Source organism: Bubalus bubalis, chromosome 1 (genome assembly GCF_019923935.1).
Source record: "Bubalus bubalis isolate 160015118507 breed Murrah chromosome 1, NDDB_SH_1, whole genome shotgun sequence".
Lineage (NCBI taxonomy): Eukaryota > Metazoa > Chordata > Mammalia > Artiodactyla > Bovidae > Bubalus > Bubalus bubalis.
In genome coordinates this window covers 21085033-21156568 of record NC_059157.1, presented here as the reverse complement: position 1 = coordinate 21156568, position 71536 = coordinate 21085033, and the positions used below count along the sequence as shown (strand labels likewise).

General features: G+C 46.6%; 1 protein-coding gene across 4 annotated transcripts; it reads right to left on the bottom strand.

The window, feature by feature from the left end:
- Positions 1-17237: 17237 nt before the first annotated feature.
- Positions 17238-64958, bottom strand: PRAG1 (PEAK1 related, kinase-activating pseudokinase 1). 4 transcript variants are annotated; one of them, XM_025279138.3, is made up of 6 exons: positions 64797-64958; positions 59382-59801; positions 55748-57582; positions 37758-37915; positions 24573-25312; positions 17238-18824 (listed from the first exon to the last, which is right to left on the bottom strand). In XM_025279138.3, exons 2-6 carry the CDS (start codon positions 59709-59711, stop codon positions 17661-17663), a joined length of 4227 nt encoding a protein of 1408 aa, XP_025134923.3. In that variant the 5' UTR covers positions 59712-59801; positions 64797-64958; the 3' UTR covers positions 17238-17660. The 4 variants fall into 4 exon arrangements, with proteins under 4 accessions (XP_025134923.3, XP_006045612.4, XP_006045611.4 ...); XM_006045550.4 differs by lacking the exon at positions 64797-64958 and adding an exon at positions 64292-64541; XM_006045549.4 differs by lacking the exon at positions 64797-64958 and adding an exon at positions 63650-64267.
- Between the last annotated feature and the right edge of the window lie 6578 nt (positions 64959-71536).

Here is a 71536-nt window from a genome sequence, read left to right as displayed (position 1 = left end):
GCCTGACCTCAGCAGCCACCCGGGACCCGCCCGCTGCCCAGGCACCAGGCGCGGCTTCCCGAGCCTCCCACCTGCCTCCCCGCCCGCCCCCCTTGCTCTGAGTAGGCACCTTTCCTGGGAGCTGGCCCGTCGCGCCTTCCTGGAGGCCTCGGCCCGTCCACACGGAGGAGGGGAGGAGGCGAGACTTTGTGCAGAGCCGTGGAGCGATCATTTGTGGAGCAAGAGGACTCCTTCTGGGTCCCAGGGCAGCCGCTGGCGCAGAGGCTGCCATGGGACCCTTCTCTTCGGCCAGGCTGGGAAAGACACTGGAAAGCCAAGGGCACCGTGGGGAAGAGGGTGGGGGTGGGGCAGTGGGGTGTGGGTGCTGTGAATGTTTCTTCTCCATCTTCAGGGGTCCTTGTGGAAAATTCCAGTTCAGGTGTGAAAAAGAAAAAAAGAAAAAAAAAAAGAGCCCTCAGCGGGGGAGCCACAGAAAAGAGTAGATTGGCCCCAAAGACATAATGAGAGCTCCTGGTTCAGATGAAACTCTCAAAGAAAGCCGAAGATTTAGGCCTCTGCTGAGTCCACTGTAACCAGGTGATGTGGTGACTTTGAGGCCCTTCAGCTTTCCTCTTTAAAAAAAAATTTTGTTTAAATTATTTTTTTAACTCTTGGCTTTGCCGTGCACCTGTGGGATCTTAGTTTCCCTACCAGGGATTCAACCTACACCCCCTTTGTTGGAAGTTTGGAGTCTTAACCACTGGACTGCCAGGGAGGTCCCTCCTTTTTTAAAATGGAGTTAATGGTATCTCCTGCCATCACTCATAAGACCATAAAGGAACATAAGCATTTAGATGGTGGTGGCATTATAATAAAAAAAAAATCACTAGAGCTCAGTTATCCCAAAGTAGGGCATGGTGTACCTGGAAAAGACCAGGCGTGGGGCCCAAGTGGAGAAATTCCTATCTGGGTTTTAACTACTGGGTTAGAGTTTCAGGTCTGAGCTCTGCTTGGTAGACAGACTCAGAAAGGAATTAAATGGTGTCCCCTGCGGGCTGACCACCTCAACAGTGGGCGTAGATCAGCTGGGAGATTCTTTCAGATGGGGGACCTCTCAGGGCAGTATTTTAACAAGTGGCAATGTCTCCCCACTCATGGAAGGTGAAAATCAAGAGAAAGCCAAAGAGGCTAAGCGAGAAAGGTAACGTGAGGAGAGGAACTAAGAAAGACCTGATATCGAGTGCAGAGGGACTCAGTGTGAGGAGAAAATGAATGTTAAGTGTCCAATGAGTCTCTCCCTTCAGCCATCTTGAGAAAGCCTTAAACTCTTAGAAAAATACCTCAGCTAAACACAAAGACTGTAGATAAATATTCCAAGGAATGACGGTGAGAAAGAGAACAGGATACAGGCTCTGATTTCGTGACAAGCTGCCAGTAGTGGCTGTAGAGGATCTTACTCATTCATACATTTTAATAACTCTAATCATGAGTTAAAAGAATGATTGTATCCGGTCATTAACGGCTTATCATGAACCGTCTCATAGCTCCCAAGACAAGGCCCTCAGAGCACCTACAAGGCACAGATAAAGCCGACTCAAATGTTACCCCAGGACCATGAACTGCAGGGAGGGCTCCAGCCCAAAACAGCCAGATTCTGATTTCCCATCAGTGTCCCTCTGATGAGAGTGGTTCAGGAAGCCAGGAAGGCTTGTCCTTTGCACAGTCCTCAGCTGAGTTTGGCTGGTATTTAAAGACAGTAGTCATGTCCAGTCCCTTTTCCGGTTGAGTGAGCCAGTTGTCCAAGAGACATACCCCAACATACTATTGGACTGTCTAAAGGAAGAATCATGGTTAAAATTTGACAGGAAAAATAAATTGGTGAATTCCCAGGCTAAATGTCCAGGTACCGTGCTGGGCCTGCACTAATAATACAGTTCCTAACATCTATGAAAGGACAGAAACCTTGACTGCTTACCAAACAGACGAGGCTATCATTTGTTTATTTAAGGGGAAATAGCCTCTGGAGAACCAGAAAACTGGAAAAGACATCACAGATCATCTTCTAAGGTAACCTGTGGGCTAAATTTTTCCCCGAAAGATTTTAAATGGATTGATTACTAAAAAATACATATATTTGTAAGTGATTACTAATAGTGAGGTGGGGCTTGAGAAACAGAGAAAGAAAAATTGTAGTTAAAAAAAATTTTTTTTGGTATGCGCCATTTTTAGTCTTTATTGAATTTGTCACAGTATTTTTTTTCTGTTCTATGTTTTGGGGGATCTTAGTTCCCCCGCCAGGGATCCAACCTGTACCCCCTGCATTGGAAGGTGAAATCTTCAAAACTGGACCACCAGGGAAGTCCCCTGAAAGCTGTAGTTTTAACCAGGCTTTAAGAAACTGCAAATATAAAGAGAGAAAGTAGATTTGGAGTTACCCAGCCCTGGGTGGAACAAGGGCTTCAGAAGTGATGGCTAACATGGGAATATCTTTGAAAGTGAAAGTGGCTCAGTCATGTTTGACTCGTTGCAACCCCATGGACTACACACTCCATGGAATTCTCCAGGCCAGAACCCTGGAGTGGGTAGCCTTTCCCTTCTCCAGGGGATCTTTCCAACCCAGGGACAGAACCCAGGTCTCCCACATTGCAGGCAGATTCTTTACCAGCTGAGCTAACAGGGAAGCCCTATAGGAGTATCTTTATGGAATAATAAAAACGTTGTAAAATTGATTTGGTGATGGCTGCAAAATTATGAATTTACTAAAAGTTACCCAGGTGGCGCTAGTGGTAAAGAACCCGCCTGCAGAGCAGCAGACTTAAGAGACGGGTTCGATGCCTGGGTCGGGAAGATCCCCTGGAGGAGGGAATGGCAACCCACTCCAGTATTATTGCCTGGGAAATCCCATGGACAGAGGAGCCTGGCAGGCTACAGTCCATGGGGGCTGCAAACAGTCGGACATGACTGAAGCAACTTAGCACGCACGCACATTGAACTGAACACTATACGTGGGTGAATAGCACGGTATGTGAATTATATTTTAATAAAGTTTTTTTAAAAAAGTAAAACATTCGTATGATAATTATTTTGCTTCAAGACTGGGGATCTAAAGGGCTAAAAGGAGCGCAGCAGCACTTCCCAAACTTTAACGCACAGATGATGTAGGAATCTTGTTAAAATGCAGTATCTGATTCAGTAGGTTCTGGGTGGAGCATGAGATTCTGCATTTGTAGCAAATTCCCAGGAATGCAGATGCTGCTGCCCTGTGAGTCACGTTTTGAAGGATATAAGAAATGTAGTGATGTAGGAGACTCGGGCTCCTTCCCTGAATCAGGAAGATCCTCTGGAGGAGGGAATGGCAACATACTCCAGTATTCTTGCCTGGGGAATCCCATGGACAGAGAAGCCTGGTGGGCTACAGTCCATGGGTCGAAAAGAGTGGGACATGACTGAGCATATACACATGCACAAAAGATGTAGAGGACAAAGTCATTCTCCTTGAAGAATCTGAACAAGAAGAGGCAAGACAAGGTGCCTAGAAAACTACTGATTTTAAAAAGATGTGTTTGAAAGAGGTATGCGAACTTTAAATGCTATATTTTTTATATACACAATTATCCAAGTTCCAGCCCTTTGAATGCTCTAAGAAAATGACCATAACTTTTTTCAAGCCCTGACTCAGTACTAACTTATTTTGCCATCATTGCCTGATCATCCCTGTCCTAAGCCCATAATCCTTTCTTGGCTTCTATCAGTCTCAGGGATAAAAGTCATAGGACATGGTAGCGTCTTTGAACTCTGTTTCCCACTGCGTCCTCCCCCCAGCCCCAAATGGCTACCCTGTTCCTTATAAGAATGCTGGATAGGTGAGTGGGCATCTCACCTGGATTTAAAAGTGACTTTGGGGAACTTTCTGAGATTATCATAGATTTCAGTAGCTGAATAGTGCCATACATTTTTATCAATCAAAAAAGCAATGACTTGAGGACATTACTTAGGCTCAGGGCATCCAATGGGGATCCCATTACAGCTCAGTGATTGACAGAGAGAAAAAGTGACTTCCCACCCAGGACTGTGGCAGGTAGGTCTCGTGCTTCATTGACTTTTTTTGAGGGGGTCACTTTGCACAGCATGCCAGATCTTAGTTCCCCAGCCAGGGATCGGAGCCATGTCCCCTGCAGTGGAAGCAAAGAGTCCTAACCACTGAACTGCCAGGGAAGTTCCTCATTGACTTTTTTTTTTTTTTTTTGCATTTAACTCTTGATTTTAATTTGAATGTGCCTGTAATCTGTCCACAGAACTCCTGAAACAGACCATTTGGTATCCTATGATATGTGATCCCTTTTCTTTTTTTTTTCTTCTTTTTTTTTAAATTTTATTTTTAAACTTTACAATATTGTATTAGTTTTGCCAAATATCAAAATGAATCCGCCACAGGTATACCTGTGTTCCCCATCCTGAACCCTCTTCCCTCCTCCCTCCGCATACCCTCCCTCTGGGTTGTCCCAGTGCACCAGCCCCAAGCATTCAGTATCGTGCATTGAACCTGGACTGGCGACTCATTTCATACATGATATTTTACATGTTTCAATGCCATTCTCCCAAATCTCCCCACCCTCTCCCTCTCCCACAGAGTCCATAAGACTCATCTATACATCAGTGTCTCTTTTGCTGTCTCGTACACAGGGTTATTGTTACCATCTTTCTAAATTCCATATATATGCATAAGTATACTGTATTTGGTGTTTTTCTTTCTGGCTTACTTCACTCTGTATAATGGGCTCCAGTTTCATCCACCTCATTAGAACTGATTCAAATGTATTCTTTTTAATGGCTGAGTAATACTCCATTGTGTATATGTACCACTGCTTTCTTATCCATTCATCTGCTGATGGGCATCTAGGTTGCTTCCATGTCTTGGCTATTATAAACAGTGCTGTGATGAACATTGGGGTACATGTGTCTCTTTCCCTTCTGGTTTCCTCAGTGTGTATGCTCAGCAGTGGGATTGCTGGATCATAAGGCAGTTCTATTTCCAGTTTTTTAAGGAATCTCCACACTGTTCTCCATAGTGGCTGTACTAGTTTGCATTCCCACCAACAGTGTAAGAGGGTTCCCTTTTCTCCACACCCTCTCCAGCATTTATTGCTTGTAGACTTTTGGATCGCAGCCATTCTGACTGGCGTGAAATGGTACCTCATAGTGGTTTTGATTTGCATTTCTCTGATAATGAGTGATGTTGAGCATCTTTTCATGTGTTTGTTAGCCATCTGTATGTCTTCCTTGGAGAAATGTCTATTTAGTTCTTTGGCCCATTTTTGATTGGGTCATTTATTTTTCTGGAGTTGAGCTGTAGGATTTGCTTGTATATTTTTGAGATTAGTTGTTTGTCAGTTGCTTCATTTGCTATTATTTTCTCCCATTCTGAAGGCTGCCTTTTCACCTTGCTAATAGTTTCCTTTGTTGTGCAGAAGCTTTTAAGGTTAATTAGGTCCCATTTGTTTATTTTTGCTTTTATTTCCAATATTCTGGGAGGTGGGTCATAGAGGATCCTGCTGTGATGTATGTCAGAGAGTTTTGCCTATGTTCTCCTCTAGCAGTTGTTAATGCAGAAGAATTTTCTGAGGAGATCTATGGATGCAAGGGTGAGTTAAATAGGAGATGGATGTGTTTCTACCTCTTGTGCATTCTTATATATATACATATATATGTGTATATATATAATTTTATTTATTTATTTTTGGCTGTGCTGGGTCTCCTTTGCTTCATGGGCTTTTCTCTAGTTGCCACAAGTGGGGGCTACTCTTTGTTGCAGGATGTGGGCTTCTCTTATTGCAGAGCACAGGCTCTGGGGCACGCAGGCTTCGGTAGTTACAGCTTGTGGACTCAGTGGGTATGGTTCCAAGGCTCCAGAGCACAGGCTCAATAGTTGTGGCACATGGGCTTAGTTGCTCTGTGGCATCTGGGATCTTCCCAGATCAGGGCTTGAACCCAGGTCTCCTGCATTGGCAGGTGGATTCTTTACCACTAAGCCAAAAGGGAAGCCCCTATGTGTTCTTTGAAAAAAGAAAAAAAATCTAATTTTAGCATCCTGCAAAATCCTAGATTTTGCCAAGAGCTGGACATTATCAACTCAGAGGTTTTATGATCTTTAAAATGGCACACCCGGGAGCCTCTGCCCACTTTGGAGATCTTCAGTTCTTCTTAGGTCCTTTGTATTGTCTTAACTTCCTCTGACCTTTCTGGATGAGGGGAGCTGGGGAAAGGCATGGCACCCACAATCCGCCTAGCTACAGCCAGAAAGAGTGTCTTGCAGTCAGCCCCTGACTCCGGATGCAGAGAAGATAGTCATTCTCAGCCAAAGCAAACACTTCCCCATCTGGGAGACCCACCGAGTGACAAGCAGCGTCTGATGTAGACATCACTCCCCCATACCCCCTCCCTGAGAGCTATTTGTCTGGAGGCTTTGGGGGGAGAGGAAAGAAGCCTGGCTGCCAAGATGTCATGCTATCACATTTTCGCTTCCTGCAATGTGATCCTCATGGGTTTGGGTAGAAGCGATTACCCTGGCACTTTCAAAGGAAAGTTGCTTCTGAAACCAGATTCTTCCTGCCAGAGCCCTGACATGCCCTTATTAAGACCAATGAAATAATCTGCTGAGAATTGAACTCACAGACCTTTCTGACCAGAAATGAACAGAAACCCAGGCAGAGATCGGAACTGGACTGAGCTTAGCTGTCAGGGATGCCAGGCAAGGTTTGTGAACCGGCTAGGTTCATGAGGTTTATGGAGTCTTTTTCCCAGAAAGACGGAGAAATTGTTTTGGAAAACTGAATTCCTGTTCTAAGAACATCACACTGAGAAGCAACTCAAAAGGAAGGCAGCCTTGGGCCGTTGCCAAGAAATAGAGTATGTCTTAAAGCTGGTCCAACTTTGGGGAAACCTGAACAGAACACTACATCAAGGAAATTTTTGCTCAAGTGTATTCCTTAAAAAAAAAAATCACTGATAAACTTTTTTTTAAACTGGAGTATGGCTGTTCTCTGGGGATCCCCAAGTGACTGTAGTGGTAAAGAACCTCTCTGCAATGGGGAGATGCAAAGGACGTGTGGGTTCGATCCCTGCATCAGGAAGATCCCCTGGAGAAGGAAATGGCAACCCACTCCAGTATTCTTGCCTGGAGAATCTCACAGACAGAAGAGCCTGGCAAGCTACAGTCCATACGGCTGCAAAGAGTCGAACACAACCGAAGTGACCTAGCACACATGCATGCATACATAATTGATTTACAGCTGTGTTCCTGCTGTATAGCAAAGTGAATCAGCTATATGTATACAGACATCCCCTCTTCCTTGCTTTTCCTTACCATTTAGGTCACTACAGAGCATTGCGTAGAGTTCCCTGGGTAATACAGTAGGTTCTCATTAGTCAGCCCTGGCTATACAGTAGGTTCTCATTAGCTATTTGTTTTATACATAGTAGTGTATATATGCCAATCCAATCGCCCAGTCCATCCTACCTCTTTCCCCTCTTGGAATCCATAAATTTGTTCAACCACTCTGGAAAACAGTATGGAAGTTCCTTTAAGAACTAAAAGTAGAACTACCACAAACAAATGATTTGTAAACTTATGTACACTTACGAATTCAGGTGGTTCTTATTAAATTTCATCCTACATTTTCCCTAAGCATTGAAGAACAGTGCACTCCACACCCAAGTCCCATGAAATTCTTTATTGCAAGGAACTCGGTGAATGCACTGCCTGGAGTCCTGCTATGATGCCATGTGTCCAGCCTTGCAGCCCTGACTCAGCTAGGCTGAGTCCCATTTCAGAGGTTCGGTGCCAGGCATATTGGGACAGCTACGTTAGACACTTTCCGTGCCATCAAGCTGGCATCTCAGTGACATTCAGACTCAGCCTTGAACTCTCTTAATGCAGGGTGAACAATAAGCAGCTTGAGCAGTGTGATGCTCGTGCTTCCTTTCTGCCCATGGAGCCTTGGTTCAGGGCACGAGATAGAATTTGGTGTTTGGAGCCTTCTCGCTGAGAAACCACACTGCTCTCTCTGACCAGTTGTCCTGCCTGGGGCTGGGTGCCAGGCTGACAAGCCCGAGGGAGGAAGACACCTCAGGAGAGGGACTGTGAAGTCACAGTCATTTCAATGTGAGTATCTGCCTGGGACGTTCCCCATGTCACCCCCTCTCCCCATCCCCCTCCCCAGCCTCAGTGCAGGGGAGGGGTTGGAGCGTGGCAACCTCAGGGCTGAGCAGAAGGTCGAGGAGACAGAATGCTCTTCCTCTGGGGGTGCTGTCATTCTGGGAGTGCATCTAAGGTAATTCAATGGAGAACGGTGCTCACAAAACTCATGTGCATCTGTTACAGCCCACCGCATTCCTACACATTTTAGAGAGACAGATAGTGTTGGCGTGACGTGCCTGAGAAACTGTAAAATGTTGCTCTGAATTCAACTTTGGATATTAGTTGTGGAGCTCACTATAGGCACTGTTGAAGTGGAAAAACAGAAAGACCTTTAGGTGTAAAAGACAGAGGATTTGGGGGTCCCTGTGTGAATTGGGGTGTGCTATTTTTCAGGAATGTGGGTGAGAGAACGCTGGGTTTGACCACAGAAGACGTGGCTCCAGCCTGGGTGCTGTCACTCCCCAGCCATAAGTACTCTCCCGCAGGTCACTTAGTCTCTCTAAACTCTCTGTGCTTTGACCTTGGAGATCCTGAACCACCGGTGAGCGCTGGCATGCAACAAGGCTTGTGAAGGTGCTTTGCCAGCTGTACGGCCTTGGATGATGAGTGGGGCATCGTTTCTCATAAGCAGCAGTCCCAATCATCCACTGTAAACCATGCATTGTCCTCAATACCATCAACACATTGGTTAAGCACCGACTGTGTACAATACAAAGGACTGGGGTCGTTTGAGACATGGTTGATGTACTCAGGGGGCTCAGGGTCTACTTAGTGACAATGAATACACTCCATCATCGTTCTTATTACAGTGAGGGAAAAATAGGACCCGCCTCTCCAAGAGGGAGCCAGGAATGAGTCAAGAATACTGGGTCAAGGGTGACCTCCAGATGGAGTGAGGGCAGAGGTGAGATGGAAGCTAGCTTTCATGGGTGGGATAAGGCTTGAGCTGAATGTTGAAGGACAACCAGGGTGCTGATGGGTCCCCAGGAAATTTGTGACCACACAATGATGCTTGGTGGAGATGGAAGTTATGCAGTCTAGATCCCAGTCCTGCTTTACATTTCACCTATCAATTCACCTTTCCAGACCTTCACTTCAGTTCAGTTCAGTTGCTCAGTTGTGTCCAACTCTTTGCAACCCCACAGACTCCAGCACACCATGCTTCTCTGTCCATCACCAACTCCCGGAGCTGACTCAAACTCATGTTCATTGAGTTGGTGACGCCGAAATGATCCAATCATTTCATCCTCTGTTGTCCCCTTCTCCCTGCGCCTTGAGTCATTCCCAGCATCAGGGTCTTTTCAAATGAATCAGTTCTTCACATCAGGTGGGCAAAGTATGAAGTTTCAGTTTCGGCATCAGTCCTTCCAATGAATATTCAGGACTGATTTCCTTTAGGATGGACTAGTTGGATCTCATTGCAGTCCAAGAGACTCTCAAGAGTTTTCTCCAACACTACAATTCAAAAACATCAGTTCTTTGGTGCTCAGCTTTCTTTATAGTCCAACTCTCACATCCATATGTGACTACTGGGAAAACCAAAGCTTTGACTAGACAGACCTTTGTTGGCAAATTAATGTCTCTGCTTTTTAATATACTGTCTAGGTTGATCATAGCTTTTCTTCCAAGGAGCAAGCATCTTTTAATTTCATGGCTGCAGTCACCATCTGCAGTGAATTCCCCAAAAATAAAGTCTCTCACTGTTTCCATTGTTTCCCCATCTATTTGTCATGAAGTGATGGGACAAGATGGAATGCAGAGTTCCAAAGAATAGCAAGGAGAGATAAAAAAGCCTTCCTCAGTGATCAATGCAAAGAAATAAAGGAAAACAATAGAATGGGAAAGACTAGAGATCTCTTGCAGACCTTGATCCCCTCTTAATATGTAGATTTCCTGTCTTGATTCCTACATATATCAGATGAGTGTTGTACCAAAGCAAAATGATATTTCAAACACAAAGACTTGAAGCCCTTTGGAAGAGTGAAATGAGGTAAACAAAGAGACTATTATTATGTCACTCATACTTTTCCAATATTTTCATTAGACAGCAAACTAGAGACTTCTGTTTATACAACCCAGGGAGTCCTTGAGTGAAAGGTTGCCTGGATGAAGGCATTCCTTTCTCAGTGCTCAGACCACAGAGGTGTGTGACTGAAAGCTGGACAAAGAACCTGGATTACTTGCCCAGTTTCTGTTCACTAAGCCTCATGGTGTCCACTTACAGACACACTGATAGCAAACAGAGCCTCGGGGTAGCGTTCCCAGGGCTTGTGGTCTGCTCTTCACAGCATCACTTAAGCGTCGCTTTTCTTCAGCCTTGCTTTCCCTTCATGGTGGTGTTGGAGGTACTACAGAAGAGAAATTTCAGACCTTCCAGGGTTTGTCCCCTAGAAGGTGATAATCCCTACTCTCCAGCAAACTGCTCCCAGAGAGGAACTCCTAGAGAAAGCCCTTTTGTGCGAGCGCTTGTGAGCTGGATTTGCTCAGCAATGCTTATCCTACCCAAGGGGTAGCAGCCTCCACGTCACAATGCCCTTGGTTTTCTTTATTCCAATGCTTTCTCTGATGGTCTGTTGCCTTTTCAGAGTTGAAAAGAGGGGGTGCTGCCCAGCGATCAGGGATTAGGCAGAGCCCAGCAGCTGGCTTGGGGCCTTCTGCAGGATGAGGGCTGCAAACAAACAGGTGATTCATAGCTGAGGGGAGGCTGCCAGCTCCAGCTGCCAGGGTATGATTGGCACTGGTCGAGAAGGTGCTCTCTGCTCTGTGCCCTTTTGTGTTTTCTGCGCTGGAAACACAGCTCCCCACCCCCAGCTTCTCTCTCCGATTTCTTGTCTCCACGTGGAGCTGTTCGACTGGATGGAACAGCCAGCAAAACCCTTCATTCTGTCCATATTCAATCAGGTACTTGAAACGACTCATGCTGAACTCAGTCAAGACCAATAGTATCAGGCTCCTTTTGTTGAAGGGTTAACTCTAAGTTCTACAAACAATTTCCACAAGTGGAGTTCTTGTTGTTTACATGGCACTGTCTACTGTCAGGGAAAAGCCACGGAAAGGCCAAGCCACAGAGCAGCACCATCTTTTCCCTCCTTGAACACTCTTTCTGGAAGATAATCCTGGGAGTGTTCTCCTCTGAGACCTGGCTATAGTCAGGTAAGGGCTCAAGGCAGAGCTTATCAAAGAAGTGTTGGGTTCTAAGTGCAAGAACCAGCAAGTACCACTCCACAGAGGAGTGAGGGTGAAGGATAAAATTCACCATTAAACTTAGGGGTCTGCTGACTGCAGGTGGTTTGGGGCAAACCTCAGGATTTCTATCTGGGACTAAAAACAGTTCATATCTCGCCATGGAAATGAAATCGGTTGAACTGAGGAGCTATAGTCCTAAGAGATCATTAAAACTTTGGGGGATGAACACTCTTCTAGCTGTGCAAATGATGCTTTTAAATACCTGGGTAGAAGGTGATGAAACCCTGTGAATTCTCTGAGTCGAGTGAGAGATCAAGTTGCCTCCCCACTTTAAGAAAGCTTCTGGGGGGCTTCCCGGTGGCTCAAGGGTAAAGAATCTGCCTGCCAAGCAGGAGATGCAAGTTCAGTCCCTGGGTTGGAAGATCCCCTGGAAAGGGAAATGGCAAACCACTCTAGTATTCTTGCCTGGGAAATCCCATGGACAGAGGAGCCTGGTGAGCTACCATCCATAAGGTCACAAAAGAGTCAGACAGGACTTAGCGACTGAACGACGATAATGAAGCCGAAGACTGGGAATCCTTGAAAGACCCTAAGATGTTTCTATCAGTCTGGGAACACAAGTGTTACCTACAGTGTGAAGACATAAACATCTGTTGAATATGTGTCTGTAAATATCATGATTAGTAAAACTTCAAACATTTTCATAAAACAAAGCAAGCTTCTGTAAACACACTGCTAAGAGAAAAGCGAAGTAGTCTTTTATCGCCAGTCTAATAACTTATGTGTGAGACAAAAGAAATATATTTGCCTCTGCGCATCTGTGTTCATGGCGCACAGGAAGGATAAAGAAGAAATCATCGAGTTTGGGGACTGCAACAGATGGGTGGGAGCAGGTTAGAAAGGATGGAGAGACTGTGACAGGGGCTGGAGTGGGGGAGTGATACTTCTCTGAGTATCTCTTTTTGAATAGTTTGGGCTTTTGGTGCCATGTCATGGTTTACATTTCCCAAATAAATAAAACCAGTAAGACTGAGGGGTAGGGGAGAAGGCAAGCTCAGCTACTGCTTTGTACTTAGTTGCCCAGTTGTGTCAGATTCTTTGCGACCCCATGGACTGTAGCCCTCCAGGCTCCTCTGTCCATGGGGATTCTCCAGGCAAGAATACTGGAGTGGGTTGCCATGCCCTCCTCCAGGGGATCTTCCCGACCCAGGGATTGAACCCAGGTCTCTGCTTTGCAGGTGGATTCTTGACCATCTGAGCCACCAGGGAAGGCCCCTAGGAAAGCTGAAAAATCATACTAGTGATGGGATAGTCAATAAAGAAAGGTCATACATAAAGGGCACAATTCTTAGTCTTTCAGATTTTTTTTTAAAGGAATTTGCTATAAACTCGGAAGTTGAAATCTACACAACCTGAAGTTCTACAGCTTCTGCATAGCTGGAGCTCTTTGAGGACATAGTAGTGACTGTATGACCCCAGTAAAGGTCTGACAAGTGATGCCCTAGACTGAATGTTTGTGTACCTCCCACTGCCCCTCCCCCAAATCCATACATTGAAACTCAATCCCCAATGTGATGGTAATACTAGGTGGGGTGTTTGGGAGGTGCTAAGGTCATGAGGTTGGGGTCCTCATGAATGGGACTAGTGGTCTGTTTTTTATAAAAGAGACCCCAGAGAGCTCCCTTGCCCTTTCTGCCATGTGAGGATACAACGAAAATATGGCCATCTGTGAACTAGGGAGTGTGCTCTCATCAGAAATGAATCTGCCAAGCACCACGATCTTGGACTCACCAGCTTCTGTAACTGTGAGAAACAAATTTCTGTTGTCATAACCCACTCAGTTTATGGTATTTTGCCAGCAGCCCTGTTGGACTATGACACAAGAATATCTTTTGGGGGATTGTGGGAAGTCCTCGGGGCTGGATCCACGCAAGTGGGAAAACAGATGGTTTGTTTCTGAATCTTGCCTTCTCATTTCCTGCCTTCTCTTCCACCCTTAGAAGAGTTCAGTTCCCATGCTCAGCTCCCTTAACCTGTCTCTGTGCCTGATTATCCCTGATAAGGTACTAAGGCGGGAGCCTGAAGGATGACCTTTAGGTCCTAATACTGTACATAAACATTTTGGTCATCTAATCACATCCGGTGTTCAGGACAGCATTTTTGTAGGAAATAGCTGTAATCATTTCTGGTAAAGGGTCTGGAAAGATTTGAATCCCGCCTTCAGGATATGTGAAAAGTGTACATGTTCAAATCCCACTGGGATACTTCAATACAAAGCTGCCTGGCTGGCATGCAGAAAGATCCCAAGTGAACTTGACTTTGCTTCCCTGACTCCAGAAAAGAAGACTGAGTACCCAAGATCAAGTAAGTTTCCAAAGTGACCATGACCCCAGATCCTCCTCAATCAATGATACTGTGTTTGGGTTAATCTGGATGCTTTACCTGAAGATGACCTCCTTTCCAGGGCATAGGTCCTCCAAAGGCATCTCTGACCTGGAGTAGGTCTCCTGGAGTGTTGTTAACTGTGTTAATTAGCATTGGAAAAAAGGAAGAAAGAGTAATTTGTCAAGACTTTCATCCCATAGAACTGGCCCCAGATGTTTTATTCTTGCCTTTTATTTTTAGCAAATGACAGCAATTGCTTTAAATTTTGGTTTCTAATAAATCAATTCCATTTACCTCACCCTCTATTAAACATGCCAAGCAGATTTTACATTATAAATCTACTACTTTAATGGGACTTAATAAGCTTACTCTTAGATCTTCAAAGACTTATAGACACTCATCAGAGTGGGAAAGGGCTGCTGCCTTGACTGGCGGTATATTAAAAGAACACATTTCAGAGAAGTCATTAAAGGAATATGTGTCTTCCCTCTTCAAAATCTTCGTCATTGTTCTGTGTACACGTGTGCCTCACAAGAGGGCTTTCTCCAGCCCCAAGCCTTTGGAAACCAGGATGCCTCACACGGAGTGTTAACTACAGCTCCCCAGAGCCCCATCTTTTTAGAGCTGAGCCATGTGTTACCATAAATAAATCCTCTCTGAAGTACTTATCTTGCTTCCAGCAAGGATACAATAATTTAGACACCTGCCTTCTAACACCTGCATAAAAGAATTTAGGAAAAGAAAATGATTCTACATCTGGGCATGGGAAAGGGAAAAGCCCGTTAACAACCCAAAGTATAATGTGGAAAGGCTATGTGGGCAACTTGATTCAGAGTTGGAGGGAAAAGAACCTAGAGGTTTAAATACTAGTAGTTGGGTCTAAAGCCGAGAAGAAAGGAGAGGAGATGAACTCACAGATAACAGGACTATTAGATAGCCAGATGTTCCAAGACTGTCATCATACAAAGGTTGCTGCCTCTTTCTGAACCTTGGTCCCCTGTGGAAGAAACTTTGTTTCTGGATTTAAATTTATTTGGTGCTTGATGTTTCTGTGAAGTAAAGTCATGCATCCCAGGTATATGTTGGGGCAAAAAAAAAAACAAAACCTATATTTGGAATTCTGTGTGCCTGAAGCTGTTTGCCAAACCTAATATTTGTAGCCGCGTGACTTGCTGTTCATGGAAAAGGCTGATTCGTGGAGTTGAGTGAGTGGCAAGGGCCCTGCAGAATCATCTCAATTAAACTAGACCTGAATGTTCATCTGTGGATTTCAGCAATGGTGGATATAAGGAATTGCCCTATCTAAAAAAATGTCTTTTTCATTTGTGTGTGTGTGCTGTTGGGAACATTATTTAATGCCTTTAAATAAGGAAATCCTTGACAAAATCCCTTCAAAATCAAGCATCAGGAAAAGGCTTGTTCCTGACGATGAACTGTCTCCTGAAATTACCCAAAGAATTACCCAAAAATGGAGAACACCCGGCTGTTCTCTACTTTTCTTAGGTTGGTGGACCTAAGCTCAGAAGTAAGTCTTATGTTTGATCACTACCATTCTTCTTAATTAGAATTTACTGCTACAGTTCCTTCTCTTTCCACCTTTACTTTGGGGTTCATTTTAGTTCTGAAAATCTTTTCTACCATCTCAGTGTTGTTGTTTTTTTTCCCCTGAAGTGGGTGGCATATAAAAAAGGTGCAATTAATTCAGAGGTTTAAAATGTGCCTCTTGTGACGGTTATTTCCAAATAGCGCTGCATTCCCCCTGGCAGAATATTTGCTTCCTCCCTCTCCATTGTTTATTTATTTGATGTGAGAAAGAACAAGAAAGCAAAGACAGCAAACTGAGGGTGGAGGGTTTGCCTGGAAAATTCCCAGGAAGAAACAACTGACAAAATAATACCCTCTGAAACAGATGGGTCCTACGGAGAATTATGATTTCCATGTTCAAAACTCTTTCTCTGTACAAAGCTGGTTTTAGCCGGTTTTTCCCTCAATGCTCAAGCAACCACTGAAGCGACATATGTGCCTCGAAGGCCCAGGGTTCACCTTAGATGCTTGGAAGTGTGGCTGTGTTTACTTGGAGTCCCAGGCTGCAATGGCTGCAAAAAGAGTGAAATTAATACGCAGAAGGAGCACTTGCCGGTAGCTCAGTGGTGAAGAATCCTCCGGCCAATGCAAGAGGCAGGGGTTCGATCCCTGGTCCGGGAGGGTCCCTCATGCCACAGAGGAACTAAGCCCGTGCGTCACAACTACTGAGCCTGTGCTCTAGAGCCCAGAAGCTGCAACCACTGAGCCCATGCACCCTAGAGCCCAAGCTCTGCAACAAGGGAAGTCACAATGAGAAGCCCACACACTGCAACTTGAGAGTAGCCCCTGTTCATCACAACTAGAGAAATGCCCTCGTGGCAATGAAGACCCAGCACAGCCAATAATAAATCAATAAAATTATTTTAAAAATATGTAGAAGGGGACCTGGGAGATTTTGCCATCTTGGTTGCTGGCCACTTTCCTAGATTCCTAGGACATCCATTAAGATCTTGGAATTTATTTTAAACTTGTCCATTGTTATTAACAAGGTTTGAGAAATTCGTTCACAACTTCAAAGATTACCCTTTAGGTAGCAATACAAGGCTCTTGGGCTATTTCCCTTCAAATGGGTGTTTATTGATTTTTTTCTGTGTCTAGTTTTGAGGAAGAAAGATCTGGTGCTTCTGAATTTTCTCTGAAGCACTTTTTAAAGGCATGGTAACAAATGCTGACTCTAGCAGGTGCCAATAAATGTGTCAACTGAATGAGTTTAAAAAAATGGAAACCCAAAGGAGCTTTGAACAGCAGGTGGGTGAGTGGTCTGAAAGTGGAAACACTTTTGAGTTCTTGCACTGCCCTTATCTAGGACAGCATTAACAGCGGGCTGTTCCCCACCCAGCACTCCACCCTTTCTTCCCAATCCTGCCAGGGAAGTCAGTCTTGCTGGCTGTATTACCCAGGCCCCCTTGCTCTCTGGCGTCTCACTGGTCTTGGCCTGGGGATGACAGGTGGGGAACAGATTGAGTGAACCCTCCCCACTCCAGCCCTTGCTTTTTGTCTCACCATCCGTTGTTTTTCTCTTAATCCTGCCCGCAACCCTGTAAGTGGTCCCCTGCTAAGTTCTCGTCATTTGAACCATCTGGGGTGGCTTCTGCTTTCAGCCAGGCTTCTGATACAAATGATAACCAGCTTTAGCAAACTGGAAATGGATTTCGAGCAGTGGGATTAAATTCTGAAACTCTGGGATCACACCAGCTGTGTCTGGCTTCTTTCTAAGAGGCTGTTAGGTTGAGAGAGAGGCAGGGAAGATGAACTGGTCCCCACATGCCTGGGCTCTTGTGGCCTGATGCTCTTTCTGACGAGAAGTAGAAGAACAGGGACAGTTCAAGTGGTCTTGAAGCCACCGTTTCAAGGGCTTAAAACGATTTTACCCACCAAAGGTATTAACGCGCTTGGAGATGAAAGAGCTTTGCTCAGGACTCAACCAGCAATTTTAATTAAAAATGGAGGGTTCTTTTTGTTTTTGTTTTTTTTAAATAGCCACTTGACAAGAAGGTAAAGAGACCGCCTAATGGGGTAGTGAGACCAGAGTCCAGGCTTCATTTGGCGGGCGGCACTGTCCTCAGGACCTTGCAAGAAGCTAGAAATGTACATAATTGCAGAGGAAATTGCAAGACTACAGGAGAAAAGGAGGCTAGACCACGGTGGGCAATGACATCCACAATCTTTCATATTTATATCTTATATATATATATATATATATTACATCCAAGTACGACAGTCATTTGTACCATTTCCCAAGAGACACGGATGTTTCCCAGGCAAGGCAGGGCACGGGGAAGGGGGTAGGATGGGGGGTCCGGCCCAGAGGAGGGGGCTGGGAGCTGCCTCACAGAAGCTGTAGGAGCTTCAGTGATTGTAAGAGGGCTGCAGGCTCAGCCGACGCCAGATACTGGCAGCAGAGCCAGTCCTCCAGCTCCACCCCGCGCCGGCGGTCCACCGCCTTCTCGGCGAACTTCATCATCATCAGGGCTCGCTTCATGTCGATCCAGTTGTGGAGCGTGGCGCACAGCGCCTCCTCCGAGGTGCCGGGCGGCTCCACCAGCTCGCGCCGGGGCCCCCACAGCAGGCACTGCAGCACGCGCTTGGCCTCGCCGATGCGGATGCGCTTGATGGGGTCGGCCTCCAGCAGCAGGTGGGCGAGCCGCTGCAGGCCCGGCGAGTAGAGGGACAGCGCGGGCAGCGGGGGCAAGTCCTCCTGCCGGTAGTCCTGCTCCCGGAGCTGCGCCCGCACCTCGAACGGGTTGGGCTGGTGGAGCAGCTCGTAGATGAGGATGCCCGTTTGGAATTCGTCGAACTTGCGGTACTGGGAGGCAGACACGATCTCGGGGGCCAGGCGTGCCTGGCTCTTCTTCTGCTGCAGGTTGGTGGTACCACCTGGCTTCTGCTTGGCCTTCAAGAAGTTGCTGATGATAAGCCGGGGCAAGTGTTTCTCACTGGACCCTCCTTGAAAGGCGGGGGCGGCTGGAGGGGTGGGGGTGACGCTGGTAGGGACGGTGGCTGAGGGGCCAGAGGAGGGGGTAGCCGCAGGGGCGGGGGATGTGGTGGTGGGAGGGACGGAGGCAGCGGCGGAGGGCTCGGGGGAGGCCTGGGGGGCGCAGCGCACCAGCAGCAGGTTCTCCAGGCACAGGTCCCGGTGGATGACCCCATGCTCCTTCAGGTGCTCCAGCCCGTTGCAGAGCTGCAGGAGCAGGAAGCACACCCGCCGCTCGTAAACCTCCGGCTCAGACTGGTGGCTGGCGGCCAAGTCCCGCACAAAGTCCGAGGCGGTTTGGTGGGGCACCTCCCGAGTGATGACCACCACGCAGTCCTGCTCCTGGGCGGGGGCATGTGAGGGCAGGGCAGACAGAGGGTCCTTGTGTGCGTCGGGAGAGGTGAGCATGCTGGAGGGCACGGAGGCGACAAAGTGGCCACAGTCCTGCTGGATATTGAAGTGCACGGGCACTGAAGGGCTGCAGTAGGAGGCTGCTTTGGGCTCGGGGGTCTTGCAGATCTGTGGGGGAAAGCGGAAGTGAGGTCAAAAGCCAGAGCCATCGTTCTGTTCAGTGAATAGTGCTGGGACATTTAGACATCCGCACGCAAATGGTGAACTTACACCCCTACTGCCCACTGGCACACACCATTTAACTCAAAATGGGTCACAGAGACCTAGGTCACAATGGAGAGGCTTAGGTGTGAGAGCCAAAACATATATACTTTTGAAGAACACACAGGGCAGACTCTTTGAGGCCTTAGGCTAAGCCAAGATTTCTCAGTGACTACACCAGAACCATGGTCCAGAAGAGAAAAAGGCAGACAAACTTGACCTTATCAAATCTTAAACTTGTGGAGTTCAAAAAGTATTAAGAAAATTGGGAAGACAAGTATCAGAATGGGAGGAAATATTTGCAAAACACATATCCATCCAGAATGTACCCAGAATTATTGCAAAGCTGTCGTGAGATAAATTATCCAATCAAAAAGTCAGCAAAAGATATTCACAGGCATTTCACCCAAGAACTATGTAAATGGCTATAAGCACATGAAAAGATATTCAACATCATGAGTCATAAGGGAAAGGCAAGTCAAAAACACAATGAGAACCCAGGTGATGCCCACCAGAATGGCTGTAATAAAATGATAATACCAAGCGTCTATGAGGATGTGCAGAAATGGGAAGTCTCAGATACAGCTGCTGCTAAGTCGCTTCAGTTGTGTCCGACTCTGTGCGACCCCATAGATGGCAGCCCACCAGGCTCTGCCATCCCTGGGATTCTCCAGGCAAGAATACTGGAGTGGGTTGTCATTTCCTTCTCCACAGATACAGCTAGTGGGATGTAAAATGGTACCACCCCTTTGGATACAGATGCTCAATTTCTTAAAAAGTTAAACCTAAAATGATCATCCAATCCAGCCAGAATGAGTTCCCTTGATAGGAAGACATCTCTTTGCCCACAACGTGGACTGGACAAATTCTCAGGAAGCCAGAAAAGAGCTTCCTCAGGCAATCAGCCTCACTCCCCAGCCACTGCACCTGACTTGGCAGCTACCTGACAGCAGATATGTTTGATCGCTCGGATGTTCCCTTCTTGGGGAATCTCAGGGGCAGAGATGCAGGCCCTACACCTCTAGGACTTGGTCAAATTCTCTTAGGCTGCCCTGGTTTCTAGATCCAGGTTAATATGCCACGCCTACCAACTGGCACAATCCATGGGGCTGATTTTAGTGGAGCTGCTAAGTGTAAGCCACTCTTCCAAGGGTGAGTCATAGCAACTGAAAGAAAACAGAAAGCTCTCCAGGGAATAGGGAAGCCCAAGGGCCCAAAGGCACCCTCTGAAGATGGAAATAAACAAGCAGAGGATCTCAAGTTCTCTGGGGAATTCCTACTCTGTGTCTTTCCCGCCTCTTCTACATCTTTTTGTACTAATGACAGCGTCAGCTACCTAAGGATCCTGAGCAACAAGAATCTTCATCTGGTGGCCGCACAACTGGGAGTCTTGAGTCACACACAATGGCCTCCCATCAGGCCTGATCCCCTCTAATTAATTATACTGAAAGAGACTGCAGATGGTCTGTGGGCACTCCCCTGCAAAGGGGATGGTGCAGCCCCAGCCGTGCTGTGTAGAAGGGTAAGGATCAGTATGTAATCCTGAGAAGAAAGGCATCTGGCCTTTCTACAAAATATCACCCAGCAACAATCTCAAAATAACCCTTCCGGCTGCTGCATGGCTATACTCGAATGATCACGGCGGTGTTTATGGAGTGCCACAATGCTTACAGGTGACGTTTTTAGAAGTTCTGTTGCAAGCACCTTTTCAAAGAGATTTATTTATATTGCAGCTCTACAAACCTCAGCATGAAACCTGGCATAAAGGAGCTCAGCTACTAAGAAAACTTTTTAAAAGATAATTGGAGGGTTGGGGGGTTGAGGGGAGGGAGCACATTAATTTAGTGATCTCTCTTATTAGAAAAGTAGAATAGAAATAAAAGGGAAGCTCATTCTATCCCAGACAGTGTTTCCTCTTCCATTAACAAAAGTGGTTTCAGGATACATGTCGAAAAGGCACTGCTGTAGGTTCTTTCTTATCTGAGCCCAGCCAGCTATATTTGGTTTTTAAATGGCAGTTTTCTGGAACATTGTCGGCTGGGGTGGTCCTCAAAAAACAGTCTAGTGTATAAATACCAACAACCACTGTGTATGGACCTGTTTGTAGTGCCATCTATGGATACAAGTGAGAGCTTCTCAACTACAACATACCCAGATAACACTCACATGGTGCCTATAAAGCACATTTCCTGTACTGTCTCTTTAAATCTCATTGAACAACTCGATGAGATAGATGTTACTACAGAGCAGGAAGCTGAGACTTCAAAATGTTATTTGCCCAAGATTATACAGCTGAGAAGTGTTCTGGAGGTGAAGAGTATGAGCTTTAGGGTGAAAAGGACCTTAGTTTAAATACAAACTCTGCAAACATTGGCAAGTTGCCCTTGATTCTTGTTCTTTTCAGTTGGTCGTTATGTTCTATTAAGTAGTCACAGACACTGAACGCATGAATGCTGAACCACTGCTCCTGGGGAAACACAACGTGAAGCTCTTACAAATCTCTGGTCACAAGATGTTCATCAGCTGGCCAATGTATAACCCTGCTGTATGTGTATGGAGAAGGCAATGGCACCCTACTCCAGTACTCTCGCCTGGAAAATCCCATGGACGGAGGAGCCTGGTAGGCTGCAGTCCATGGGGTCACTAAGAGTTGGACACGACTGAGTGACTTCAATTTCACTTTTCACTTTCATGTATTGGAGAAGGAAATGGCAACCCACTCCAGTGTTCTTGCCTGGAGAATCCCAGGGACTGGGGAGCCTGGTGGGCTGTCATCTCTGGGGTCGCACAGAGTCGGACATGACTGAAGCGACTTAGCAGCAGCAGCAGCTGTATGTGTGTTTCTGTTTAAAGACGCCTTATTCATAGATACTGTTGAGTACCTCAACTATGCTAACAGTGACTCATGGCTGAAGCAGTGTAGCTCATGCCTGAAAAGAAGCTGATCTAACACCCTCTCAAAACTGCATCACAGTCTTCCTGACCTTAGGATCATGAGATAGGACTTCATTGCTTGGCATGGCTGTTTTAAAAGGTGAAATCACCCTTTAAAAAAAAAAGTGTGACGATGAAGCATTTGTTTACAGTATGAGAGCTGAGAAAGAAGGTGGAGCGTCCCCGTGTAGCACCTCAGCTAGGGATTTGCGTGTTGACTACCTCGGATCTCCCCAACTCCGCACATGGCCAGAACAGATGCACAATGCACAATGACCACTAAAGCACCCCAAGTATTTATTATTTGGGGTTACAAAAAAATTTCAGCACCAAATTCACAAATATGAAATCCCCAAATATTGAGAATTGACTGTATTTATCTCAAAGTCTGTTTCTTCTCTGTATCTCAAGGGCAGTGTCCCTCCTCACAGGGCCACTGGGAACATTAAAAGATACAACACAGACGTAGCTTTCAACACAAAGCCTAGCCCAGGTGAGCACCCACCGGGAAAGGTTGCTATGGTGACTGCTCTTGTGGTCTGGCGGTAACCTGGTGGTGGAGCCAGGCAACCAGAGGTGGCTGGCAGGTAATTATACAAACCCAGAGGGCGCAGCTGCCGGGCCTGGGATGCGTTTCCAAGGATCCTTTTCTCCAGGGTATCAAAGGCTTGAGCCCACCAAAAACTCTCCTCCGGAGTCCAGGCAGTTTGCACAGAGATGTAAATGAAGGAGCAGAGTAAATGACAACTGGCCTGGATGGGATTCAAAATCAGTGAGCTGGTCCTCTGGCAAGACCTCACTGCCTCAAACAAAAGACAGGGTGCATGTTAACCAGTGGGGGAGCCCTGGGCAGGGCCCCTCAAGATCATTGTACAGTGTCAAATTAGGAGTGAAGATAGAGGAGGTGGGTGAAAGGCTTCTCTTCCACCCCCACCTCCCCTCACCATCCCGCAAGATCATTTTCAGGGGTCTGCGCTCAGGTTTTGGCTCAAGACCTTCACACAGACTGGTTCAGCTCCAATTTCAAAGGTTTCATTGAGCCAAGTCTCGCTTTAAACTTTGGTGCCTTGGCCTGCTTCGTGGTTGAAAATCTGGGCTAAGTCACGTCTGCGAAATAAAAAAGGCCCAGCCAACTTAACACGGGTCCCTAATTACTGGAGTTCTGGCTGACTGAGGCATGAAACAGCTTCGACAGCACACGTAACAAAGGCTTTTTTTCCTACCCTGTATTCGTGGAGCAGGGCTACGTGAGCTGGCTTCATTCTCTCACTGCCACAGGAAGCAAAGCCCACAAACAGAGGAACCAACGTGAGCCTGAGCAGGTGCGAACCTGCAACCGAAGCTCCTGCATCCCAGACACGGATGAGCTCGGCTGCAGACAGGCAGCTCGGGAAGGGGCCTGCTCCCCCTCCTGGGGACCCAGAGGATTCAGATGACTATTCCATCCAGAACCAGCACTAATGAAGTGGAACGGTGGCGCATGCAGGAGGATGCTCTGCACCCCGCCTCCACCCCATCATCAGGCCAGGCACATCTGCAAATTGATGCTGCTGTTCCCTAGACTCTGAATACTTGAAATTCTTCAAATTTCCTTTTCATAAAATATTGAGCTCCAATATAAAAAAAAGTTAAAAAAATTTAAAAAGAAATTTCCTTTTCACACGCTACGGAGATACTCCCTGATCTGCCAAGGCTCCAGCAGAATCACAGAGAACACTGGGACTCTCTTCCTTAACAGGCTCAAGGTCTATCTGCTGGTTTCCTTATTATTTTTTGATATGGACCATTTTTAAAGGTTTTACTGATTTGGTTTCAATATTGTTTCTGTTTTGGGTTTTTTGGTTGGGAGGCACGTGGGACCTCAGCTTCCTGACCAGGGATCAAACCAGCATCCCCTGCATTGGAAGATGAAGCCTTAACCACTGGACTGCCAGGGAAGTCCCTCCTTATGGTTTAGATTTCAGATGAAATGAACAACACTGCCTTCTAATGTTCTCTGGGAATGCGAATTTTCTGCACTGTTCTTCAGAATTGGCTAACTCTACATTATTACAGGAGGTCTTAGAATCCAAGCTGCATATCACAATCATGAATCTAAAAAACCAAACCCCTTGATCCAGAAGTTCTGATCCAGTAGCAGACCTGGCACCAAGTGGCCCCCTTGGGCCACATCACTTTCTACCCCATGGGCAAGAAGGATTAAAAGCCTGTCCCACCAGGCTTGTTCCTCCTCAAAATGGAGAGGTCAGCTGTCTCTTGACAGTGAAGGAGCCCCCAGGTCCAGCCCCAGGAGGCAGGGGACAGTAACTGATGCACTTGAACACAAGAAAATGTTCAGGGTGGAAGCAGAGTGGTGATTCAAAGATCATTTTCTCAGGTCCACTGGGTCAGCAGAGCAAAGAACTTCCTAAAAGCACCTCCACCCCCTTGACTTTCAAGGAGTTCAAATTTACATCCCTTCATTGGATGGGTACAGATCCCGGGCTCTGGGCTGCCTGTGATGACCAGGCTGACCACATTCAGCTCACTCTTTCCTCCACTGAACACGTGCATACAACTCACACTGTCCTGGGCCAGGAAGAGTGAACTCACTGAGCATTTCCAGGAAATGACCCTCCTCTGGGAGGTGGCCGAGGGGACAAGACTTCTCAAGCCACAGGGCTGCCAGTCAGGACCGCCAGCTGCATGGCGGGGGAGTGGGAGGCGGGGGGTGAGACCTACCTTCACAGCGTAGGTGCTGCCGGGGTCCTCGGAGCAGGTGGCACAATAGTAAATGGCATCCCCCGAGTCACAGCAGGGCTTGTTACAGGTCAGCTTGAACAGGGACCAGTTATTCTCGCTGAAGTGCAGCTCCTTCTTCTGGCCACCCATGAAGAGGTCCTCGCATCTGGCCACAAGGCGGACCAGGGACTGGGCGTAGAGCCCCCCCAGCTTGGCGTAGGTGCCCTCTTTGCTGCTGATGCTGTTCAGGAGGCTGTGGAGTTGCAGCTGAGTGCTGCCCGCCGAGGCCTGGCTGGACACGCTCAGCTGGGAGGATGAGGCGGAGGAGACCCCTTTGCCCTGCAGGCCTTTGCTGCCCCCCAGCCCCAGCGCAGGGCTGCGGTGGCCACTGCCTTTGGAAGTTTTCTCCAGTGGCTCGGAAGCAGAGAAGACGTGCTGGTGGCGGCCGCCAGGGCCTGAGGCGTAGCTGAAGTGGGAGTCCTCATGAGCACAGACGTTAGTCTCCGAGTGGCTGAGGTTCAGCTTGGGACTTGCTGTTCTGGGCTTGGGAGAGCCCTGGGTCCAGAAGAAGCCATCGGGGGAAGAGGCCGCCCGACTCACGAGCTTCTTCTGGGGAAGAGGCGGGGGCTGCAGGGGGTCGCCGGGAGACACATCCTCGGTGGAGCCTGAAGGGAAGGGGACGGGGGCAAAGAGCTTCTTCCTGCTGTTGGTGGGCGAGTGAGCTGGCTCAGATGACGGACCTGAGAGAGAGAAACAGAAATTCTCAGGCTAGAAATCCATGCTGCTCAGTTCCAGGGTCCTGTTGGCTTTTTTTTCCCATCAAAGTAATTTATTTTATATTGTTTTTATCTATTTCTTGAAGAGACAACATATGCATATGAACAAATTAAAGTGCAAAAAAGGTATACAATGCCAATGAGTCTTCCTCCTATCCGGTCCCTCAGCATCCAGTCCCTCTAATCAAAAGGACACCACTGCTGGCAATTTCTCACGCATCCTTCTGCAGATCCGCCAAACAACCAAAACACACACACACGCAACATACACACGTTTACACAAAGGAGAGCAAACGGTGCCCACTGACCCCAATATTCCTTTTCTTCATTTGCCACTATGGATTGGAGATAGTCCACATCAGATGATGTTCAGGTGTATTTCATTCTTTTTAACAGGTGCCCCATAGCTTAAAGCTCAACATTCAGAAAATGAAGATCATGGCATCCGGTCCCATCACTTCATGGGAAATAGATGGGGAAACAGTGGAAACAGTGTCAGACTTTATTTTTCTGGGCTCCAAAATCACTACAGATGATGACTGCAGCCATGAAATTAAAAGACGCTTACTCCTTGGAAGGAAAGTTATGACCAACCTAGATAGCATATGCAAAAGCAGAGACATTACTTTGCCAACAAAGGTCCGTCTAGTCAAGGCTATGGTTTTTCCTGTGGTCATGTATGGATGTGAGACTTGGACTGTGAAGAAGGCTGAGCGCTGAAGAATTGATGCTTTTGAACTGTGGTGTTGGAGAAGACTCTTGCGAGTCCCTTGGACTGCAAGGGGATCCAACAAGTCCATTCTGAAGGAGATCAGCCCTGGGATTTCTTTGGAAGGAATGATGCTAAAGCTGAAACTCCAGTACTTTGGCCACCTCATGTGAAGACCTGACTCATTGGAAAAGACTCTGATGCTGGGAGAGATTGGGGGCAGGAGGAGAAGGGGACAACAGAGGATGAAATGGCTGGATGGCATCACTGACTTGATGGACGTGAGTCTCAGTGAACTCCGGGAGTTGGTGATGGACAGGGAGGCCTGGTGTGCTGCGATTCATGGGGTCACAAAGAGTCAGACACGACTGAGCGATTGATCTGATCATACTATATCATTTTATGCAAGTATCATAATTTATTTAACCAGCTCCTGCTGGATGGCTACTTAGGTTGCTTCTAATATGTGGCAAACAATGTTGCAACAGAAACAACAAACGTGAACATGTGTGGCTTGGCTGGATTTTTTCAAAAAGTCAGTTTATAGAGGGTAGTGTTTAGCTGCAGTATAATGCCTCCTTTTTAGTGTGTAATTCTATGAGTTTTGACAAACTGATGGCCTGGGGGACAGGGCAGGCCCACAGACATTTTAGAAGGCAAACAATGGTGGTGGTGGTGTAGTCATTAAGCTATGTGCATCTCTTACGACCCCATGGACTGTAGCCCACCAGGCTCCTCTGTCCATGGAATTTTCCACGCAAGAATGCTGGAGTGGGTTGCCATTTTCTTCTCTGGGGATCTTCCCAACCCAGGGATTGAACACGAGTCTCCCCCATTGTGGGCAGATTTTTTTTTTTTTAACCTCTGAGCCACCAGGGAAGCCCAGAGGGCAAAGGAAGGTGATTTTATAAAAGAAGCAGCAGAAAAGTGAGTGGTTCCTAGGCCCCTGAGTTCCCAGAGTGGTGCACATGGATACTGATATGATTCTGGGAAAGTTCCGTCACTGCCCCAGGTCTCCACAGAGCACAGGTACATCCAGAAACATCACAGAAGGTGAGATGGATGGCCAGGCTAGACAGAGCGAAGACTGGACTTCATCTTTGTATCACTGCATGAAATGGAGAGCTCACAATGAAACAAGAGTTCAAGTAAAAAAACATTTAAGAAAAGGTACTGACATTGGAGACAAGGAAGTGCCAACTGAAATAATACTCATTTATTTCACTCTAAGAACTGATTCAAAGATGTACCCACTATTTTAATAAAAGCTTTTAGGGGGATTAAAAGAAACCCATTAACTTTATCCATATGTGGTAAAATGCATGCTATTCTCCTGAAGGTTAAAATGTGAAAGAAACAGGGGTCTCAGATTTAAGGAAATGGACAGTTATGATGTGCACCCATCATTTTCAGGGGGCCCCCAACCTCCAGGATCTAATGGCTGATGACCTGAGGTGAAGCTGATGTAATAATAATAAAGTGCACAATAACTGTAATTTGCTTGAATCATCCCCAAACCATCTCACCCCCTGCCACCCACAGTCTGTGGAAAAACTGTCCTGCAGGAAACCAGTCCCTGGTGCCAGAAAAGTTGTGCATGTCCCCTCCTAAGGGCAGGGCACGCAGTACCTCTCTGAGCCCCTCTCCTCTCAGCAGGACGACTAGCATGAAAGATGCACAACAAACCCAGAGGCCTGAGACCACGTGGAGAGAGGCCCCACAGGAAGGCCACTGTTAGTTCTGTGTACTTCACTCAAGGCCTTTGTAGGGCTGCTTGCGCATATGTGATAGCTGTTCATGCCTGAGTCTCTCTCTGCTTTCTCCAGCCGAAGTTGGACAGAAGTGGCCGGCACCAAGCCTCTCATATCCACATGGGGCAGGGCGTGGGGTGGGGGGTGGTTTCCTTACTTAAGATGCTTCTCCATAGGCAAGAGAGAGCAAGGTGGACGACCACGTTGTCATGCGTTGATATCCGTGCCCCAGCCTCACTGACCAGCATCAGTGAGCGACAGCAGAGCAAGCCCAGTGCGAAGCCCCCAGAAGGACAGAGGTAGTACACACAGCTCGCTGCACCCAGGAGCTGGGAACCAGGTTCAGGCAAAGAGATGTATTATCAACACTCAGAAGATAAGGGTGGGGGAGGAGTGGAGTGTGATCAGAATTCCGGTCAATCAGCCCTGATGTTCACTGGAAGGATGAATGCTGAGGCTGAAACTCTAATACTTTGGCCACCTGATGCGAAGAAGAGCCAACTCACTGGAAAAGACCCCAGTGCTGGGAAAGATTGAGGACAGGAGAAGAAAGGGATGACAGAGGATGAGATAGTTGGATGGCATCACTGACTCAGTGGACATGAGTTTGAGCAAACTCTGGGAGATGGTGAAGGACAGGGAAGCCTGGCATGCTGCAGTCAGCCCATGGGGTCACAAAGAGTCGGACACGACTGAGCGACTGGACAACAACAACCAGTAACAGGGACACCCTGCCTATGACTCCTGCTCCCCAGTTCAACTGGCCGGGGAGGTCGGTGACCAATCAGCTTGTGGACTAGTCCCCTCTAGCCTCATGCTTATACCCACCCCCTTATTTGGTGTGCTTTTCTTGCCTTCCTTGTACGGCTCTCACCACATCCCTTTCTGCCTCTACCCTGACCTGAGGGTGCACAGAGAGATGTCAGCTGTCAATCTTACTCAGCTGAGTTTCCTCATTTAAAACTGACCAGACTGCATCCCCACAAAGGCCCCTTCCAAAACTAATAGTCTACAATTTCAGCCACTCTTTCCATTTTCAACAGCTCCTCATGTGTATTCTGACTCAAAGCTGCCCCTGAAAGAAAATACCTCTATACTGATGGTTATCTGGCTTCCTCTGTTCCTCTAGCTCTAGCTCTCATATGCTGTGGCTGGAAAACTTTTCAGTCTTTAAGAATAGCAGGAATCTTAAAAAAAAAAAAATATATATATATATATATATATGTGTGTGTGTGTATATATATATATAAAATCAGCAACACTTCTTACCCTGGATTACCAAAGAAAACCAAGAGGTTGTGCTTTAGCACAAAAAATAACAGTTGGAAGGAAGTGATTTTTTTCTCCTTTGCTCTGTAGGTGTTCCCTTGCTTTCTTGTGGGAACTGTGAGTCAGTGGCTTTGATGAGATCTATATCCTGCAACCTCTGAACTAAGTCCAGCCAGGAGTACTGGATATTAGGAGGAGGCGTGGCTTCAAGGATTAGTGTGTAGGCTGGTTCCTTTTTCTTTATTTCTTAGACGTTAAGTGTTTGTCACCCAACAAGCACCGCCTAAAGCACCGAGCAGTCAGATGATGGCACCGCGCAGGAAGGCTCCCAGCCAGGCGCTTGCCTGGTGGATGGACAGGACTACATGACACAGACCTCATCCAGTGAAGTGAGGCTCACTGGAAATGTGCCCTTTCCCTGTTTAACTGGGCATTACATGTGTGTGTGTGTGTGTGTGTGTGTGTGTGCATGCTAACTCGCTTCAGGCATGTCCGACTCTTTGTGACCCTATGGTCTGTAGCCTGCCAGGCTCCTCCATCCACGAGATTCTCCAGGAAAGAATATTGGAGTGGGTTGCCATGCCCTCCTCCTGGGGATCTTCCCGACCCAGGGATCAAAACTGTGTCTCTTACATCTCCTACACTGGCAGGTGGGTTCTTTATCACCACCTCCACCTGGGAAGCTGTTTACATACACATTTGGTAGTTTGGTAACAGGTACCCCACCTTCTGTCCTGAGGCATTCTTAATCCACGCTTCAGACATGGATCCATGACTGATGAGAAGACAGTAATTCTCTCTGATGGCTCCCAGGTACCACGGGACTGAATAAATAACATCTCAGCTGTTAATATTCTTAGGGCTTCTCAGAAAGAGATGTCCATGTGTGACCCTTCTCAATGAAACTGTGATTTCTCCACCTCAAGGTAGACAGTAGCCGTCTTCTATGGAATCAGAGGGAGCCCCCGAAAGCCCACTCTGGCTCTGTCATGCTCTTGACTCTTGCGTGGGGCACCTCCTCAGAAACATGGCTGTGACCTTGCAGAGGCTAGACGTGTAGCAGCTGCCACTCTCTGCATTTGGAAGAGCCAGAAAGAAGAGGGCAAACATGCCTAAATAGTCTCCAAACTCCCAGGCAAGCCACTGGTTTAGAAAAATGTGCCTAAAAAAATCATGAAACACTTTGGCCAACAGCCCATATTCTCAGGACTTGGATCCAAGAGTGCACGAGACAGAGTCAAATATATCCTGGGGTTCTAGGCCGGTGTTAGGTCATTCTGTTTCCAAATTCTGGCTTACAATTAAGGGTATAAAAAGGGTAAGAATGGAAAATACTTTCCTGGGAAGCCTGCCTACATCACAGTTACATCATTGGTAGTTTTTTAAAAATATGACTTTGTGTACTAATAGGGCCAGAGAGCTATAATCCCCATTTCCTAAGTTTTTCCTTTCAATTTTCAATTCTGCATATGAAGCCGGTAGCTAGACATACAGCAGAACAGATCCGCATCTCTTTAGTGCCTGTGCTTCAGAGAAAAGTGTTTCCTCGGACGAAACTAACTATCACACGGTACGCGGGGTGGGATCTTAGAACAACCGACGGGAAGGTGAACTCGTTTGGTGCCATCCTACTGAGAAAGCAGAGAAGAGCAACCAGGATTTCAACGGTCCGGAAAAAGAGCTTAACTCCTATGCAGAAACGCAAGCCAAAAGTTCAACCCCAGCACTGTGAGGTTTTCTTATTATAGAGTCCTCTCTTCTGGCTGGGTTTTAATAGGTACTTTCATTGTTCTCTACAGCCAAAATGAGAGCTGGGCTTCAGGAGGAAGTGGTCAGTCCAATTTTGAAACGTATAAATAAGCCCATGTGGCTCCCTCGGCGCCTGGCTCTGCCCTCTGACGGCGGATGTAAAGGGCTGAATGACACAGACCTTGACAGCAGAGAGGCCACAGCAAATGTGGGGACGAAGGGCAGGGTCCCAGCTAAGAGCCCCCCAGCCCAGCTCCAAACTTTAGCTTTGGCATCTGACTGTTCTCCACCTTGTAAAGGAAAGTAAATGGAATTTTCTTTTGTTCGAAACACTGAGGGTTTTGTGGATCCTTTTTTAAAATGAGGGTAAGAGGAAATGACTGGCTGGCTGGAAATGACTGTATAGATTAATCCATTCATTCACTCAGTATTTCCTGAGTACCTACTACAGGCAAGGCAGAGGGAACAAAGTAGATGGAGAAACCTCGTCCGCACCATGGCCTGCTTCAATCCCTACATGTTCAAGGTGAGAAAACTGAAGCCATCGGTGGAGGCCAGCATCACACAGGAAGTGCTAGTCTTGCAGATTTTGGCCAAAACCCCTTCCCCCCACCCCCAGAAGATGTTAAGGGTCGGGGTGGAGGGTATGTTTTAGACTCACAGAGAGTAATTTTTTCCTCCAAAGGAAAACTGTACAAGCTCTTGTTTGGTTCCACAATCAAAACAGACTAAGCTCTATTTTTGTTGTTGTTGTTGTTGTTAAAGGAAGGCATATGGCATTCCTTCAAGAGGAATGCTTACTTTTTCAAGAAGGCAAACGTGGTCTGAAAATGGAAACACATTATTAGCATTTTACAGTTGTATGGAAAATGTGGCATTTGTGAGATGTCTCTCCGGACTGCTTAAGCATCCCAAGAAACAGTGATCAACCGTGATCACTGTGATCAGTAGTTATCAACTGTCAGTAGGCCACTGACACACAAAATGGGGAAGCACCGTCTGTCTGGAAAACAGGCTCATGCAAACTATTTCATGTCTACAGCCCGTGTGTACTTCCAGAATCAGGATTCTTCCCATTATAACACAATCATTAAGGGTTTGCTTCCAAATTAACAGTAAAATTAAATGTTCATGGTACTTTTGCATGCCGCTGATGGAAGCATAAATTGACATTTTTAGAGGTTAATTTGGTAACATCTATTTTAAAATGCATATATGTTTTGACATATCAATTCCACTTCTAAGACGTTATCTTACAGATAGGCTCACCAAATTATCTCAGTGTATGTCCCAGAATGCTACTGTAGACTTGTAATGAAAGGAACCTACATATGCATCGACAGGAGGAGGGTTTAACTCATTCAGACAATGAAAAAATATGCACCATGAAAAGAAAATGAGGTTGACCTAGAGGTTCTGATTTGAAGGACTTCAAGGTACAGTAAGTACAAAAGTGTGTAGAACTGAAGCTTATGATATTTGGAATATGGATACAAATTTGTGGGATGATATAGAAAAAATGTTCCAAGTGGGGGTGGGAGCTGGGATGGGAGTGTCTGAAGACTGGCTTTTCATTTTATATCTTTCTCCACTGTTTAGATTTGTATCATAGACATGTATGGACTTTACTGAAATAATAACATGTTTTTAAATTTAGTTTAAAGGGAATAGCTCAACCTAAGATGAAGCTTTAAGTGTGGTGATATTGTGAGGGCTCAGGCCACACTTACACTTAAAAATGAGTTATCTTTTCTTTAGGATAAGTTCTCCAACCTTTAGTAATAGATCTTTCAGAACAGAACCCATGATTCAGTCTATCTCCATGGAGGGCTGGGAGGAGAGATACACTGTTAGAGCAAAACACGGATGGAATATAGACTGAACCCATCCATTGAGGATCAAGCATTCTAACAAGCCTGCTTAATTAACAGAAAACACACTATTTTTGGCTCAGAAGTTTTAGATATCTTTTTCAGGACCACCATTTTTTTTTTTTTTTTTTTGCTTGTTTCATGTAGCTTGCAGGATCTCAGTTCCCTGAAACAGGGATTAAACCCAGGCCACAGCAAAGCCCAGAATCCTAACTACTACACCACCAGGGAACTCCCAGGACTACCTTTTTGAAAATACTGTTTCTTCTTACAGAGGCTCAGGTAATAGCCTGAGTGGGTGAGCAAGGGCTCAGTGAGGGCCAGGCTGATGTCTGCTCTTGGTGGGCTTACTGTCTCCTCTTGACAGGTGTGTCCCACCCCCTTCCTGGCTGACTTTTCCCTGTAGCACTTACTGCCGTCTGACACACTGGCTACCTGAGTTCTTATCCTCCTCTCTGTCCATGTCTCCTCACTACAATGTGAGCTCTATGGAAGAAGGGACGTGGCACTTCTGTTCCTGCTGTGTCTTCAACATCTAAAATTGTACTCAATCCATAGTTTGTGTGGGATTTCCCAGGTGGCTCAGTGGTAAAGAATCTGCCTACCAATGCATGAGACGCAGGAGACCCAGGTTAGATCCCTGGGTCAGGAAGATCTCCTGGGGAAAGAAATGGCAACTCCCTCCAGTATTCTTGCCTGGGAAATCCCATGGACAGAGGAGCTGGGCAGTCTACAGTCCATGGGGTCACAGAGTCCGACACAACTGAGCAACTAAGCACATTGTGACTGCGTTAATGTCTGTATTTTTTAAATCCTCTTGGCATTATTATTGAGAAATACAAGCCCACTACTGTCAAGATAGTTAATGAACTTTTTGTGCCTCTGGTTTGCCAGCGACAAAAATCATAACAGAAACACTGCCTGGGTATATTTCTTCATGGGAGTTTATAGTCACTACTCTCTGGTTACTTAGACCTCTCATCTATCCCTTGTGACCACATTTTCAGTTCAATGGGAGATGGGAGCCTGGCATCCATGATGTTTGTTTAACTGTGGAACTCTTAATTGAAATGTTCTCCTACATCAAAAGGGAAAATGATCTTAATGCAATTATGAGGTTTGCAATATTTAAAAGTAACCATTTAAAAGCACATGAGTTTCCTGATGACCATTCCTCCCACCCCCATGCATCCATTCACTCCAGATGACCTTCCCCTTGGCAGCGTTCATAGATCTGTCCTTACACATGCAGTTTGTCCCTCCCTAACCAAGCATAAACCTGACAACTGCTTAGATGGATTTTTCCTTTCACCACGTTGACCCACTGTTCACTGGAACTGCCCACATGGACAAATGGGATAACAGATGTGCTCAGAGGAGTAAGAAATGCGACATAAGCACAAAGAGCTGAATTAACATTGATACAAAAATATTTTGTCAAGTTTAGACAAACTCACTTTTTAAAAATGCAACAAAGTTACCGCTTGCAATTATGTTTATTTTTCTTATAAAATTAAAAACTTTTGCAGGGGGTGGGGCACAAAACCTGGATTGAAGAAAACTAACTTTCACCAGAACCCAGGTGAGTTTCCAGGAGGTTTCTAAAAACTGCTACTATGCTACATGCCCTGGAATGACTTTGTCCTCAACTCACTCAGGCTTGCTCATACCAAAGACTCAGAATCCACAAAATGCGTCATTTTCATGAGTGAATTCTTACTGACAAAAATCAATAATCGAATGGTCTCTTTTGATTTTATATATAATATTAAAGAGGTCGATGCTACATTCTTGAATTAATTCTACCTCTCCTGTCTTGGTTCCCTGTTTCAGCTTCAACACTAGATGCCAAATAGTAACAAAAGGCACGATGGGTAAGTATTTCTGCTCCAAGGTAAAAGTGAGTAAGGATCCATGGGACGAAAAGCTCACCGTTCAACAACAGATTGAAGCCAGCTGCCTTGGCTAATGATGAGTGGCTAAATGAAGGGTTTCTTACATTTCATGACTGGCGGTTCTGGATAGTCTCCAGATTAATGTTTAAAAGACATTAAAAAGGAGAAAAGAGAGAGAGAATTCCTGTGGTCTCTTGCCAGTTTCAAAGCAGGGTTCTGGGTACAGAGCCATACGTAGGAGCAGCAGATAGAAACTGGTTTGCTCTGATGAGCCACAGTCTGGTTAAGAAGCTATTGGGTTGGCCAAAAAGTTTATTTAGGTTTTTCCATAACGTGTTACAGAAAAACTTGAACGAACTTTTTGGCCAATGCAATATATACATTTTTGTTATTCCAGGAATCTAGATTTTGAGGGACATTTCCATTGACTAGCTCACAGTAAAAGGATAACCAGGAAAATGTATCCTTTTTAAAAAATCAAAGCATAGCTGGTTTACAATGTCATCTCAGTGTCAGATGGACAAGTGTTCATTTTAATTCTGAAAGTCTGAGTTAGGTGTCACCAACATACTCATAAACCCTCAAGTGGCTCCCTATTTCCAAACTCCACAGACTGGTTTGGAGAGCTTTGCACCAGCCAGCCCCAGGCCTCCCACCACCTTGTAGATGAGTGCCCCTCTTTCGCTTCCACTGAAGTGTGTCAGGCTGGTCTCACCCTCTTGCCTTGTGCATCGCCAACCTTGTGCCTTTTTTTCCTCCTGAATTGATTCCTTAACCTGCACTTCCTTAACCCCCTCTTCCTCTCATTACCTCCTCAAGTGTAACCATTCTTGACACAAGAGCTGAAGTCCCATCTCCTCAGGAAGCCTTCTCTGAACCCTCCACCAGCCCTCACTGATTCCTCTCTCTCTGGACGCTTTCATAAGCACTCTTGCTCTGAGCAGCCCAATTTGCTTGCTTACTCCATCCACCCACGGGTCAGGAATTTTAATCTTACCTTCCTGGCTAGACGGTAAGAGCCCGAGAGCAAACGTCATGATTTGCTGGTTCTGAGAACAAAAGTGCTGGAGCAGTTTAGTCCAGTTCTCACCAACACGAGCTGGTGGGTGGCAGATGGAAGACCCTCCCACAGAATCGCTTACAATCCCAAAAGAGCAGGTCCCTGAGGACCAGCACAGGGTCTAATGGATCACATGCCCAGCCCAGCCCTTCACAAAATAATGTGCTTTGTAGAAATTTCTGCACAATTGAAGGGGGAAAGGAAAAAGACAGACGCCCGGGATAACCTGCAGAGAAAGAAAATGTTCTTTTGCCACTTCCTACCCAAATCAAGGCTAAGATATTTCCTGTTTTTAAGTCAGAGCTATCGGAAGTTTCCCATCAGAACACACCACAGACTGACTTCTATGCTTCTGTCTGAGTGGCACTAATCTTTTAGATAGAAAAATGTTGGTGACAATAAATTCACACTGGAACTTTCTACTCTAAAAATGCCTACGGAGAAGAAATATTTCCTTAGGACTGAGAGGGTCATGATAGCACACGTTCAAACCTATCGTGCTAGGGCAAGTCGATGAGAAATACAGGAGTCAACACACACACACACTCACACAAATGTTAAAGGCTGAAGGTTCTAATACTACCCATCAAAACTACAGGAAAGTTTTAGGAACACAGTCATCCCTCGTTTTCCCTGGGGGAACTGGTTCCAGGAATCCCCTGGGATACCATAGATGTTCAAGTGTCTTATACAAAACAGCAGCAGAGTACCGTCAGCCTGCTGTATCTGCAGGTTCGGCATCCATCGATTTCACCAAAGATTTAACCTTGGGAACCTGTTCGAATCTGTGAATTCAGAGCCTGCACATATGGGGGCGGGGGGAGGGGGTAGGGGGGTGGGGAGGCAACTGTATACCCAATCAGGACATGTGTATATGTGTGATAAATTGCTTCCAACTCGTTGCGACCCTATGGACTGCAGCCCGCCAGGCTCCTCTGTCCATGAGATTCTCCAGGCAAGAACACTGGAGTGGGTTGCTGTGCCCTCCTCCAAGGGATCTTCCCAACCTAGGGACTGAACCCACATCTCTTGCTTCTCTTGCATTGGCAGGTGGGTTCTTTACCACTAGTGCCACCTGGGAAGCCCAATCAGGACATACCCACATATGAAGCCTTAGAGCTTTATCCAGAAGCTCTGGGATTGGTGGTGGTCTAATGAAGCCTCCATGCTTTAATTCAACAAACACCTGCTGTGTATCCAAGTAAGTGTGTGCATATGTGTGTATGCATGTCTGTGAAAGAAAAGGAGAGACAGAGGGTGGAGGGAGAGGGAACTTGGGATTGCCATTGTGAACCAATCCTGAGGATAGAAATCAAGCGCAGACCTATATATATAATGACTCATTACCCAGGAGTCTGGAGTCTTTCGACATGCTTCCGACCTCCCACCGTATTGCCGTGTGGATGTACTATGTGTGATTGGAGAGGGAGGTATGGGGTGAAGCACCTTGCCATAAATTCAACAGGGAATAAGAATTTCTCTGGTGGTTCAGTGGTTAAGACGCCACCTTCCAATGTGGGGGTGTGGGTTCCATTTCTGGTTGAGGAATTAAGATCCCACATGCCATGCAGTGGGCTTCCCTGGTAGCTCAGCTGGTAAAGAATCCACCGGCAATGCAGGAGACCCCAATTCAATTCCTGGATCAGGCTACCCACTCCAGTATTCTTGGACTTCCCTGGTGGCTCAGACAGTAAAGAATCCACCTGCAATGTGGGAGACATAGGTTTGATCCCTGGGTTGGGAAAATCCCCTGGAGGGCATGGCAACCCACTGCAGTATTCTTGCCTGGAGAATCCCCAAGGACAGAGGAGCCTGGTTGACTACAGTCCACGGGGTTGCAAAGAGTTGGACAAGACTGAGTGACTAAGCACAGCATAGCATATGCTGTGCAGTGCAGCCAAACAAATAAATAAATAAAAATAAAGAGAACTCTTATAGAAAAAATAAAAATAAAAAAACTCCTCGGTAGAGAGTCTATTTTGTGGGGAAAGTGGGACTGAGACAGTAGGTCTAGCTCAATGCTTCTAAATCTTGGCAATTCACCCAGGCCTGGCCCTCCAGGCTCAGGAGAACCTATGTCTCTCCATCAGGGTCAAGTGTGTTACCTCCATCGCTGCAGGTCCTGGAGTCGGAGGCCAGGCTGTCCGTGGAGCCCGTGGTGAAGCTGACGTGGACGCCCCTGAAGGACGGGCTGAGGCTCTCGGCAGAGCCCTGGCTCACCTTCTCCAAATCAGAGCTGCTCTTGTTCATTTTTAAAAGGTGCCTGGAAAATGTAGAAACAAACGATAAAAGTAATTAATGTTGTCTCTGTTCAAAAAAACCAGCCAATGGAGTATGAACCTACTATGCTCTTGAAGCCTGACCAGTGCCGGCAAGTTCTGAAAAAATGATTTGGGGGAAGACAGAACAGGGGCTCTTCTGAAACCTTATACACATGAATGGCAGGTGATTTCTTGAGTGTGATTAAAGACAAGTGAGTCTATTAAATTTGGGAAAGCCCCCAAACCATGATTTGGGAGGAACTGCCTTCATACTCTGGCCCTCTCTGCCAGAACATGTATTTCAGCTACTATACCACGTGTCATCTCTACAAAGAAAAATTGAACATTATCATACAAGCCAACGTACAGATATACACAGAGATTGGGGAAGTTTTGCAAGATCACAGGACAAGTGAACTGTGGACCAAAAACAAAAGATTTCTCCTGTGCCTGGTACTCTCTTGATATAGCTTCAAAGGGTCTAGCTTGTTCTATGGAGTTAAAGGAAACATTATTTCAATTTTAACTAGATTTGTAGTGCAATGCTTAGATAGAACCATATTAAACCTTATACCAAAACTATGGAATGCATCTGCCCTTAGGCTTTCTATGAAATCTTTGATTGTGTCTCTAAGATAGAATGACTGACGCATTGGGGACAGGAATATCAAGTTCAAGAAAAGAACCTCACCTTGGAGAAAACGGTTCCCTTATTAAGTAGAAGGTTTAGCTGATTGATTTCCCTCTTTCCAAGGACTACATGAATATTCACTCTGACCTGACATTTTCCCCACACAGTGGGACAGACCACAATCAATCCAGCCCTTTCCCTGTTGGTGGTAACCTAGATTTGTCTGGACTGGTATCTCCTGATGACACTCTCTCCCACCATGGTGGATCTATATCTCAATACCTGCTGTAGGAAATACACAAAACAGTATTGATTTGGTATCAGAACTGCCTTATTTAATGCATATGACCTTACAGCCAAGAATGTATTGATTGTTCTTTGTGTTCAGCATCGCCCAGCCCTGTATGGTCCTTACAGGCAGTGGAAACTCTTGTTCATTAACAGAAAAGTTTAGAGAAAGTTTGCTCCCATGAAACATGTTCTCCAGAAATATGTGTCTCTCCCCACCTCCCACCTCTAGGACTGCACTTTTGAAAGTTTTAAATCTATTACAACTAAATATGACAGCGATGGCAATGTTACAAGTAATAATATTCTTCACATCCCAAAGGCACTCTAGGGGCCTTGGGGATATCAAATCTTAGAAAGTGCTATGGTAGTCGATTGTCTTTATTTTACCCTCTGGCAAAATATCGTCAGAGAAAGTTTCATAAAATATTTTTATCCATCCTCATCAGATCCAACAACAACGGTTTTGCAGATGAGGCCAAGATATGAAGTTGTGAATAACGACAAGTCCTCAGTCTAGGGAAAAAAAAAAGCTAGGTCTCTCTGGCAATCCAACCACATCAGAGTGGCCCTGCAGTCTCCTGGTCTACAGGCTCAGAAAATTGTCATGGGAGAAATTCCAGCACCACAGCTGCTGAGCTGATGCAGAAAAACACCAGAAGAAATGTATATCAATAGAGAAAACAAAACAAAAAGTAAATGCGGTACGTGTGAGAACATACACACGATTATTTAGCATAAAGTGAAGCATTAAAAGAAAGAAAAGTGTTCAGTTGCCAGATGCAAAGGGAACAAAGATATTAAATGACTGGTAATGAATGAATGGCCAGCTCAATTTTGTGAGTCAAGGCAGTTTAACAGACCAGGAAAAAAAGAAAGAAAATGAAAAGAGTAAGTATTTGTGAAACTTTTGTTTCAGGTGTGTGTGTGTGTGTCTGTGTGTGTGTGTCTGTGTGTGTGTATTGGATCACAGTATTAAATATAATTCTTAAAATATATTTTAAAAACTTAGTTTTAAAAAGGTTAAAAGTCATCGCTCTAGAATAGGGATAGACAGACCTTTCCTTAAAGGCCCGATGGTAAATATTTTAGCCTCACGGATCATATAGTCTCTGTTGCAAGTATCAGCTCTGCTTTTGTAGCGGGGAAGGAGCCACTGACAATGCGTAAACAAATGGGCATGTTTTCTAGTAAAACTTTATTTACAACACAGATGGCTGACCTGTGGGTGGTTGATGATGACTCCCGATCTAGAACAGTCTTGTTCAATAGAAACATAATGCAAGTTATGTACATATATATAAAATTTAAAAATAAATTAGTAGCCAAATTAAAGGTAAAATTAATTTTAACAATGTATTTTACTTCACAAAATACATAAAATATTGTCATTTCACTATGTGACAAATATAAAATTAATGAGATATTTTATAGTTTTTTTATTCTAAGTCTTCAAAATCTGGTTTGTATTTTATATTTATAGCACATTGCAATTTAGGCTCCCACATTTTAGCTAGTGGCTACTGCACTGTATAGGGCAGATTTAGAAAAACTCATACATGGGGAAGACTGTTCACAGTGTTACTAACAGCAGAAACAAAATCATAGCCAGTCCAATGGCCATCAGTAAAGGAATGGATACACTGTGGTATAGTCTTGTATCAGAGCACCATATAGCATTCAAAAAATAAATAAACTTGATTTAAATGTATTAGTATGAAAAGAATTCTTAAAACACTGACTCTTAAAACTAGCTTGCAAAAGGCTCAAGTGTGACACCATTTATATACAATTTTAAAACACATTATGATTCTATGTATGTTTTACACATTTTACCACATTTACATGGTAAAATGGAAATGACACTCAACTTCAAGACAGTGATGACTCTGGGTAGCAAGGGGAAATTGAAATGGAAATTGTATAGGGAGGGATATTCCACTGTATCTGTAATATTTCCTTTAAAAAAAAAAACCCAGAGAACAAAATGGTAACTATTTGAAAAACCTTGGACACGTGCGTGTGTGAAAGTTACTCAGTTGTGTCCGACTCTGCAACCCCATGGACTATACAGTCCATGGAATTCTCCAGGCCAAAATACTGGAGTGGGAAGCCTTTCCCTTGTTCCAGGGGATCTTCCCAAGCCAGGGATCGAACTCAGGTCTCCCTCATTGGATGTGGATTCTTTACCAGCTGAGCCACAAGGGAAGCCCCTGGACACATGAAAGTGAGTTTAATCATTCTTTGAACTTCACTGCATGCTTGAAAAACTTGGAAATGAACATTCTTAGAAAGAAAGAAATCACTAGGGTCTGACTAAGCCCAGGGATGGCCACTTCTATTGACCTGCTGCTGAGCCTCTAAAGGGCAAGGAACACAGATGACCCCGTGAGATTTCAATCAGTCCTCGTGGGACAGACAGGCTCTCTGAGGGTTGATTTCACCACAGAAAAGCCTCATGGATGAAAGTTATTTTTCAGTCCTAACAACTCATCTGAGACTGTGAGGGTTAATTTTTCTACATCTACTTAATATGAGAAGTCACAGTTTTAAAGCCCCACCAAGTGACCGCAGACAAAATCAGACTATTCTAGTGGCTGTAGGATAAATTCTGTGTGTGTGTGTAGGGAAGTGGGAAGCCTCCAAATGTAGACTTTGGTAAATCTTAGTATCCAAGCCACAAGTGCAATTTTCAAGGCTTCTGGGGATTTTACTACTGTTTCTCTACCAAAAAACCCTCAAGAAGTCCAGGTTCCCGACCAGTAACTAAAACCCCACAGGCAGTTGGGATGCTTAGATGTAAATAAGGAGGAAAGGGGTAGCCCTTTTTAAAAATTTTTCATATGAACTGCATCAAATATCATCCACCTTGGAAACCTGTATGATCTGTTGTCTTAGAGAATGGCCACTTCAATTATCGAAGAAACACAACCACACCAGACTTGAAAATGCAAAGGGGGAAGCTGGCCATCAAAGCGGGGACAGACAATCCATCATTTTTGTGTCTCCAGTCTGTGTGTGCAATAGATTTCTCAAGAATCCTTGCAAAAGGCTTAAGATTCCAAAGGTAACTTTTCTGGGCCCTAATAGACTGTTCCATCAGATGCAAGGCTGGATGAGAATCCGAAGGCACTCAGCAATACTCAGCCAGACTATACTTATTCTCTTTAAAGGCTCTTTTCCTTCATTAATGATAGTTTGACTTGTCTTTCATAAAACTGGTGCACACCGTCTCTGCGATGAACTCTGATGTCATGTGATTTAAGGAAGTGGCTTCATGAGGCCAAAGCCACATGCTCTAGTCTTTCCTCTCCGGGTGGCGAATAACACTCTTATCAGCTGCAGTGAGAGCACTGTCTGCACAGATGTCATTGCTCTGCGCTGTGATAAATGACTTGTTCTTGCTCAGACTTCCTTCCCTACCTCCCCCCGTGATTAGACACGGTCACAGGAGAGCAGTGTGAGATACGCAGCCAGTGGCACAGCGTCCTTAGAGATCTGAGCCCTGCAGCAGCTGCCCAGTGTTTGCAGAATGGCTTTTCCCCTCATTGTCCTTAGAGAAAGAAGCCTTGCCAGAGTTTTCTCCCTACCGTATTGGTAGAAAGCTGCAAAAAATACTAATAATCCAGCCGGAAGAGCCATCTGCCAGACTTCCTCATTCATAGGAAAAAAAAAAAACCAAGTCTAAAAATACTCCCGAGTTTTCAGAATGCCCCAAATTCTGAACAGATACCAGACCCCAGTGGGGACAGAGACTGTCTCTCAGACACGGCGGCTAGAATCCTCATACGCAGCACAACTGAAAGTGTGACCGAGGCAAACGTTCATTCTCACAGCTCTGAGTCTGGGTTAGTTCACATTGGTTTGGTTGAGAAACTTTTGCCTCTGGAGCAGAAGGTAAGAAAAGTCGCACAGCACCAGGCTGCAGTTTTACACTAGTTCTCCAGACCCCTGTACACAGTTATACCACCCAGTCTTCAGATGAATCAAGTCACTGCTATGTCTAATGTTTTGGGGAAGCCCTTTCAGGTAGCTCAGAAAGCACGAACATGTTCGAAAAACTCGATACCTTGTTTAAGTTACCAAGAAGGGAAAACAAACTGGCTTAGATGCAACTAAATCAAGTCATGCCTTAATCAAAGAAGGAGAGCCTCTTACCATCCCAGACTCCAGCCCTCGGTGCTGTGATCACCCGCATGACCTCCCAGAGCCCAGGGATGGGCTGGGCTGGTGACGGCAGGGTCCCGCGGAGCAGCCCTGAGGATGAAGGGTCAGTTTCAAAGGCGGCCAAGTGTGCCCTGTCAGCCTGCTGTGAATTCACCAGCTCAGAGCTCTCCGTTTCCCCTCAGTTCCTCTCTGACTTTTCTATAAAATGCACTTCCTGTGAAAGCACAGGAAAATAGGGACGGCTCTGCCTCTGCGACCTGCGGCTTTCAATCTCCAATTGTCCTGTTGGGCTGCATCATCAGAAGCCATTCAAACAGCCTCTCAAATACACTCAATTTCACCCTATTTCATTCTCTACTATTTGGCCAGATCCTAAAGTCAAAATCATTCAATGACTGGAGCTGAAACACTGGGTTAGCTTCGTGAATACAAGCACCCCATTTTTATTTATCTTATGCCTGTATGACCAGCAGTGCATTCCCCAATCCTGTCCTTTTTGAATACCATTCTCAGATTTTCCAGTAAATAAATACTGACTGCCTGCTCTGTGCCAGGTTTTGTGGATACAACAGCAAGGAGAGGTGGCACCATCCTTGCTTCAACAACCTGGTAGAAAATATCGATCAATCTCCTCTAAAAAAGTATGCAGAGGCCTCGAGCCATGGTCGTCAGAAAACATCTGCAGCCTTGGTCATTCTGACTCAAAATCTCTCCAAAATCCTTCTCTCATAATGATGGTCAACCTTCAAGAACCCTACGCAGAGCTTGTGCAAGTATTCTTGACCTCTGCCGCCATACCGAATCAGCTCTGGTCTCGCATGGTTACAGAAACACACCTCCAGATTGTCTTTGATTTCAAATATCCCCCTCACCCCATCCCCGCACCGTGTATACATTAGAACACATGCCTAGCATTCTGTTTGGAAAAAAAAAATTATCACCATTTTGGTTAATCAATATCCACTACTTCTGCTCATATATACTCTGCTCTGGTGGGGCGAGTCTCTCATTGTCCCCAAAGCACCCTGCATTCCTGTCCCTGCCCCATCTTGGCAGAGAGGGAAACATTCTTTCTCCCTTTCAAACCTTTTCCATACCCAAGACCTAGCAGCAGCAGCATCACTTACCTACAAACCCTTCCCAAGCCATCTCAGTCTCCTCTGACTGGTCTGTGCCCTCTGGAACTCATACCAAACTGAGTCTGATTCACATCACTGAGCATTTGGTTATAATCCTGGTTGGATGATTCTGTTTCATGTGAAACAGGCTTGTTACCACCACAATTATAAACTGTTTTGAGGAGCTGTGTCCTAGTCAGGACATGCTGGAACACAGAGTCATTATTAAATACTTCTTGATTAAGTTTATCTGCCTCTGTTTCAATAACTGGGAGGCATCTAGGAGGATAAATGTTTCCTTTAAGAAAGGAATCACACTTGCCCAGCTACACTTGCCCAGCAAAACTTGCAAAAGGCAGGAACGCTGAGTAAACAACAGCCCTCCAGAAAGCTGGACTCAACAGCTGAGGCTTTTTCATATCTACCATAAAATACCACAGTTCCCAAATATCCTGAATTTGTACAATCTAACAGTATTATAGTTTAAAAAATATTTTTTTTTCCAAGAGATGGGATGAGAAAGTTAGATAGCTAAGCTGGAAAGGTTTTTATTGTTTTTATCCTTAGTGCTCTTTGATGAAGATGCTATGGGAGTTATTCTGCAAAGTGTCTAAGTGCCAAATGAAGGAACTAATGGATCCAGTCTGCTCTGGCGGCAGGCTTCCCCGCTGACTTATTAGCACATATAAAGATAGGAAATCAGTTTCATTTTGGGTCAGATGACCTTTACGGTCCCCACTGTGCAGGCTTTTTAATTTGCATTTGCAGTTAATGCACTGGTGACTGCTGGGGCACCTCAAGTTGAAAAAAGCCTTTGGTTTAACCCCAAAATGAAAGCACTTTGCATTCAGTGGAAACCATTTAAAAACAGGAATAAAGCCATGCTTATTTTTAAAGACAGCAGTACGTGCATGCATGACCGCTCACCTGCACCTATATACACATCTTTAGGTTACTAGTTAGCTGGTATAAAAATGGAAAAAAATGCTTCAATCGGTCAATTGGAAATTTGCAGCCATTTGTCCTAACTATACACAGATATACTTTGGCACTGAGAGATACAAATGGCTTTAAAAGATGACCTTTCCTGTCTCAGAAAATCAAAGTCTCTTATTTGTGGCCCCCAGTCTGCATGGCTATGTCCTTTCCCAAAGAATTTCTGGTGCAGGAGAGAGGAAGGCAGCAACTCCCTAGCGTGGGAAGGTTTACGCCCAGGCTGAGGACAGGAGACCAGCTATGGAAGCAGGTAAGAGGGTGCAGAAGGACTCAGCGGCTGGACCCCATCACCTGGTCCACTACACTTGCATCTCCAATCTCATCACCTAAGAACAATGAATCTCCAACTCCTGGCCTGTTAAGGAAGAAACGCTACATGTTCAAGAGCTTGATCATCTGTTCACACAGGGGCAGATGGGAAGAGGTGAAAAGAAGGCCATGAATGACCAATGGAAAGTAAAGACTGCTGCTGCTGCTGCTAAGTCGCTTCAGCCATGTTCGACTCTGTGCAACCCCATAGACGGCAGCCTGCTAGGCTGCCCCGTCCCTGGGATTCTCCAGGCAAGAACACTGGAGTGGGTTGCCATTTCCTTCTCCAATGCATGAAAGTGAAAAGTGAAAGTGAAGTCACTCAGTTGTGTCCGACTCTTAGCGACCACATGAACTGCAGCCCACCAGGCTCCTCCATCCATGGGATTTTCCAGGCAAGAGTACTGGAGAGGGGTGCCATTGCCTTCTCCGAAAGTCAAGACTGAACAACTACAATCCACAGACGGGCCCTCCCACCAGCTGCCCTGCCCACAGGTCAGCACAGTGTGGAAGAAATCTCCGGAACCTTTGGGAACAACAGCAATGAAAACATTTGAAAAGCTTCCCAGATAAGTTTCACTCTTAAGAGCATGGGCCCTGGGGCATCCCATGCACAAAATGGAGATAATACTACTACTTACCTCATTGGGGGGAGGAGGGGGTGGTGGTTAGGAGGAGTTGATGACTTAATATTTAATAAGTGCTAAAAACAGCACCAGGTACAAAGAAAGTACTAGTTATACAGAAAGATGGGAGGATGGATGGATGGATAGATGGGGACAGACAGACAGACAGAAGACTTCAGCAGCCTCCAGCAAATCCAGTATCTTGCTACCTGGATAGAAAATACCTAGATATTTTCTAATAGATAGGCTAGAGATTTCACTTTCATATTTTAAAGAGACCCAAAGATGAAACAAACATCTCCCATCTGACTCCTGCACGAGGTAGCCCAGTGCTTCTCTAGGAAAGCACACAACCATGCCGACTGGTACCACAATGAACTCAAACTTCCTGACAGCTAGCCCTTGTGGCTCCCAGGCCATCCTTTCACGGGACCTCCCATTCTCCAAAGCAGCTGTTCTAACCTTTCATCCCATTATTTGCTTTTCTTAGCCACTATCTTCACCTCTCTCAAGTAAGCCTGGGTTTGCTCCAACTTCCAGCTACTACAAACAATATTGTACTGATCTTCACTGAGTTTTACTTGAAGGCATCATTCAGGGATGGAGAGGGCCCAGCGTATTCTTATATTTTATTTTCCTGGGTAATTCATTTTAGCTCCCCTTACACCTAGATCTCAACAATTAATGATTAAATGACTATCACAAGCAGGAGGAAAGGCAGATCAACACTGAAGGAGGCAAAGAAAAAGGATTGAGGGGCTGGATTTAGGATTTACTATTTACTGTGCAGACAATTCCCTGTGTCAAGCTCTGGAGAAGACACAAATATCAAGGAGGTATTTTGAAAGATCTAAAGGGAAGTCACCAAGTAAATATAACAGATCAGCAAATATTCCTGTCTGGGTTTTCTTCTACTTTCTCCTAGGGAGACGTGTTCTATCCTCATGTTGAATATTTTCATGAAAAAAGATGACCTCACTTACCACCAGTCAAAAAGACTTGGAAAAATTATATGTAAGTAATTATGAAAACAATAGTTTTCAATTTCTAAAATATAAATTTATATCATAATATTTAATATTAATTTATATAAATATAAATATTATATTTTTAATATTCAGATCAGATCAGATCAGTTGCTCAGTCGTGTCCGACTCTTTGTGACCCCATGAATCGCAGTACGCCAGGCCTCCCTGTCCATTACCAACTCCCGGAGTTCACTCAGACTCACGTCCATCGAGTCAGTGATGCCATCCAGCCATCTCATCCTCTGTTGTCCCCTTCTCCTCCTGCCCCCAATCCCTCCCAGCATCAGAGTCTTTTCCAATGAGTCAACTCTTCACATGAGGTGGCCAAAGTACTGGAGTTTCAGCTTCAGCATCTCTCCTTCCAAAGAAATCCCAGGGCTGATCTCCTTCAGAATGGACTGGTTGGATCTCCTTGCAGTCCAAGGGACTCTCAAGAGTCTTCTCCAACACCACAGTTCAAAAGCATCAATTCTTCAGCGCTCAGCCTTCTTCACAGTTCAACTCTCACATCCATACATGACCACAGGAAAAAGCATAGCCTTGACTAGACAAACATATTTAATATTTCCAATTTCAAACTCCTCCAAAAGATTCTGACATATACCTCCTGCCTCGACTCCCTTACCCCAACCACCTGGGGCACAGAAAGTCAGTGCTAAAAGTTAAAAGAGGGTGAGGCTAACATGTCTTGTTTAACATGATTTAAGGAATGAAAACATAAATGCAAGGTCTTTAAAGAGAAATAATACACTATATATTGGATACTAGAATTAATGGTAACTGTTGTTTACTAAAATACAAACTTCCAAAAATTCATGGAATATTCATAATCACTCATTATAATTCACAAAATATTCATAGTCACTCATTAAAAGTCAGAAAATATTCATAATCACTCATTAAGAGGAAATAAAACATTTGGCACAAAATGGAAGTTGTAATCAGAAGACCTTCTTCTGCAAACACTTCGCTTGGGGCTACAATGGGCTAGACAGACCACAGATCCTCTCCCAGGTGTGGGACTTTCAAATTAGTAAAGTGAAGTGTTAAGTTGCTCAGTCATGTCCGACTCTTTGTGACCCCATGGATTGTAGCCCGCCAGGCCCCTCTGTCCATGGGATTTCCCAGGCAAGAATATTAGAGCAAGTTGCCATTTCCTTCTCCAGGGGATCTTCCCAACCCAGGTATCAAACCTGGGTCTCCTGCATTGTAGGCAGATTCTTTACCATCTGATAGGAAACAGTTATTGATCCCCAATGATTTTGCAATTACTGATGGTAAATTTTGGATTCTTAAGCTGGACTGGCAAACAGCTGGCACCTGTGGCTGTATACTGCTCCCCCCTCCCATAACCTGCAGAGAGTATTGAGGGAGTATGCCAAGCTCTCTCAGTTTTCCATGTGAAACTCCAGAATGCTACTCCAACTGATTGTAGCTGGTGTAGAGGATGCAACCTAATTGCCCTGGTGTTGCAAGAACATGCAGTCACAAAACCCTCCTTTTGATCACACATTCATAAGGATTATTTTAAGTGACCTCCCCACTATGACTGATTTTAAAATTCCAAAGATTCTTCTTCCCTTTCTTCCTAATCTTCAAAGTCTTATTACTACTTAATGTGTCAATTTATTTCAACTATTCTTGTCTTCATCCAGGGTATCTGAATTTTCACTCATTTTGACTGTCTACGGAGCTCCTGGAATCAGGAGCCATTGTGAAGGGACATACAGTGGAAACACTGCCAATCATTTGCCTAAAAGACAAGTTTTAAACTTTGGGAAAATTTTTTATAGCACATGTATAAATGGGCATGCAATGGCTAAAACCAAACTGCCAGGAAGTCACGGGGATCATCTGGTAGAGATAGACACTAAAATTAACTGGAGAGTAAAATATCTGAGTAAGAAGGGAAGGGTTTTTTTTTTAAGCAGTCTTTAATCTGCTTTAAAGAAGTTCCCCTTTTCCCCCAGCGAAGGACACTTGTTTACATAAGTCTGCCTCTTAGAAAAGTACAGAGAATAAATGTCCAGAGAACCAGACAAAAGCTGATGGAAGCGGAGGGCTATATGGGGACAGAACAGACACCCTTAATGTCCACATTTTTAGGGATCTTGCCCAAAAGCCAGTAGAAAGAAACAAGTGAGCGATTTTAGCACAGAGGCTGAAGACACTGCTCTTAAAGGGAAAATTATTAGTTGGAGAAATGGTTGCTAATGATTCTTTGAAGTTGGTCTATCTACCCTGGTAAAGGGAAATGCAAGTCTTCTTGTGGGCACATCGATGATAATCAAACAGCAAATTTCCTGCACCACAAATAGAGAAAATGTCTCAGCAATTGGTGAGTTCCACACCTCAAACGTAGGCTGCCTATTCTAGGAACAAAGTGCTTTTGATTACGTGATGGAAGAGGGGGCTTGATCATGCGGCCCATGCCTGTATCTCCCAACCCATTTCAGAAATCATGGAAAATCTATTCTCAGAAAAATGAAACCACACCCTAGAATTCCTTGCAATTTATGGGTGGGGAAAAAAGTCCTTAGGTGATTACTGCCTGAAAAGAACATTCTTGTGGCAAGAGAGGGCTGGGCTCCAAACACCTGCTCGGCTTTAAAAAAAAAAAAAAAGCAAATGTACAATCGTTGGAGAGTAATTAATCCATGAAAGGGTGCATTGTGCTCTCATAGTGTTTGCCCACCTTGAAGCATTAATAGCATTAATAATTATTAACTTCAGTTTCTTTAACTCAAGCCACAGAATTATAATGGGGTGTCCAGTGGAAAATAAGGCCAAGATTTGTAGTTCCTTCTGGCCTTTATTCCCCTCTAATTCAATAATCTTTTATTGAATACCTACTGTCTTAAGGCATACTATGGAAAAGTCAAAGAAAGTATATAAAATGTTTCCTGTAGTCTCAAGAGTTTACAAGCTCTTAGAAAGATATGACTTATGAATGGAGTTTAATTAAAAACACTGTGTTAACTGCCAAAAGAGAGGCAAGAACAGAGCACGGGGGCAATCTGAAACTTGGGTATCAGAAAGACACTTTGATATAAGTATTTAATGATGCTACTTGCTCCTTTCTCAGTATTTCTTCATGTGTAAAACATAGAGTTAGGTGCTTCTGGCCAAAATGAAATGAATAGGGGATGGCCTCTGGCTACTACTGTCAACTGAATAAAAGTTTCTTGAGCATCTACATATGCCAGGCATTAAACAGGATATTCTGAAATTATAGATGGCTAAGCATGTCTTTTACCTTCAAGGAACATCTTTTTTTTTTTTTTTTTTTTTAATAGATGGGTATCTACATGCCTGTATTAAGTGTGATTTGTATTAGGTCAAAAGACCTTAAAGGAAGGATTGGTATTTCACTACTCCTGGACACCAAGCTGAGCTTACCTTGGCTTTACTGGGCAGAACAAGAAATTCAGTGAGAATCCAGATGCTGTGATAACCAGTCTCAACAAAAGCAATCAAAGCAGGAGTGAACTTTTGGTCGTCCTTTTGCACATCTGCTGATTTAATTCCTACCAAGTCAACCCTCAGGGGCCTTAAGGGGTGGGACTCCAGTAACTGGCTTTTTTTAGCACCTTGCACGGAAAGTAGGCAATTAGTAGATATCTGATGAAAAGAATCTCTAATCCCTAAGCCTTCACCATGGATGCCTTCTCAAAAATGGAGAGAATGCTGTAAATATTTTATATATGCTACTGTTCTACTTAGTGATTAAAAAAAAAAAAAAAACTACAGACTAAGATAGGAATCAATGTTAGTTCTCCCTGCTTCAGTATCACTAGATGTCCCACGTCAGATTCTATCCACAAACTCATGGGAAGAGGCCAACTATACATTTCCTGGCACAGAGCAGGATATAAAACTGTACTGTTGATGTGTGTGCTTTGTTTGCCAAACTGTGTGTGTGTATGTGGCGGAGGGTGGGGGGGCCGTGGTTTCTCCCCTGAAGTATGCCCGGTATTCAGTCTTTACCGAACCAACTCGATCTCCAGCAGACTTATTTCAGTTTTGTCAAAAAGGTAAACATAGAGAAGATTCCTGAAGCGTGTATAATGCTTTCTGATACAAACTGTGATTTTCAAAACGCCACTGAGAAAAGCATGTTTTACATGAACATTGTGGGATTTCCTGGTCAATTGTTGCCATCCAATCACAATCCATTACAGTATGAGGTGCCTCAAGAATAAAGCATTTGAAAGTTTTTTTTTTTTGATGTGGCCCATTTTTAAAGTCTTTATTGAGTTTGTTACAGTATTGCTTCTGTTTAATGTTTTGGCTTTTTGGCCACAAGGCATATGGGATCTTAGCGCCCTGACCAGGGATCGAACCTGCACCCCCTGCTTTGGAAGGGGAAATCTTAACCACTGGACTGCCAGGGAAGCCCCTAGAGATTTAATCAGATTGGATATAGGATCTAGAGACAGTGATCCATTTCACTCATCCAATTCCAATCCTCAAAGTCATGCTAAGAGAGCGTGTGATTGAGAGATTATACAATGAAGTTCTTTTGGTTCCTCTGGGGAGCAATGGGGCCACTTTTGTGTGCAGAAAAGACCTCCATCTCTGACACTATCACCACCTGTCTGCTGAGAAGCCATGTGAGAAGGATGAGAATTAAGAATGAACAAAAGCTTAGGACAGACTCAATCTCTGCTCCCCAGAATCCTTGCAGAGGAGGAGGAGAACTTAGTATAAGTATTGGGTTAAAATTATAAGCATGAGTGATAACTTTAAAACAAAGTCATCCCTCACTTTCTTGGGGAAATGTTTCTTTCTTTTTGATTAGTCTCATCTGGGGCCAGATCATCTGGAAACTAAAACCATATAAACCTGTCTTATTTCTCATTCACCTGTTGTCTTCTAATTCTACCTCTGAGTTCAGGTCTACCAGCCTAATTCCTATTTTGGGGTTTCTTTGTGAAATGCCTGTTTGGCACTAATCAAATGATTTTCCCTTAACTGACCTTGTCACTGAAAAGCCATAAGTCATTTAAAACCAGGTTTGCATCTGTGAGGAAATAAAAGGCAGAAATAAATTTGATTTTATTACTCCCCCAGGCACTGTCTGCTCTCATTGAACTGCCTTGTCTCGCACGTGACATTTAAACTAAGACGTGCACACCTCTTTCCTGTGGGTTTTTGTTTTCTAACCAGCAGTATTTGTTGCTCCTTACCTTATAAGCCTGCCCTAAATTGGAGCAGGGGTGATCTAGAGACTCAGTGGCATTGGTCAGGTTGAGCAGGTGTGAGCTTACACAGGTAGAAGGCTGCCTTGGCAGCAGCAGGTAAAGGACCCAGACCTCCACACCTGCCTGGGAGGAAGGCTGAACATGTACTTGAACACCTCTACATGGCTTTCAGGCATTAAATGAGTATCGAGAATCTTCATCCTACATGGTATTACAGCAAGAGTTTTCTCAGGAACCCTGATGGGAGCTTGCAGAGGACAGTATCTCAGAAAACAGAAAAGCTACTGCCAAACATTCAAAACACGACCACAGGAAAGCCAGGTCACTCTCAACATCTACTTTTTTCCCCCTCCAAGTTGGTCAGTTTTGTCAAATGGGACCATAGGAAAGCCAGCATATGATTTCTTTGTTCTATAGTGGCCCGAGAAAGCACTTACTTACCTGCTTAAGTGTCTGTTAGTAAAAAATAACACTACTCTGTATGGAACAGCCCCTCTCTCTGGAGTCCTGAGTGGACCTCATACCCATCATGACAGTTGTTATCTTTGTTCATAGGTGAGGTTGAGCCGTAGAAATAAAACCCATTGAACAGATGACCCATGTGAAGAAGTTAACCTTGGATGTTGCTCAAAGACCTTCCAACATTTTACCATCTTGGAAAACTGACATCAGCCTGCCACAGCCACCAGTCGTGCTGGATCAACCCTGGGCTATACTCTGGTCAATACTCTGGTTTGCCATCACCCAGACTGACTAGGTTTGAAGGCTGTGGGTTCCTGGCACCCACCTCAGTAAGTACAGTGCCAAGTTCCAGAATCAAAAGTCAGTCTATGGTCAGTTTATGGTATGTCAGTTTATGGTATGGATGTGAGAGTTGGACTACAAAGAAAGCTGAGTGATGAAGAATTGATGCTTTTGAACTGTGGTGTTGGAGAAGACTCTTGAGAGTCCCTTGGACTGCAAGGAGATCCAACCAGTCCATTCTAAAGGAAATCAGTCCTGAATATTCATTGGAAGGACTGATGCTGAAGCTGAAACTCCAATACTTTTGGCCACCTGATGCGAACAGCTAACTCATTTGAAAAGACCCTGATGTTGGGAAAGATTGAACGCAGGAGGAGAAGGGGACAACAGAGGATGAAATGGTTGGATGGCATCACCGACTCAATGGGCATGAGCTTGAGTAAACTCCAGGAGTTGGTGATGGACAGGGAGGCCTGGCATGCTGCAGTCCATGGGGTCGCAAAGAGTTGGATACAACTGAGTGACTGAACTGAACTTATGGTCCTGGGCCTGCCCTCTTATATTCTCATGGGAGATGTGCGATGATTCAAAAGAGAATGCTGGTAATGCTTGAAAAATCTCCCCCAAATGAATATATACATATACACTAGTGCAATTTATTTTAAATAGTACCAGATGCTCTTTCCTTTTTTCCTGTGTTCTCTTAAGCTAGTTAATTTTATTTCTTAGATTTTTCTCCCCAAAGTTCTGAAAATAAAAACTTTTCTTTTTTTTTTTTAAAGAGCTGGCACCTAGAACCTCTGAGATTCCCACCTGGTGTGAATTGTATATAATCCAATGGTTTTGTTTTTTAACAAACTGGCCTCCAAAACTCTGATCTCACCCTAGATGCTAACGAAGGATTCTACTTGACTCACATTGCTATGGTGACTGGTGTTATTCCAAACCCTGTGATTCTTACCCAAGAAAGTTTTAGTTCCTTCTCCAAGGCTCAGGTGGCGTTCCTCGGATCAGGCCAGTCCCACTTCTATAAGGTGGGGGTACCCCTGCTACTGTTGACAGCTCGGGGTGGCTTTTGCCTACAGAATTAATCTCTGCATTAGATTCTGTTCATCCATTTGAGCCTTTCAACAACAGGGTGTTACAAATATATTGTTATTATTAGCCCATTTTGGAGAGGAACTTGAAGCTGCTCTGTCACAGTGAGTGGCTTACTCGAGATCACTTAACATGTAGATGAGACAGACGCAACATGAACTCAGTTTTCTGGCTCCAAAGCCCGTGCTTCCCACTAAGCCCTCCAGGCCTGAGGCAGACAGACATGATGCCCATGTTTTATTTGAATGCCCTGCCCACTCCTCCATACACTGATGTGTCTAAGGTGTTTGGAAGCACATAATATGGAGGCAGCCTGCCAAGTATGCCGTGTGACCCTGGCACAGGTTACTCAGCTCTCTCTCTGTTTTGTCATCTGTAATTGGGGATGGTAATTCCTACTTCCTAGATCTGCTCTGAGCATAAAATGAGTTCATATGTCTAAGTCCCTTAGCTCCATGCCTGGCCCATAGTAAGTGCCGTATAAAGTGGGAGCTCTTCTGAGCTGAGGAACCCCCCATTCAGTCAGTGAGCAAAAACTGTAGCCCAAAGTCTGTGCTCCTCCAAAGATCTGGAGGATGGCTATCTACTACGCATGGCAGGAGGCCAACTCAACACCAGAACAAAGCAGTGGTCCCAGAAAAAGCCCACGTTAGGACACATCGCAGCCCGAGACACCTTGATGTTCAAAGTCAAGAGTCACAGCTGCTTCCCTCTGTGGTCAATCCCCTGCTTCTGACATCAACCTGGAGGCACATGAGCTGAAACAGAACCACTGGAGAGGACACGACTAAACAAAGTGTTCGGAAGGGCTGTCATCTTTTGAAAAACAGCAGGCTGTTCCTTTCCCAGAGAGGAATCGGTTTTGCTCTAATTGAGGGCCATCCCCCACCTTCCCCCTCCCCACCTCAGAATCTGAATTCCATGCACAACTCAATACTTCAAAAAAAAAAAAAAGGATTTATTTTTCTCAGGCCTTTGAGAGGAACTTTAAACTGGCAGGAGAAAACAGTGAGAAAGCTGTGAGTTTCAGCGTGCTCCCGTGAAACTATATATATATTTTTTTCTTTAAAAACCCACATCTGAGAGTTCGAAAACATGTGCAGTGTCTCCTACAACCTGCTTTTGCCCCCAAAGTCTAATCACCATCATGGTTACAATTTATGGAGCACACTGGCATTGCTCCTTTGCCTGCCCATCTCTTTGCCTCACAAGATTCTGCAGCATAGCCTCCTGGAGCCTTCTTCTGCATGTTTAAATAAATCAGGAACTTCAGGATTTGGGTGGGGGGAAGCCTGCTGAAGACACTTGAGAGAAATGGAGAAAACAAGGACACCCAATGATAAGAGGATGGGTACCAGCCAAGAGTGACAGCCTCTCAGTGCTTCTCAGAAAGACGCCTTCCCAACAGCCAATCCCAAGCAGGGCACTGCTCCTAGGTTTGTGTGCTGAGCACCGAGGAGAAATTCACACTAAGGCACACATGCCTACAGGCCCCAAACCTTGGCCCGATGTCTTGGTGCAGGCAGCAAAGACCTTGGTTTCTGGAAGACGCCTCCATCTTGCTGGACAAACACCCACTCCAGACCCACCCCGACACCAAGCTGCACACACACAGTCGTACTTACCGTGACTTTGGAGGTGGCGGGGGAGGAGAGAACGCCTCAATCCCACTTCTGTCCTTGGGGAACTCAAAGGCAAATGAGGCCGACTTGCTCATCCCAGTCCCAGCTTTGCTGTTCTGCCCAGAGGAGCCGTCTGTGGGGCGAAGACGGTGCCAGGCGGAGGAGCTGGCCGGGTCCAAGGGGCCATTTTCCACCTCTCTCCCCCAACTTTGACTCAGCAAGTCCTGCTCCACCTCATCCTCCTCCTCAATCCGGCACTGGCGACTCCAGGCACCGGCCTGGGGCCGGGGCCGCCTCTGCTCCAAGGCTGACATGCTGGTGGCAGGCGGGGGGCTCCTGGCAGAGTCGCTGGCGGGGATGCCATTGGTCCGGCAGAAAGAAGCAGGGTCAGCGGGGCCCTTAGATAGAGGCTGGGGCCCAGGGACGCCTGAGTTCCCTTCACTGAGGTCGGACAGTGGGGAGGCGGAGGGGGATACCGGGGACCCTCCAGGGCTGCTCCTGGACATCTTGGGGGGGATGGCAGGTCTCCCCTTGGCCGTGGTCTCGCTGGCACCGCGATGCCGGCTCTCCCTGGAGCCGAGCCCCTGCCCAGCTGAAGGCTCCTCTCCGCCTGCCTCAGGAGCCTGCTGGCTCGGGGGCCCACGTGGCCACTGCACCCCCACCGAGGAGTCTGGGCTGCTCAGGTAGATGGTCCGGTGGTCCTCTTCTGGGTGCGCCGCCATGACTGTGATGGTGGCCGCCGTCTGGGGGGCCACATCCGGGCCTTGCCTGTCCTGGCCCCAACCAGATGCCACTTTCTGAGCCCAGGTGTTAACCGTCCGCACCTGGGCCTGGCCCTGAGTGCCTGCCCCCTGTTCTGCCTTGGCCTGCGGCCTGGAAGGCACTGGAACGGCCTTCTTCCTCTTGGTACTCTCAGCATAGATGGGTTCTGACTGTGCAGCCTCCCTGGAGTGGGCTGGGGGCTGGGTCTCCCCAGTCTGCCCAAGGCACCTGCTGGAGGCCACTCCGTGGCAGCCGGAGTCCTGCTGCTTCCCCGGCCCAGGCTCCTTCCTGAGGGAGCAGTAATCGCTCTCAGGATGGGGGGCCAGGGGGCTGCTGGCGCGGCTGTTGGCGCTCCCACAGGAGAGGCCATCCGAAGAGCTGGCAGCCTCTGAAGCGAGGGACTGCTTTTTGGGGCCCAGGCGGGGCGGGCTCTCGGTCGGGCCCTGGCTGCAGCAGTCCCTGGGAAAACTCAAAGCCCGCTTCTCCTCCTCAGGTGGCCTGGCACACACCCGCGGCTCCCAGCAGGCTGCCGAGCAGTCCCTGCCGCCCTGTCTGTGTCGGGAACCGCCGGCCCGGGCGGCGTCCTCCGCGCCTGGGCTCCCGGGGCAGCAATCCAGGATGGAGCAGTATTCTCCCCCTTCGCTGTCCCCCGAGGGTGAGCACCTTTGATCGCTGTCATCTTCAGAGGGCAGGGACTCCCGCAGGGGCTGAGCAGACGCGTAGGGCCCCAGGCCCTTGGGGCAGCCGGAAGTCATCCCGGAGAAGGCGGCCAGCTTCTGCCTGAAGCTCTCCTGCGGGGAGTTTAGCTCTTGGTAGGGGATCACTGGTTTATCGTCTCGTCCAAGCTTCTCGTCGGGGAAGCTCACAGGGTGGAAGGCGGCACTCCGGTCCCCCCGGGGCTCTAGGCTGTGCAGGCCGACCATGGCATAGGCAGGGGGGCTGCGGGGGTGACCCCCGTCTGTGGGACCCGAGGGCCCGGCAGGCTTCTGGACGCCTCGGAAGCTGCCAAGATAAACTATTGGCCCGTCTTCCTGCTTCGGGAGGGGGAGCTTGCCGGGGGCTCGTCTCCAGATGACCTACACAGCCCCAAGGTTAAAAGACTTACATTAGACCTTGCTAGAGAAAAAAGGAAGAGAGAGAAAGTGAGAGGGCAGGGCCATGACACTGGAAACCGTCTTCCGAGCCACAGTTAAGGAGCCAGGCTGCCTGCCTACCCTCTGATCTCCCCACGGCCTTCTCATCATCGCAGGGCTCCCCTGGAGCCCGCCGTCTTCCCAGACACTGCACTTCCCGCCCATGTCTGTTACTCTTTTGGCTGAGGGGAAAAACGCTAAAGAATATTTTGCCTTTTCCCTTGAAACTGCTAGATGAGATGAATTCTCCCATGGGCTTTGAAAATAAGAGTTTGGAGTTTTAATTTTTGCTTAGTGTTCATTAGTCTTTTGATAATGGTTTCACGGCAGGAAGAAAACAAAGTCATAAGGCTTTTAAAAACACCTTGGGTTGGTGGTGGGGTTAGAGGGCAGGAGGGTGAGGGGTGCCTTCTGAGCTGGGCCCTGGTTCCCTTGCATCACTCACTCTGAGCCACAATCCTTCTCCCAGTGACAGGCAGTGACATCAGCCCAAACCTGCATAAGTGGCTGGACTAGTTGAGCCTGAGACAGTGATATAGGCTAGTCATTCCCATCACTGAAATCACAGTCCCCTCCTCCTTCCCTTCTAAAATCTCCCCTACCCTGACTTTCAAAGAAGCCTCAAGGCAGGGCCGGCCTCTGGCTCCTTTCCAAGATGATCCAAACTAGAAAGAGTTCCTGGTTTACATCTGTGAAGGTTGAAGGTGCCGAGAAACGCCTGGGGAATGACTGTAACCAGCTTCTGGAAAATGGAGCAGCTTTGCAGGGGACTTGAAGCTGAGAGCAACCCCAGGAGGTGGCTTGCTTCATTCAAGCCTCCCTTGATTTAAAACTGACTTTTGATTTCACATAAGCTCACAAAGCCTTCCTGACCTACTCACCGTGATAGTTTAAGAAAACTAGAACAGGTAAAGAGGTTACAAGAAGTCCTAAGAATACGTTTTAGACATGCAGCTTCTTAGAAGACATGTCTAGGGGCAGCAGGCTTCACCCTCTAAATAATTAGACCTTGGTCAGGGTCAACAGCGGGGTAGGGGGTGGGGGAGTTGGGTGGGGGATGAGCAGAATGGTCTACTCTCTAAGGATGTAATTGTCTTTAGTAATCCCAGATCAAAGGTGGAAAAATCCAAGCTTCCAAATTGGAAATATGAACACTAGCTGGGAATTGGATGATATCATGGAACTACTGCTGACATTTTTAAGTGCAATAATGATATTTTGTATAAAGACTTCATTTTTTAAGGAGGTACAATCATGATGCAATATCTGGGGTTTGCTTTAGGGGAAAGGAAGGGAAGGGAGAGTAGGGGCAGGGATAAAGATGGAAGGAGAGTGATTATGAATTGATGACTATTCAAGCTCTTGAGGCAGGGTGGTGGATGCATGCAGTTTGTTAAGCAATTCTTGCTAGTTTTGTATATATTTAAGATGATCTCTAAATAAACATTTTTTTTAAACTTTTTAGAAAAATGCTTCATTTTAGTGGCTGTGTCCTGATACAATCTCCAAATAAACTCGGAGGGACTGCATTCATGGTTCTTGGCCTGAAGGGACCGAGAGAAAGGACGGCAGAGAGAGAAGAGAGGGCAGCAGTCAGGAAGTAGCAGTCTAGGGCGAGCTGCCCGGGAAGCCATCCCACAGGAGTCCTGCCGGGACAGCTCGCCCTGGCTGCCCGCCAGTCACCGCGGCCTTACAACAGGAGCAGCCCCTGTAAAAATACCATGGGGCTGAGTCAGCCTCACCTGTGCGACGTCGGCAGTCACGCCGGCCTCTGTCCACCCATCGGAGGCCTCAGAGCTCATCATGGTGGGCTTCACGGCGATGGTGGGCTTGGAGTAGGGCGAGCCGCTCAGGCCGTCATCTTCCGGGCGGCCGCTCTCCGGCCTGGGGTGCAGGCGAGGCGGAGGGGGCAGGCAGCCAACTCGGGGCTGGGGGCAGCCAGGCACCAGCTGATGGTCGCTGCGCAGGCAGAAGCAGTTTTTGCAGGACCCGGGCTTCCAGATGTGCTCCACAAAGTCACTGCACGCAGACATCTTCGGGCTCTCGGGGTTCAGTGGAATGGTCTCGAGCATCTTGAGCAGCAGACGGGGTGCTGGTTCATCTTGCACTCGGCTTGCTGGTGTGGTCTCCAGGAAGGTGGAAGGGGCTCACTGAGCAGCTTCCTAGAAAAGCAGAACACTTGCCTGGTCAGAGATCTCCCCTGCCAGAGGATCCCTTAGTGTATGCTCAGTCCTGTCCAACTCTTTGCGACCCCATAAACTGTAGCCTGCAAGGCTCCTCTGTCCATGGGATTTTTCAGGCAAGAATACTGGGGTGGGTTGCCACTTCCTATTCCAGGGGATCTTCTCCACCCAGGGATCAAATGCCCATCTCTTGGGTCTCCTGCATTGCAGGTGGATTCTTCAACCACTGAGCCCCTGGGGAAGATGGAGCATGATCAATCAGAGTCTGATGATATGACTGCAGAGCAGAAGGGGAAGAAGAAAAGAGGTGAAGATGGCTATTCTATTTATTCCAAGGCCCTCACCCACTTGTCATGAGGCTTTCTAGTGGGGTGGCCTTAAAAAGCTGTAAAATCTAAACACAGCTGTGTGTGTGTGTGTGTGAGTTGCTCAGCTGTGTCTAACTCTTTGTGACTCCATGGACTGTAGCCCACCAGGCTCCTCTATCCATGGGATTCTTTAGACAAGAATACTAGAGTAGAGTGCCATTTTCTTCTCCAGGGGATCTTCCTGACCCAGGGATTGAATCTGGGTCTCCCACATTGCAGGAAGATTCTATACCACTTAAGCCACCAGGGAAGCCTCTGGTGCATGAGTATAGAGTGTAAAATATACTTCAGTCCCCTAAAATCCTGAGCACCTGGAAGTTCTGGGGGCAGTTCACGGGAAGAAATCACACAGGGCTGGAGATGAGAAGCTTGTGACTGATCTGTGCATCCCCTGCTGCTATGGGGTCTAGAGCCTGGGACTTGGCCCCAGAGAAATGAGAACTTCCAAACAGGACAGCAGGTAGAAATCGTGGCTTCTGGAAAATAAGCCACAATTTTTAACCGAGAATGATATGAGAGGGGAGGCAAGCCTGGGCTCTGAGATCAACACTGCAACACATACTTGTGAGGAGGTGGAGACAGAAGGGGTGAGAAAGTGGAGAGGTGTGGTCCCAGCTGCTCCCCTGGGGGTCCTGGTTGGGAGGTCTGGCATCTTGGGAATTCTCCAACCCCTCTACTTAATATGCCTTATTCAGCCCAGGGCTTAGTGAGATCAGTAGACCTAGAGCTTCAGGCCTGGGAGAAACAGAAAGAGAGATTCATGGTCATGTCAGCCCTGTGGTCTAGGTCTGGATAAACTTACTAGAAGTAGTTGTACAGTAGACTGTACTAGAAGAGTCATTGCTCACAATGATTTTCCCTATGAGAACCCTAAGGAATCCTAAAGGAAATCAGTCCTGAATATTCATTGGATGGGCTGATGCTGAAGCTGAAGCTCCAATACTTGGGCTACCTGATACAAAGAGCCGACTCACTGGAAAAGACCCTGATGCTGGGAAATATTGAAGGCAGGAAGAGAAGGGGACGACAGAGGATGAGATGGTTGGATGGCATCACCTCACCAACTCAATGGACCTGAGTTTGAGCAAATTCCGGGAGTTGGTGATGGACAGGGAAGTCTGGTGTGCTGCAGTCCATGGGGTCGCAAAGAGTAGGACACGACTGAACAACAACACGACTGAGAACCCTGGAGGGGAGGCAGTCAGCTTGCTGAAAGAGTTTAATTCCTCTGAGAGTAAAACTGAAGGCGGAAAGTCTGCACCACAGAATTCACTCAGTAAATTCACCACTGAGGGGAGAAAACTCGAAGGATTGCAGACTTTAACCAGTTCACCCGAATAAGACCCGTCAGGTAGCTGTCACGTCCATTTTACAGATGGGAAAACAAACCCAAGAACATAAACTGAGGCATGTCCACAGGCGCAGAGTGCTCAGGGGTTCCTCAGAGAGAAGCCAACTTTGCTGGCAGCCCCTCATGTCATCACCTCACACGTTACACTGAGTCGCTTGCCATTATCCGTTTGCTGCCTTTTCCTCTCCTTTCCTCACTTAAATGAACTGACTTCCTCAGAAGGACAGTGTTCAGGAGAAAATCATCCTGAACAATCTACAGTGAACAGACTCATTAAATAGAGAGGGTTTGGCCCCCAGGGTCTGCTTTCTGCTTTCCTCCTGTGAGAACTGGCTCTGAGGTTGCTGCTCTTCCTACCATCAACAGGACTAACCAGGTGGAATGAGCCAGGAGCCCCAAAGATCATTCCAGAATCTCTATGGGAAGAGCTCTCTTTCTGGTCTCCCACATTCGCAGACTGGGGTGTCTATTCAATGAGAGCTGAAGCTACATTGGGCCTCTTTTTCCCTCCAAAACTAACCAGGAAGCCCACTGTATCTTTAAGCTAAATGAACTCTCTGAAATAAAAACAAGTATCTGTCTTTTGTGACCATTGTTAGGATCTTCTGCATCAAGATGATTACAAGTTGGGTTCTTCTCTCCTATAAATATACCCAAGTGGCAGGTTTGTACCTTGCCAAGTTCCCCAGAAGAGGTCACTAAGCTTCAACAAGCAGAGGATGAAAGCAAGGGTCTTTCTTTCTCTCACAATCCCACACCAGGGAGGATTTTGGAAAGAGGAAAAAGTAGAGGAGGTATTTTGTTGTTCAATAAGGCAAAGCTCCATACCCTTGCCCTGAAGTGGGGAGAGGTCCTTTCCTGGGAATCCTGGCCCCCTCTACTGCAGGCAGAGGCTTCTGCACGCCAGACAGGATGGAGGGAGAGAGCTTGGGAATCGGGTCTGAGTGGGCTCACCTCCTTCCTGCAACTCCTCACAGGGCTGGGCTGCCTGAGGAGTGAGGCATCCACAGAGGGGGGCAAAGAAAGCCACGTGGGGTGGCCATACATCATTTCCTGCTCAGATAACCGACCCAAACGTGTCATGGTTGCTTGGTGCCAAAGGTCCCCTCCTGTGAGCAGATGGCCCACTCCAGCCCTGGGACATCTGGTTGGATTACCAACATTCAGGAAGCTTCCTTCAGAACCCCTCACCAGTTCCTGAACACCCTCCTCACTCCCAGCCTCAGCTCTGAAATTCTCCGACAGTGGGTACAACTTTCACCACGCCAACCGCTCAGAGACTGGAAAACGTTTTTCAGGGAAAAAGAATGAAGATGGTACAGAATGAAATGAAGCCTTGGGCTCCTTACCATCACTGACTCACTACACATCCTGTTAAAACTGGTTCCTCAGTCACAGCAAACAGAATTTATCACTACATCAAGCCAGAAAAGATTTTCTCTGTCTGGAGAGGTTCTGGGCTTGGAACTATCTATTTATTTTAAGTCAAAAGACAGTGGAAAAACTCAAGTGGCGCTCACCAAGCATGAGCGTTGCCTGCCTCGCGGTGCCAGCTCTCCACCGCCTGGGAATGGCACCTTCCCAGCCCACATTCCTTACCTCCAAGGGCAGGCAGCCCTCAGAATTATGCAAATTCCCCCATTTCAGTGGGAGGCAGCAGTGTAAGATTAGAAAAAGATCTCAGCATTCTTTCTGATCCAAGTCATGATAAAATATCTTTGCCTCTGCAAACTTCTGCACCAAAGTCGTGGCTAAAACGTGCAAGACCGAAGCTGTCAGATACACCCCCACATCACAGGAAAAAGAATCCAAACAATGGAGACCAGATCCACAAAATCAAATCTCTGGGCTCCAAATGCCCTTCACACTTGCACTGAAAGTTGCTCATGCCTTACCCTGAAGTGAGAGAATTCCAGAAAACAGTCATCTAAAAAAATTTATCTATTTTTTACATTTAAATACAATTAAATGAATGCAAAAGAGGTATATTTATGGAACTTTGTCTGGATTTCAACACTCCATTGACAGGGGTTGCCCAGGCACAAAGGAGTAAGTAACGGCCTTACCTCCTGCCTCCCCCCACCACCCACACTCACCATGCTACTCACCCAACTTTTTATTTTCTTTTTTCCTTCTCCAGAGCTATGTAATCTAATCTCAGCAGCAGAAATGTGGTTTTTGTGGGTTAGACCCACTACAATCTAAACCAGTAAGGAAGATACCCGCATTCCACAAGACCCCAAGATAGCGAAATAACCGCAGAATTCCCCAGTGCTTCCTGTCAAATTTCCGGCTCAAAAGGGGAAGGGGTTTTTCAGGCCAGTGATCAATAGCGCCTTCCCAACCTGACTCTGGGCTGGACGCCCTGCAAAACTCCTCCCTCCTAGACCTTTGGGCTTTGCTGTGGGCTCTGCAAAGCCATGTGCTCGCTGGCTGAGCTTCACCTGAGAGAAATACACAGTCAGCCGGCCCTGCCTCCTCGCGTTCTCACTGAGGACCGGAAAGTGGACAGATTCCGTTTTCTCTGTGTGTGTGTGTGCGTGTGCGTGTGTGTGTGTGTGAGTGAGTGATTCTATTTTGTGTGTCTGTGGCGGGGGAGGAGGAGGCAACACAAGCAAAGGTTAACAACGTGCCCACGGTAGCCTCTCAGAGGGCTCCGCCACCGCTCAGGAAGAAGGTATCGTCTAGTTCCCCCTGGAGACCCCCAGGCTGGCATCCAACTGCGGGCTGCCTAAGAGGCAGCTACTAACCTGGCGTCCCAAAGCATCACGCCCGGGGCCCCGATCCGAGCCGCCGAGCGGTCTCTCCCTCTCTGTTCCTATGACAATCCTGCAGCCGCGGAACGGCAGTCTCCACAATAGCAATCCCCAAAGCGCTCCGGTCTCCTGCCCCAAGTCCAGCAGCCAGACCAGCGAGACCAGAGCAGTCGGTTCCGCTGCCGGAACTCGAGGAAAGTTTCCCCTTCCGAAAGAGCGCGATTCTCGAATGAATCGAAAACATACCTCTGGCTCCCCGGTCCTTCCCCCCCACCCCTCCACCCCCCAGCGCGGGCTCGGCGCTTCCACCTCGGGCGCAACCCGAGGCGCACGCGGTCCGAACGCTCCACCCTCCTCCAGCGACCGCCTGTCACCCCCGGGGGACGCCGACGGGGGTCGCCTGCTCCACAATCGCCGCGCTCCCCCGGAGCTCCCCTCTGCGGCCACGTTTGCCAGACAAAAAAAGAGGCCGACTTGGGAGAAGGCGCCGCGGGCTCACCTCGGGGCCGCGCTCCCCCGGCCTCGCCGCGGGTCTCCGAGCCGCCAGCCGCCCTGCTGGGCGCCTCGGAGCATTGTTTGGAGAGTGTGCGCGCGGTGCGTGCCCGGCCGCGGGCGGCGTCTTCTGCCCGGGCCCGGCGGCCGGGTGGCAGCTGCGAGCGCGGCTCCGCCCCCTCCCGCCTCCGGTGGCGCCGCCCGCCGGGCCCCGCCGCACCTCCGCGGTCCGGGCCGCCGCCCCGCGCCCCCAGCCGGCGGGCTCGCTCCCCGGCCCCCGACGCCTCCTGGCGACCCCCGCCCCGCCCCTCCCTCCGGCTCCCGACGGAGGCTCCGCCCCCAGCCCGAGACTTGGCGCCGTCCGACCCGGGAGCGAGCGCCCCTTTGCACCCTTCTCCAAGGATGGCCCCGCGGGGCTCTCAGGGACGAGTTTCGGTGTCTGCAGCCTTCCCTTTCCCATAACGTATGCGTAGGTATGTAGGTGTCCTGCATCCCTTCGTCCAGCCTGCTCTGCGAGACCCGGAGAGGACGAGGGAGAGGCGGTGGAGGGTACAGCCCCAGATCTGGGGGTGCGCAGGGGAATGATGAAATCAGGAACCCAGACGCGTCCCGAAAGTTGCGTGGGCCCCGAAATTGTCAATGACTTGTTGCGGGTAGAAGGAGGCTGACGCACCACCCAGCCTGACTGGGAGTCCTCAGTCCCTCGACTGAGGCCTCAGGCACCTGGTGTAACCCCTTGAACTTCAGTTTTCTGGAAGTGGAAGGCAAGGGTTGTTGTAGGAAGAGCTGGTCTTCCTCCAAGCTCAGAGAGCCAGGGCTTCTTAGGCCAGTATTAACACCTGTGTTTACACCGTTTCCGGTTAAGTGACTCATTCACCGGGATAGAATGAGTTCGAGATAGTCCCAGGGCTAGAAATCCTTTAACAGAGAGTATGACAGCCTATGACACAGTCAGTCCTCTCCCTTCCTCCTGCCGCCTGCAACAGGCTTGAACCTTGACCTGGGTGTTTCTTCAGGGAACCGGCATCCAGGTCACCACCTTGTGCCTGCCTGGTAGAGAGAAATTGGGGAATGGAATAGGAAGAAAAGACCTCGAAGAACACCTGTGGCTTTCTGGGTGCTCCTTCCTCCTCCCCAGAGAGGCAGTGAGTCCAGTAACTCCAGCAGGTCCTCCTCCTCCAGGGAGCCCATCAGGATTCGCTTGTGAACCTCCACCCAGCCCAGATGAGGAGGCTGGTTCTCCTTGAGATTCCTGGGCTTACCTAGTGATCTGGCATTGACATGGCAGGGCAGGTGGGGTGAGGGTGGAGAGAAGACATGTATTTGAGATTTGGCTTCTGTGTAAGAAATGGAGAATGTTAGCAGGGATATTAAAAAATAAATAAAACCTTTCTTTGCTCCAATGTCACTAATTTCTCCTGAGTATGAATAGAACTGGGGGGTTAAGGTTTAGTGAAGTAGAACCAACATTTGTCAAATACCTACCCTATGCCAAGCAACCCCATGAGAGGGACATCATCCCCATTTCACAGAGAGGACTAAGGTGCACAGGACCACATGATTTGCCAGGACCCATGGGCTGACATGCCTTGGTCCTGGGATTGGAACCAAGGCAGTCTGGCTCCTCCGATGGGCAGTTCCACTCTGCCACACTACCCTCCCCTAGTACTGGTCATCCAGCTCTGTTTTTCTTTCTTCTCAAAATGATGGGAAACCATTTGAACAAACATGGAAAACTCAGTTTAGGCTCCATCAGCAGCCAGCAAAATTGAAGGGTCAGTCCCACTCATTTACAGAGAAACCAGGAGGGGAAGGTGTTGAAAAGCAGATAGGGACAAAGTGGTCGTTGCTGGAGAAATATAAAAATGACATCAGAAGGTGCTTGCAGTTCTGTTAGAAGGTGTGCGTGTGTGTGCTCAGTCGTGTCCGACTCTGTAACCCCCTGGACTATACAGCCCACCAGGCTCCTCAGTCCATGGGATTTCCCAGACAAGAATACTGAAGTGGGTTGCCATTTTCTACTCCAGGGGACCTTCCCCACCCAGCGATCGAACTCGCATCTCTTGAATCTCCTGCATTGGCAGGTGGATTCTTTACCACTGTGCCATCTGGGAAGCTTCCATTCCGTTAAAATGGAAGAGGGAAAACCCCTGTGTTTGAGAAGTTCCTAGTCCCCACGGTTCAGGTTGGATATTTCCGCTGTAATGTAAAGGTTTTACATTCTTCCTCTGTAAAGCCCCATTGAGGACACCCACCCCAAGAAGAGAGCACACAGGAGGACCTCTTGTTCCCACTTTTTTCCTTCTCTTTACTTAATTTGTCTCTAGTATATTAACAGGTTAAAATACGTAATTATAAGAAGTAAAGGTTTCCCTGATAGCTCAGTTTGTAAAGAATCCGCCAGCAATGCAGGAGACCCCAGTTTGATTCCTGGACCAGGAAGATCTGTTGGAGAAGGGATAGGCTACACACTCCCATATTCTTGGGCTTCCCTTATGGCTCAGCTGGCAGAGAATTTGCCTGCAATGTGGGAAACCTGGGTTTGATCCCTGGGTTGGGAAGATCCCCTGGAGAAGGAAACGGCTACCCACTCCAGTATTCTGACCTGCAAAATTCCATGGACTGTATAGTCCATGGGGTTGCAAAGAGTTGGACATGACTGAGCGACTTTCACTTCACTGCAACGGCTATATAGTATGGCAGAATTGGCAGTTCTGTGGCATGGGACAGCAATTGAAGGATTAATTCAGTCTCTCTGCAAAATAAACTGTGTTTTCAAGCCTCTTGCTGTGCTCACACGAAGTAAATGCTGTAGTTGCTGACGTATAATGTGCATCTTTTAATGCCAGTGACATGGCCTTAAAGCTGGCTTCTTCTAGCCTAATGAAAAGAATTTAAAAAAATACTTCAAGAGTTGCTTAGATCCACACAAAATACCCATTCTCTTATGCAGTGCTCCACCAGTAACTGTTAAGTATGTTATCTCCTCCTTGGTGAAGCTATGGAAGCTCATGCATTTTAATAAACAATTCTTCCTTGAACTTCCAAACTGTGCTCTGCACTGCAGTGGAATTTGTGTATACTCAGCATTTTGCTTCTAGCTACTTATCAGTTCATTTTCACGACATTTTTAACTGCAGGGTTTGGCTTCCCTGATACACATCAGACCTCAAAGAAGAGCGATTCCCTTCAGGGCTTTCATCCTGGAGCACCAGTCTGCATAAGAGAGCAGTTAAATTTGGGGAAATTAGGACAAAGGCTGGGGCAGGTGGTGTGCTTTGGGGTGGATAAGGTGAAGTAATTTGGAATTAGAAAGGTGAAAAGGTAAGATGAGGAAGTGCACATCATTAAGTTATACAGAGAAAAAACGCTAGCAGGGGTACTGGAGGGGTTAGTGTCAAGATTGGACCAAAGTAATCCAAACCTGTATCTCCCCAACCGGAGAAGTGACCTCAAATAATAGAAACATTTACCGAGTGTCTTCTCCTTATGTAGCACAGGATGAGGGCATATAGGGTAAGAAAGAAAGATGAAAGAGAGGCAAATATAAGCTCTGTGAGAGGAAGATAAACTAGGGGCAGTGAGAATTCAAAGGAAGAAAAGACAAAAACACAAAGTGGCTTCATGGAGGAAGAGGCTTTGCAGGATAAGGATTCCAATTTGTGAACAGTGGGGACTTTCCAGACCAAGAGAATGGCATCTACCAAGGAATGGACGTGGGCGAGGCAGAAGACTTTGAGAGATTTCTTATCCAATCTGACTGGAACATAATTATTGGAGACAAGCCTGAAGATGGCGTGGGGCACTGGACAGGAAAGACTCGCTTTTCAAGTAAACCAGTGGGAGAGGATTGACATTTCTGAACAGCTGAATGACGCTCTCCAAGTTAATTTTTCATTAGCTCTATCTGGATCTTGTATCTCAAGTGGATCAGAGAGTGGAAGAAGAAATCGGAGACAAGGAGACAGGCTTAGAGTGTCTAACCCTGGTCCAGGTGGGAGGTCAGGACTTGATAAGGAATGTGGCAAGAGGAATGGAAAGTGTGGATGTTGGATGGATGCTTTGGAAAGACATCGAGAGGGAGATATGGGGCCTGGATGCTTCCTGATTAGTGCTGTGGCTGAGGGAGAGGAGGAAAATCAAAGAAAACCAACAAAACTTCTGCCTCAAGAGACTGGTAGAAGGTTGGTGTTATTAGTACCAATAAGGAAGTCAGAGGACTTCATTTGTGGTCTCTGGAGTCTGAAGCATGGGATAGCCATCTGGTGAATGAAGTTCTCCCGGTAGAGTCGTTTCTGGAGCCACAAGAGAAATGAAAGAACTTGGAGGGGCATGGCGAGGAAGGAGCAAACACGAGACAAAGAGGGGAAAGATTGGAAACATGGTGGTCTAGGGGAGGCCATGAAACAGAGGAACTCTCTTCCAGACCGTGTGTAACCCAGAGCCATGTGAAAAGGGGTCTTTTAGAGGGAAGGGAGAAGGATTATCAAGAGAATTCCAGGTTTCTGCTAATTCCACATGGGGGGGTATTGCACGTGGGGCTTTGCATTGTGTATTTGAGACCAGCTTAAACTCTTGGTTACTTTTCTTCTAACAGCAGAGGTTTACAGCAGACCCCATGGAAGAAGTAAAGCAAATGGGAGCACAGATGGAGTGGGAAAGATAGGCTTGACAGGGGTGCAGGGAGGGAAAAAGCAAATTTAGAAGGGGGAGAAGGGTGATGGCCAGTGAGACAGGATGAAATTCCTGAAAGCCATGGGCTGTGCTGGGTCTGCCTGGGAGGCAGCTGGAGTCCCCAAGCCCTCATGGAGGGGACTGCGAGTGTAAGGAGAGAAGGGAAAAAGGTCTTTTGAAAATCTGCTGTGAGGAGCCCCTCTGGATTCTCTCTGTCCCTCTGCTAGAAGTTGATACTCTCTGCAAGCCAGTTAAAGTTCACTCTGGCGAGGGAACATGGCCCCACACCTGTCTCTCTTTCCTCCTGAGTGATAATCAGGTCTTTCAATTGCCAACCTGAAATTCTCTCTTCCTTCTCGAAGGTGTGGAAATTCAAGTAATCTGATGGGTTAATCCCCGTCCTATGATTATGGAATCACATCCTTGTGTCCCAACTTTTTAAAAAACCATTCCCTACATCCCATTCTTCCCTGCCTTTAGTCCTAGGAAGCACTACTCAGGATAAACCATGTTAAATAATTTACAGTATTTTATCCCAAGCACTGAATAGATCCTCTCCCTCCCCAGACTGAAGGCAGTTGTTTAAATGACTGCAGATGTCAGAATCTCAGCCCATATGGGACTGAGAGTCAAGGGCTCAGGATTGTTATGTTTCTTTGTGCTCAAGTGCTATAGAACTCAGATGTCAGGTGTTGAAGAAGGAAAACACTTTTCCCCTCTTTTATAATATAATTACAGTTAGATGTGCATTCAGTGACAGATACCTTATTGTAAATCTCATTTTTCCCCAATTGTTACTGTTATGAGTTGAACTTGTTCCCATACTGCCCACTCCCCCAAAAGATATGTTGAAATCTTAACCCCCAGGACTTCAGATGTGACCTTATTTGGAAGTAGGATCTTTACAGACGTGACCAAATTTAAATGAAGTCATTAGGGTGGGTCCTGATGGCATCACTGACTCAATGGACATCAGTTTGCGCAAGCCCTGGGAGATGGTGAAGGACAGGGAAGCCTGGCTGGTGCAACTGCAGTCCATGGGGTTGCAAAGAGTCGAACACGACTGCACGACTGAACAACAACCACCACCCAAGATGACTGGTGTCCTTATAAAAAGGGGACATTTGGATCAAAAGACAGATACACAGAGGGATGACAGTGTGAAGACACGATGGGAGAAAGGCCATGTAAGTCAAGTGATGCATTTACTAGTCAAGGAAGGCCAAGGATTGCCAGTGCATGCCAGGAGTTGGAAGACAGGAGGAAAGATCCTTCCCTGGAGCTGTCAGAGAGAGCATGTTCCCTGCAATGCCTGATTTGGGGCTTACAGCCTCCAGCACTGTGAGACGATAAATTTCTGTTGTTTTAAGCTACCCAGTTTTTGGTACAGCCAGCCTTCTGTTTCCAAGACTTTCTATCGGCAGTTTGGTTAAATCCAAGGATGTGAAACCTAGGGATACAGAGGGCCAAATGTATTTGTTGAACTATATCATTTTATAAGGGACTTGAACATCCATGGGTTTGAGTATGTGGGGCAGTCCTGGAACCCAGCCCCCCTAAGAATGACTGTACTTTATTAGAGCAGCCCTAGGAAATTAATACAGTTCCTAAGATAAACATGTTCCAATGAGTAATATATGCTACCACTTCCAGACAGATGATCAAGATTTTTAAAAATCAACTCAAAAGAAACATGACCTCAGAGGCATGTTAATTAATGTCCACCATGCATGTTATGCCAGGCAGTTCACTGGAATAAGAAAGTCATAGTGTCGCTTCACAGAGAAGGCAATGGCACCCCAATCCAGTGCTCTTGCCTGGAAAATCCCATGGACAGAGGAGCCTGGTAGGCTGCAGTCCATGGGGTCACTAAGAGTTGGACATGACTCAGCGACTTCTTCACTTTCACTCTTCACTTTCATGCATTGGAGAAGGAAATGGCAACCCACTCCAGTGTTCTTGCCTGGAGAATCCCAGGGACGGGGGAGCCTGGTGGGCTGCCGTCTATGGGGTCGCGCAGAGTCGGACACGACTGAAGCGACTTAGCAGTAGCAGCAGCAGTGTTGCTTCATT

Bases quoted from the DNA above. Each gene is read 5' to 3' on its own strand.
- PRAG1 (XM_025279138.3), bottom strand. From the start codon at position 59,711: ATGCTCGAGACCATTCCACTGAACCCCGAGAGCCCGAAGATGTCTGCG. The intron at 57,583-59,381 runs GTGAGGCTGACT...GGGGCTGTGTAG, and splicing joins TGACTGCCGACGTCGCACAG to GTCATCTGGAGACGAGCCCC. The intron at 37,916-55,747 runs GTAAGTACGACT...TACATTTTCCAG, and splicing joins CCGCCACCTCCAAAGTCACG to GCACCTTTTAAAAATGAACA.